Consider the following 68,446-nt stretch of genomic DNA (forward strand, 5'->3'; position numbering starts at 1 on the left):
GCATAACACGCACTGACGTTGTTTTCAAGTCCCCAACTACCATATGATGGGACGGCGGCCAAGCAGCCCTTAGCAGCGTAATCAAAGCTTAGGCCTATGCTAATGTGTCAATAACCCCGTTTCAATAGCCTCATTTCCTAGCTCTGCTCTGCTCTGCTCATTATTTATGTGGCCACAAATGCGATTTTCTAACACAGTTAACAATTTTAATTGCCAACAAATTATGGGGCAGGCCCAGGTCAGGGCAGCAGCTGACGAAGCTCGCACAAAAGAAAACTAAGTAATCGTTGCTGGCAACTTAAATTGAATTTGCAGCTCACAAGTTTCAACTTTAAAGTTGTATTTAGCTTTGAGTTTAGCACATGTCAAACAAAAAGCAAAAATCATTTTATGCATGCAAACAAATTCCCCCAACAGCTGCCAGTCTGTCTCTCTGTCTGTCTGTCTGGTTGTCAACAATAATATAAAAGCCACAAGCACGTTGCACAAAATTTCAGTTGACAATAAACTCGTTGCTTGGTGCCATGTTCTAAACTTTTTGCTAAGCCTGCTGCAGCCTTCAGTTTTACCTACACATATTTCGTTCTAATTGCGGTCGTCTTTTGTCTTACGGTTCAATTCGCCAGCCAAGAGACTGAAATAAAGAAAAAAAACTGAGCAGAGCAGAGCAAAAACGTAAATCTAAAAAGTTGCCCCAACTAAATTTCAGTTTCATAGTTTTAGGCGCCCTGCAAATATTTACTAACCATGAATTTCTCTATGCAGCGCAGCCCGTGCAGGTTTATTTTATGCTTTTGATTTGCGGTCTGCTTTAGTTGTCGTCCTTGTTGTTGTTGCTCAGCATGTTGTTCTCGTTGCAGTTATGTTTGCATTACGTTCAGCTGCGTATTGATTCGACTGCAATAACAACGCATAATAATTTTTTTTTAGCCTACATTGAGCTGCTGCTTGCGCTTGTTATCTCACTCTCATTATTTATCTGTGCATGTGTGTGCGTGTTTTTTGTGCCTTTATTATGTGGTTTGCACTGCAAAAACTGCGCACATATATTTTGCTGCCATTGCTGCTGCTGCTGCGTCTGCTTGGTTTGAGCCACATTGAAAGTTTTAAAGTGCGCTTGACCTGCTGTTGGGCCATAACCACTGTTCGCTGCGTTTGTGGCTTTGTGTCACGATTCTCAATTAAAAGCGTTTGCCAGCCATATGCATTGATGAGTTTTAGCTGCTGTTTTTTTTATGTTTTATTTTGTTTGTTCGTTTTATTAACGACGACACACAACTGCTGCAACCACAACGTATGCGCTTAAATTTTAAAGGCAGCTGGCAATTGCAATTTGCGTTGCAAGCTCATGATGGTTTCATATGGCGTATGCGCAATTTGTTGCATTTGCAGCTCATTATTGTCTGCATTAGGGCGATTGCTAATCAAATTTCAAGCTACATGGCGCATAAATCATAGACACACACACACACATACAAAAGGCGCAAGGTTATATAGCCACGTAGCTATAAATTAGCATATGCTCAGCAACTGGCCGCTCTGGTTGCTAGGCTAACCGCTTAATTGAAGCAAAAGCAACTGCCGCTGATGAAGCACATGATGATGTTAATACCGTTGCTGCTGCTGCTGCTGATGATGATGATGACGTTGCAACGACTGCCGCAACATTTAAGTGATTTATGAGGGTCAGGCCTTGTTTTTTACGTCGCTTTTGTTTGCACACACACAACAGCAGTCGCATATGAGCTGCGTATACGTAATGTATTATGTACACACGACGCTTGTGTTTGTGCATGATTTTTCAGGAATGTCAACAGTTGACAACTGATGCACGATATACGCAGCATAACGTACGACTCTGGGGGCAAATGAATATATATGAACAACTGTATATATAGCTTGTTTATTCAAATGACAAGTTTCTAATTAATTTACAAAACTTAACAAGGCAGCAAAATAATTGAAATTGATTTCAATTACCAGCACTTGCGGCTTAAGTCTTTAACAAACATAGGCAACTCAATGATATTTTAGCTTTGATTAGCTACACATGTCAACAAATGTCAAGTCGGGGAAGGGGCAGGCGGGCAGGCAGCAATTGTCAGCTCAGACAGCAGCAAGTGGCAGCTGCTGCTGCTGCTGCTGCTGCTGCTGCTGCAAAGAGAAAGCAAAAGAAATCAAAAATCAGCAACATATTTAATTAAGCCAACTCATGGCCGACTTGCTGCAGTTCACAAGGATCAGTTGCTAGTTTTCTATGCTACACCACACACACACACACACACAGCTGACTGAGTGACCGACTGACAGCCATCACATGCTCACCCTTTAGCTATGCTCGGGCTGTGTTTTGCAGTTGCTGCAACATGCCACAGACATAAGTTACTTGGCTTCATGTTGCGCTGTTAAACGTTCGCTTTACCTTACTTACACATATTTATGTAACTGTTGGTGCGCTATTGTCTGCTTTCAATTGGTGCAACTACCCCACAGACAAGTGTGTTAAGCGGCATATTAGCCGACAGCTTCGAAAGGCAGCAAATGCCTGGTACTAATCCTTAAGACTTTAAATTGAATGGCTAACCCAAAATAATTTTCAAGCGAAACTATTGAATCAATTGTATATATAACTGACCACGCTTAAAACATGTTTTCAATTCAATTTTTATAAATTATTAGCGTAGCTAACATTTACACTTTTATATGAATTTTAATTTAAAGCAGCAGCTTGCTAACTAAAAAGTATAAACAATTATTTAATTTTCGTCTATAAGCTACACAGAAATTTATTTATTTTAAACTTTGCATATTTTTTCAAATAGTAAAGGATATAGCTGCAGTCTGTTTAAGCCAGCGCGCTTTATTTAGTTGCCATACATTTTATAAACTGCATAGCTATGTGTATGAATATTTTTATATGCTGCTGTGCAGAGTGAATTCTGAACACACACACACACACACATAGACAAGTTGGGTGGGTTTATGTCGCATCTGCAGGTTGCATTGACTGTAGTTTGATGGATGGCTCACGTTGCATGTGGCACAAATGAATTGTTAATGAAACTATGGCTATTGTTAATTTATATAGAGCGCATTTAATTCTTGGAAATTTCAGTTGATAGCTCTCACATGGTAATAAGCTGCCATTTTTTTTTGTCTGTCTGTCTGTCACACAAATTGAAGCACTTGGCCCGCAGACCGAGTTAAATGCTCTTTAAGCGCGCATAACTGAGTTGAGCTAAAGGCATTGAACTGCCTTGCCCTGTTAAGATTTACGAGTCGCGGTAGCCTAAATCGCACTGCCTGGCGACTGAAAAAATTTACTCAAATTGCAAATGTTTGTGTGTTTGTGTTTATGGCAGCAGCTATAAGTCATAGAATTTTTCGAAAGTCGAAATAGTTTTGCCTGCGCAGCAAAGAGAAAATGTCGTAAATCAGCAAATATGCACACGAGACACACACACAACTATATAAGCATATATATAAAAGCATAAAGCAGTGAATGGAGAAAAAACTTGATAAACTGGCAACGCGCTGGGGGAGTGAGGTGAGTGCTGCTGCTGCCTAAGATGTTTGGACTCAAAATTGAATATGAAAAGCGCTTGGCGGCAAAGAAAATATATTTCCGCTAACGACAAGGCAAAAAAGCAAGGAAAATGTCGCGGAAGTTGTCAAAACATTCGCAACGAGCTGCCAAACGTGAAAAAGAATATGCAGGCAAGGCAACAAGGACTATAAGCAAAAGCTGCTGCTGCTGCTCTTGCAAATGGCGACGTGATAAGCAAGCGACATTTGACAGATACCAGAAAATACACTAAAAAGCCAAAGAAGTATCGTATAAAATTTAAAGAGTTGTCCTGGACAGCGCGCATCCCTGAACGCAAAGCAGATAAATTAAATCGCTATGCACATTTATTGGCCATAAGTAATGTGGCCAGCAGCATGAAGGCTGTAGCTGTAGCTGTAGTTGTAGCTGCGGCTCATCTTCATTTATTTATTGTTTAACTGCGCAAACGAAGATAATAAATTTTGCGCTCTTTTATACACATTGTGTGGCCATTGTTGTTGCTACTGTTGCACAGTAGCTTGTGATGTTGCAGGCGTGAAAAATTGTTGGCATGCATTTAACATTCAGTTTTTATAATTTTTTCTTTTTTTGTTTTTTTTTTGTTGTGTGCGCACATTTAATATGCAGCCCTTGCCATTTTGCACAGTTGTCTGCCTGTCTTTTTAGCAATCTCGCTCATTTGTTGCTGTTGCCGCCGTCGCCGTTGCGCTGTTGTTGTTCAAGGACTTTGTGACAAGCTTTTAATGAAATTAATCCAGGCAGCAGCGACGGCGGCTGCCAACAAAATTTTTGCATATAAATTGCAATTTAAGATGACCATTTATCAAAGCTCATAACTTTCGATCGCCTGGCCAAGCCAGGCCAGGTGCAGTCCCAGGCCCACAAAACGGTGCTTGCGGCTATGCCAAGGCTTAATTTATTATTATGTCCCGCAGCAGAACACACACTCATCATTCGGCCGTAATAATCCTAGCGCTAATGGACATTTTAAAGTTAAAGTCTCTTGCCATTTAATTGGCAAGTGAGTGCAATTTTAAGCCGACAGCACTCAAGGCATAAAAATTAGTTGCAGCATAATTACTTTTAGTCAGCAGTGGGGAAGTAAACAGTTCTATTAAATAAAATTGAATAAGCTGCAAACAAACTTGTGCTTGAACTTTATTATTTAGACGACTTGGCAATTAAGCTTTCTGCTTGGCTTGACCGTTTGCTTATTTATGCCACAGTAAGTGACACGTGCTCTTGTCTTAAGCTTTGCTATTTGCCCGACATGGCTGACTGACTGACTGACTGACTGACTCAGCTCAAGCTACAACTGAACAGCTGACAATGCTCGACATTTGCATAAGGCAAAGCGTAACAAACCCACACAAACGCACACACACGAACACACACACACGCACACGTGCACAGTTGGAAATCAGTTTGGTATTGTTTGCATGTGATACAATGCAATTTATGCAGCCTTGTTAGTAACTAGATAACGTAACCGGAGGCAAAGCTCACAGACAACAGCTGAACTTTGCCTTTTAAGTTGCTTCAAACTCGCTTTGTGTGTATTGCTGTGTGTGTGTGTGTGTTTGCTTGCTGTCTATTGAAAGGTGTCTGAAAGTTAAGCTTAAGCGCTTAATGCGCTGCCGTTGCAACTGTTGCCTAGCCACAGGCATAAATTTGCAGTAGCGCATTACTCATACGCCGCATGTGACGCGAGCATAGCATAGCAAAAAGAGTTGCCTACATGTCCAGGCTAACATGTAAATAGCTCATTAAGCCCAACCCAACACACACACACACACACACAGAGGCTGTGACCATTTATTAAATGTTAGCTTTACTATAATTTCATGTAGGCAAACATTTTTTGCAGCGCATGCGAGCAAAACAAACGAGCAGCATGTAGAGCTAAAATACAAAATGAATAACAAAATAAAGTCAACTGTATGGTGACTAAGCTATACGCTTATGTATATAGCAAGCAAAAGAAAGAATTCTTTAAAATATTTGAATTATATGCAGAGTAAAAAAAGCAACATCAAATTTTTAATTATAAGTCATACTTACTGCTTTAGTTGCTAGCTAAAAGAGCAAGTGCAACGTAATTATTATTTTCGGCTGCGTTTCAAAATCTATAAAATTTGCATTTTATTTCTGCCTATAGTTCGTTTTGCTAGCTAAAAATAATGCCTGGCAGGGAAATAAAAATACAAACGCGTTGTCTGCAGACGGTCTCATTTGCATATAAAACTTAACCAACCCCAAACTGCTTTTGTTGTGTTACATATTTGTTGTAAAAACTTACAATACCCTTTATAAAAAAATAACAACAACTATATATATAAGCAAATGCTGGTGTATGTGTGCGCGCTCTCTCCACATAGTTGGCACTGCAAATATGGCCGTTAACTTCCGCCTGTGTGTATGTGTGTGTGTTTGTTTGTTTGTGTGTGTTTGTGTACTCCCATGCATGCCTGCAGCGTAACACTTCCTGTTTACATAAACAAGCACGTCAATGTGTCTGACATGCAACGTTTTCTTTTTTTTTCGCTGCAGCCAAACTCAACCCACACATTTGAGTTGCGACTGCATGGGCCAGAGCTTGCAACAACATTGTCATTGTGGGCGCAACACACACACAGACACACACAAGCGCACAAATGTTACATTAGCTCAACAAGGATTTTGTTTTTCAATATTATAATAACTACGTGCGCGTCCTTGTTGCTCATGTGCATAAATACTTGAGTTAGTTACATATGTATGCATATGCTGAACTTTATTTATCCGGAAAGCTAAATAGCTTTGCTTATAGCCATTTGACAATATGCTGTAATGATTTTTGGCTGTCAAAGTTTGCTGATTGCTTTTGCTATGGCCAAACTTTTGTCTTAAACCTTTTAAGCGCCCAGGCTTAAGTTTTTGACTTTGAAACATACATAGCAACATACAACATACAAAAATATACTATATAAGCACTTTGATGTCGAAAAATTTAATTAAACTGCAACGCTGTTCAGCTCAACGTGCTATTTTTCTATTGCATTTTGTATCGGGCATTCTGTTGAGTAATCAAAGTGCACATTCATTGCTGCCGGCGTACATAAGTTAATTGGAGTTTCATGTGCTTGGGATTTGGTAGCGACGTCGCCACCGACGTCTGCAGCTGTCATAATTCATTTGTGCAACTCGATACAAAAGTCGTTGGCAATTAATTCACGCGCTTGGTCATTGATAAATCAATTCCGTATATAGCATTTCAAAGGATAATTAATGCGTTCGCATGGCAACGTGCCACCACTGCATATGACAGCCCAGCCGCAGACTTAAGCACACATACAAGTGCCTATATATATATGTGTGTGTGTGTGTGTGTGTTATATTATGTGTTAATCAAAGATTGAGCAAGGCTTAAACTTAAGCAGCTTATAAAAGTTACATAAAGATTTCAATGCTTAAAACAAAAGTTAATGTAAAATTGTTGAAAATGTTTGTGAAAAGTTGCACAGCTTATATAAAAAGAGAAACATTTTTGCACCTAATGCTATTAGGGCATGCCAGCTGCAATATGAAATGGAAGTCAACGTGAAAAAAAAAAATAAGCAGCTTTGGCCACCGTGATTGTGGAAAAAGTTGCACTCAGTGCTTTTAACTCTTTTAGGGCAAGAACTGATGCGTTATAGTTGCTGTTATAGTTCCGCAGAAATGTATAAAGCTTTTAACTAAGAATTGCTGCCATTAACAACAAAATGTAGCTAAAAAGTGAATTTGCAGCAAACATCGATTTTGATTTGAAATTTTGTGGAATGTGGAATTTATTTTTTTATTTTATCAAAACTCAGTCTCAGTCTGTTGCTTAACTGCTGCAACGTGTGCTGCCCCCAAGAGAGACAACGCTGCAGCTGGACACTAGCCATAGAGGCTCAAATGCGCAATCCTTAAACAGCCAGGACTGCAGCTTGAGCTTGGCAGCCAACGCTGTGTCGTCAACTTCATACATTTTTAATGTGAAAACAGTTCTTTGAGCGCAAGCTGTACTACGAATTTATATGCCATAAAATTGAACAGAAATGCACCTGTGCTCAATGCTTATTTTTTTGCTTTGTTTGTTAAGTTTACTGAGAAACAGCAAAGTAAATCAATCGTTTGGAGATTGCCAACGTTCTCGAAATTGGAAAGTAGAACAGCAAACTAATTGAAATCATAGAACTTGCACAGCAAAGTTTAGCAAACTAATACTAAACTATGCTCTCGCTAATTTAGTTTCAGTTCGAAGCACTTGAATAAAATTGCAGCTTCATAGCGTTAATAACGTTGGACGCGTTATGAGTGCCAAGAACTAGCTTAAAGTTTCACGGACTTTCAATTGCTTATATAAGCTGCAAGAATTTATATTAAATGCAACAACTAAGTGCCGCAGCAAAGGCGTCAGCAGAGCCTTGAACAAATTGTATATGAAAGCATCAAGTATACGCCCAGCTGCTGACAGAGAGAGAGAGAGAGCAAAAGATATATAAATATATATATGTAGTTGAATGGATTTTGGCGGCCACGCTGAGACATGCTTTTGTAATTAAATTAGCATTAATGCCGTCGCCTAGGATTAAGCACAGACCAATGCTCAGTGCGCACTGCTCGCTCGCTCGCTCTCTTTCTTGCTTGCACGTTTGAAATGTGGACATAATTGTCTCTGGCGCACACAATTGTGGCAACTTCATTAAATAACGCTCATACGCGCTGTCTGCCCGCCCACTTACTCACTCTCTCTCTCTCTCTCTCTCTCTCTCGCTCGCACGTGGAGTGTGCGTGTGTTTGTTGTCTGGCCACTTGTGTAAATTTATGAGGCATAAAATACTTTTGCCTACTTTGACGGCTTCTATTTCAATTTTGAAACTGCAACAGCAGCAGCAGCAGCTCGAGCGGCTGCAGTTAAATTCATTGTTGGGCATTTTATGAGCTGCAAATGCAGCTGGCTACGTGCGTCTAATTGCCAAACAAATTTGTTGCATGCCACTGCCGAGTGGCTATAAATAAGAAAACCAAACCATTCACCACACAACCCACTTTGAGCGGCTGCCAATAAACTTTCGCCTCTGTTTGGTTGTTTGACTTTTTTCGTTTGCTAATGCGCTGCACAAGTTTCGAGTTTTTGCTATTAGCTGCTTTATGATTGAAGCGCAAAGTTGCAGCTTTAAGCTGACGCAAGTTTCGAAGTCGAGCCAAGTTGAAAGGATAAAAGTCGCATGTGGCAAGTAACAGATTATTTTTCTAATACTTATTTTTTTGCTGCACACAACGCACAACGGCAAGTGCTTGTGGCTTGGACCTTGCCCAGGAGGCAGCATACCAGGCAACAGGCTTGCTGGCAACTTGAGGCACTTGCTGTGTGTGTGTGTGTGTGTGTGTATAATTCAAGCAAATTGCCAATGTAAATGTTGCAACAAGCGCAAGCAAGCGAGCGAGCGAACAGCAGCAGCAATAAGCAACAAATACGACCCTCGTCGCAGCTGTGTAAACATTGCCACTAACAGCAACAAAAATGCCGACGCTGCTGACGTCAGAAGAGGCACGCACACTCGCCCACACACCCACGCACCCACACACACACACACATTCACTGCATTTAGTTGAATTTGCTGCTGGTTCTGTTCGTGCTGCTGCTGCCGCAAGCTAACAATAATTCTGCTTTCAATGTTGCTATCTCTCTTGCACAGCGACAACTCTCAGCTGTAGTGAACAATTCAGTTCAATTCAATACGCAGTGTGTGTTGCGAACAAAACCAAAATGGCCGCACCGGAAACTGCTTGGCTGCCATTTGCGTTGCGCTACAATTTGATCTGATTTTATTGCCATTCGCGCTGTTGGCTCTCTGGCCACTGCTTGTTGTTCATTTAGTTAAGCATTTAAGTTTGTTTGTTTATTTGGCGCTGCTAAATGTAGCAAACAAATCATTAAGTGCTCCATTGCACATTGTCCAGTGCCCGAACCGTCTGTCTGTCTCTGCTCAAAGGCTTTGCATTAACCACATTCTAACTGCCTACGTTGTTTTTTTATGGCTCAACAAATTCGTAGCGTAGTCTGCAATTTGCATGCGACCTGTAAGCCACAATTTGAGTAGCGCTAAAAACGCTTGCAACTTAGCCCTGGTTACTACCAGCGATTTGGCCTATTTTGTTGCAAAACAACTTGAAAGTTTCTCAGAATAAAAACGACGCTTGCAAGTCCTAAACTGCTCTGAATTTGTTAAGCTCTTTCCCAAGTTTATAATAAGTACTAAGCAAAACCATTTTATATATATATATTTATATATTTATCTAAAGTATGGAATACGCCCATGTTAATATGAATAATAAATCAATAGAGCTTAGACCTGCTTTAGTTTTTGCGTGGGGAAAAGAGTTAAATAGATGCAGCGAGTAGTAAATACTTGCAGCTTAATTGGATTGCTGGGCTATAGAAATTGTTGCTTATGCTTAGATTACTCTCAAGTTTTTCTACTTTGGCTTTGCCTTTGCTGCTTGGTTATGCCTTTGCTGCTGAAGTTGCAGCCATTGAGAGGCAACAAAGCGAGACTCTGTACAAGAATATTGTCATTGCTTAGCGTCTCGTGCTGCAGGCGCTGCCTTGAGCAGCAATTTAAAAACCACTGGGCGTATGCGTAATGCGCTTCTAATTAGTCTGCTAATGGCAGCCGCATAAACAAACAGCCAAGCACTCGACTTATGCCGCTTTTTATCTTTTTATACTTGCAGCAGCCGTCACAACAACAACAACAACAACAACAACAACAACAACAACAACAGCAGCAGCAGCAATTGTAACCGCAGCAACACTTGCCAAGTAGTTGAGTGCTAAAGAGGCGTGGCTATTGGGCGTGCGGGAGCAAAGGAACAAGAACACACAGCCGTCACATTGGATTACGCGCAGTTTCTCCTTAGACCGGAGCCAATTAGTGGCCAACAGCAACAGCTACAACAGCAACTGCAACAGCTGCAATTGCAACAGCAACAGCAGCAGCAACAATTGCAACTGCAACAGCAGCTGCAACTAGCACAACAAACGCAGCTGCAGCGTCTGCTGCTGCAACGTTTCGAGCGTGAGTTGCAGCAACAGCAGCAACAACAACAGCAATTCCTTTACCATCAGCGGCAATACTACGAGCGCCTCAGTAGCTACAACGCTCCAACACGTTGGCCGCTCAACAGCAACTACGTTGCGCTACCCCAACAGGAGCCGCATCCACAATTGCAGTTGCAGTTACAGCAGCAACAACAGCTACAACAACTGCAGCAGCAGCAGCAGCAGCAGCAACAGCAACAGCAACAGCAATACAGCTACTACTTTAGTCGCGGCACCAGCAGCAACAGCAGCAGCGGTCTGGGTCTCGGATTGGGCTTGGGCCTAGGTCTGGGCAGCAGCTGGTATCATCTGCCCTCCACCTCGGCGCATATTTATATCAACAGCACCAGCAGCGGCACACCGTATCCGTATCGCTTGGGCTACGGCGTAGGCGGCTATCCGGCTGCGGCGCTTATCAACTTTGACGTCTCGCCTACGCCACTCTTGGCTGCCACCAACACCAGCAGCAGCAGCAGCCACAGCGCAGCAGCTGCAGCAGCCGCCGTCAACGCCACTTATCTGCCGCCATTGCCGGCGCCCGTGCTACCACCGCCGCCGCCAGCGCCAACAGTTGCCACCGACTACTATTTTGCCAGTCGCACCAGCAGCAGCAACAACAACAACAACAACAACAACAGCAACAGCGCCAGCAATCGCATAGCGTCGGCAGCAACAGCAACAGCCGTCACTGCAGGCACAACAGCAACAGCAAGCGCAGCAGCCGCCGCCGCCGCAGCAGCAGCCGCAATCAGAGCAGACTACGCAGCGGTGGTAGCAGCAACAGCCACAGCGGCGGGCGCATCGTCGGAGGAGGAGCTGCAAGCTGGCGGTTATCGCTACAAGTCGACGGCCAGGACACGCCGCAGTTACGCCGCTGACTTCGACGCCTACGATAATTACGGCTATTTGCCGGGCCTCACCAGCACCACAGAGGACGAGGACGATCTGCTCGAGGATTGTCTGCAGGCCGCCGCGCTACTCTCCACCACAGACTGCGAGAGCCTTGAGGACGTGCGCTTTCTGCCCTACAACAGCAATCATCATCCGGAGTACGACGACGTTGACGACGAGGAGGCGCAATTGGCGCACATACTTGAGCTTGATTTTCCAGATTTTCTACGCCCTTACAGCAGCAGCAGCGCCGGCAGCAGACACGGCCACAAAACGCCGCCCCAACACGAATATCAAACGGAGCACAGCGCTGCCGCTGCGGCTGGTGCAGCAGGAGCAGGAGCAGGAGCAGGCGCTCAGGGCCGGACAACAGCAGCAACAACGACGACGACAACATCAACAGCAGCGGGTGCAGCTGGTGAAACGCAACAGCAGCAGCAGCACCATCAGCACTATCAGCAACATCATCATCAACATCAGCATCAGCAACAATTTCAATCGCAGCAACAGCAACACCAGCAGCATCAGCAATATCCGCAGCAATATCCACACCAACAGCAGCTGCAGCAGCAGCAACAGTCGCATCAGCAGCAATCTTATCAATCCTATCAGTATCACTCGCAGGACAGCTGCGAAGGCTTTAATCAATTTGCAAACGACGCCAGCAGCTGCCTGGGACAGCAAAGAATGATGGTGAGCAAATTGTGGAACAGCTGCTTTCCCGAATTCACGCCGGATCATGTGCATCGCCACAACTTTTATTTGTGCCAGGTAAGCCAGCAAGCAAAGCTATAAAACAAAAATGGTAATGATTTAATTACAATAGTGAAAATCATTCATAAATGTTAAAAATTAATTAAATAAACATGCAGAGATATAATTGAAGTTCATCAAAATAAAATCAAATTAACTTTAAAGATACAACAATTAATAAGTTATATACATAATGCGTACGTGTTAAGTGATTAAGTCAATTAAAAACAATTATTGAAAAATGCATAATCATTCATTCAACAGTTAATCAAAACAATAGAATGAATTTATAATGAATCGACTACAAATATATTTAAATCATTTTAATTGAATACAATAAGAATTTATTGCACATTTAATCATGTTAATCAATCTACTGGTGGCTCATAAATAAATTTGATTTCTTCCCCTCTGCAGTGGCAGCGCAATACGCAGGTGCGCATTGTGTATTTGTTTTATCGCTGGATAACGGCCATAACTTGCCTGGCGGCATTGGTCTGCTCGCTGCTGGACATTGGACGCACCGAGGAGCACTTTGAGCATCACTACGCCAAGTGGTGGATCTATTTGACGCACTGGGGGCTGCTCTTCTGCACCGTGCAGGCCTGGCTGGCCGCCTGGATTGTCACGCAGGGCATGATGGTGGAGCGCGAGGATTTCGAGATAGTGCGCCAGGCGAAGAAGAGTCGACTGCATCATCTGTACTGGGTGCTCTACACTTGCGCCACAGTCTATGCCTTTATCGTAACCATGTGCTATTGGCTGCTGGTGCATAATCCAGGTGAGAGTTGTAGAGTAGAAAAATAAAGTTACGTTTATTAATACTACGCCGGGTGTGCAGCAATGTGTTGAGTTTAACCATATTCAGGGCTCAAATGCCGTCGCGCACAGAATATCTGCGAGCTACAGCCCTCCGGATCCATAGCCTGCTTGGCCAGCCGCGTCACCAGCACCAAGCCGCCCACCGTGCAGCCAAAGTTCACATACATTTGAGCTGCCGCCTCCAGATAGCACAAGCGACTGTAGCCCAGCCGCGCAGTTCGATGCAGCTTCTGGGCATTGTACATGGCCCAGGGTCCGAACACAATCAGCGACACTGTAATGGGCACATAGAAGCGCATGGCCAGGCCGGAGCCGAGAGCCACCACTGCAGCGACAACGACAGTCATGCTCATTAGTATGAGAATCCACAGATTGGCAGTGAGCGTCGGCGGTATCCACAGACCCAGCGGCGTATAGACAAGCAGCACGCCAAGGGCCAGCACAAGCGGTGGCCAAGTCAAGTCCAGTTCGCGTATGCTGAGGCACATGACGAACAGCGTGAGCACCTCGAACAGGCAGACAAAGATGATCCAGTTGAGCGGAAAGGTGAGCTGCAGTCGCCGAAAGCCGATGAAGCTGAGCGACAGATTCAGCCAGCTGAGCAGCAGCAGCAGCAAATAGAAGCTGCGCTCGGCACTCTCCAGACGCGGTCGCCAGCGATAGGTGGCCATCATCCACTGCAGCGAGGCCAGCATCATCTGTATCAGCAGCAGAACATACACGTAGCAGAGAAAGGCCAGACGCGAGGGCACTGTGAACGTGTACTCATCGAAGAGATCGCGCTCTGGGGTGCGGCTGGTGGTGGCATTGGTCTGGGCGCTGGTGCTGGTGGTCAGCGGCTCGTGTACATATTGCCTGGAGTCGTCCGCGTAGTGTGCGTGGGCCAGCTCATCGTCGTAGTCTCTGCTGCGTGCATCCGAGTGGGGCGCGTCGGTTGATCTCGAGTACAGCTCTGGCGCTGAGGCAGATCTCATTAGTTCCAACATGGCTACACAACAACAAACAACTGTGACAACTCTCACCAGGCCCTAAGGCCTGACAGCTTCAAATCCACAAATCTACAATTATTTGTTGTTGTATTTGTTTTTTTTTTACTTTCGTTGCCACGTCAAAATTCCACTAAATGGCGCCAGGTTTGCGCATTCTGATGCAAATATATGTCGCCGCCTCCGTCTACATTGTCGTCACCGTCATTTTGCTGCTGTCGCTGGCCCACAACATTGACGTCGGCTGCCGCGTGGGCTTCTACGTATATATCGTCGATATTGTCATCTTCTTTGTCTACATCAATGTGCCGCAGGTGCGGCACCGATATCCCTACAACTGGATCTGCTGCTCTGTGCTGGCGCTGCTAACGATGCTCGCCCATGTGTTCATAATGCCGCCGCAGGAGCCCACCTGCCTGTACGCTGTGCTGGAGGTGCTGCTGCTGATGGCGTTCTTTCTGCTGCTCGGCACCTGGCTGCCCTCCCAGTGCCCGCCCCTGCTCTACATCGGCTTCGTCTGGCTAATTGTCGTTGTGCTCGTCGTCACCATACTCCGCGCCTGGTACTTGCTGGGCGACCAGCAGCAGCGCACGCTGCGCGCTGTGCACGGCGTGCTCGTTGGACTCATGTGTCCGCTAATTTTGCTGCAGTCTCAAGTCATCCACGGCAAGCACAACAACGAGCCGCCCATCCTCGATGCGCCGCTCTGTGCGCTGCTGCTGCTTGTGGACTTTATTGCCTGCCAAGCGTACATAAGCTCAGCCGAAGAAATTGACTTTGGCTACCAGGTGTTGACCGTCAGCTACTTCAGGCTATACCAGCGAGTGCAAAAGTTCCAGTAGTCAGCGCCAGGCAGAAAGCTCAGCTATTTTTTTTATTAAATGACTTTTTAATGTAAATGGCGATTCGCTTTAAGCAAAGTTTGATAAGTATTGAGTATTAAACGCAAACAATGTTATAAAACGACAATTGCTCACCCAATCATGTGGAAAGTAATCATGTGGCGGTGCAAACGGGCGTATACTTAATCTATAATCACTCGACGCTGAGCGCAACTAAAAGTTAAAGCTTGTCTGAAACATTACGACATTCCATTGAAAAATTCCTAATCATAAATTTTTAGATTTTTATATTTTTAAATTTAAATGTTTAAATGATGAAATTTTGTATCTTTTCTCGCTCTGCACTTAAAGATATCCACAAGATCGACACGCTCAATATAATGGTGCATGTGCTCAATACGATTATAATGCTCATAGATCTGGCCGTTGTGGGACATCCGATTAAAATGAGCCACGCCTACTTTACCACAGGCATTGGACTGGCCTATGCCATATTTACAGGCATTTACTTCCTGGCTGGCGGTACAGACAGGTGGGTTGAGCTTGCTTTGCCATCATCTTATCATTATATTCACATATTTAATTTTGGCTCAGAAAAAATCAAACTGCCATCTATCCGATGATGGACTGGACCAAGCCGGGCAAGGCCATCATTGTCACAGCCTGTGCCATCATTTTTACATTCTTTGTGCACTTTTGCTGCTATTTGCTCTACCGCGGACGCGTCTGGCTCTTCACCAAGCTCTGCATACGTGGCCGGCACAACCGAGATGGCGAGATGGGCGAGGGGCTTAATGATGATTCGGGATCCCGCATGGGCGGCGGCGGCGGCGGCGGTGTTGGTGGCGGCATTGCGGCTACAGTGGTTGGTGGGGGCGGTGGCAGCAGCCAAGACTATGCGCATCAGCAACAGTATCCTATAGCGCATACGGAGCAGCCACGCCCCATTGCCATCTCACAGCAGCCGCTGGGCAGCTACCAGATGCCGCCACAGTATTCTGGATATTTGCAGCAGCCCGTGGTCGCGGGCGTCAATGTGGGCGTGGTCAGTGCCGAGGGCGTCTATCAGCCGATTGGCACGGACTCGGGACGCACAAGTGGCGGCGGGCCGGGTGCAAGTGGCAGTGGCAGCGGCAGTGGAGAAGGTGCCGGCTCCAAGCACAAGGTATCCGGCTCGGCACTAACACGCACCGTGGCCCACTTGGATGCGGCGCAGCGGGAGCAGTTCCTCAATCCCAACAAGATAGTCGAGTATAAGATGTAAAGGCGTTGTACCCGGCACCGGTATACGTTCCACTTGTCCATGAAATTTCTGGAGAAGCACTGTGCCCAATGCGAGGCGACGCGCGAGGCGAGCAGCGAGGAGCAGCGGCATCTGGCGAGCGCGACGAGCAACGAGCCAGAGGCGGCAACGTAGGCACAGTGGTTTAGGTTAGTTTAAGCATTCCAGTTGCACAGTGCACAGTGGTTTGCAAGTAGTTCGTCTTGTAGCGCCACCTGTGTGTCGTAACTGTAAAATGTAGTTTCGTAATTTTGTAAAAGCTTTGCCACAGTAGACATTCGATTTGTGCGACCCCCGCTCGCAACCGAAAGCAACTATAATCGATATGTATTCGTAGTTTGCATAGACTTTAGACCGTTTTCGACGAATTTAATGCAATTTTCCAATACTTTCGGTGGACTAAGTTGAGCAATTTGATTTGTGTTTGTTTATTTTTTTGATTGTGTTTGAATTAAATTTGATATAAAATTTATATTTTTAAGAACGCATACTGCCTCAAGTATTGACTTTTTGTTCACGTTTCTTTTTTGCATATATATACACATAGATATATATATATATATATATCGGTGCAGGTGTACAGCGCTTAGACGCAGTATTAAATTCACAACATTTTTGCCAGCACTTAGCACACTGTGCAGGCACCCGCAAAGGTAAGGCAGTAAAATTATAAACCAAATATATAACAAGAGTAAAAGATTTAATTTTAAGTCATGTTTGGCATTGCTTAAATTAAAGTTTTTTAAACAATAATAATACAGAGAACAAAAAATGTAATTTAGTTGCATTAAATATTTCCAAGCAGCTTAAACTAACTAAAGTATGCACGACCTTAAATAATAATTTTAAAACAAAAAAGTATAAAAGCAAAAGTTTATTAAAATTGTTAAAACGAAAACACAAAAACGAAAAGAAACCTAAAAACACAAAGCAGTATTAAACAATTGTTATAAACCGTACATTCTTTGCTCAGTATACAGTATAAAAAAAAGAAGATAATTGTACAATATTTATGCATTGCTAAAGAGTTTTGTGTATCGCAATACCTTATAAAAAAAACACAACTCCAATTACCTGGCAAATCACAATACTTACATATATACCTATTATGAAAACAAAATAAAAAAAAATTAAAAACAAAAAAAACGTTTAGAGTGATTAGTGTAAACTGTATTTTAAATACTTATGTGTATGTAAATAGTTGCATCTGTTGAAAACAATTGCTTTGAAGTTTAAACAAAAGTATCTATACTCAAGAAAAATTAAAATATTTGACACAACACACACAAACAAAATCAAATGGGCAAATTCTATATAAATTGTTGTAACTGTAAACTCCAAAGGTAAAACCAAAATATGACAACTAAAACCAAAAGAAAAAAATCAAATACAAATGAATAAAACTCGTCAAGAGGAATGTGTTAACAAGTAAATAAATTAAAACTATAAACAAAATGCTTAAGGAACAAGCAAACATGTATAACTTAAAAGTCTATTCAAGTCTATATAGCTATATATGTTTGTATGTGTGCTTAAGTGTTCATAAACTCAAAATAGATTACATTTAATTTTCGATAGATTTACATAAAAACTAACAGCAATATTTATAAAATGCACACACACAAATACACAAATACACACATACACATACACTGAGACACAAACTAAGCAACTTCAGTTAATTTTTAATAGTAGTTATAGTATATAACAATTGATGGAGTTATATCCTTGTCTGCTCACCCAACTGATATTTATATCCTTAGAGTCAATACACACTTCTCAAGATCATAAACATGTTTCTCTTATTTATTACTTTCTGTTTCAAAACTATTTCTTTCTAGAACTTTTGGTGTTTGTTTTTTTGAAAAGTTTATCGGTACTAAGTAAGAATTGCTTCAAACAACATTTTGTATTTTATTTTCAGGCCTTTAGTATAAATGTATAAATGTATGTTTATATAGACTGAATATTATTAAATGAATATTTAAAAGAAAAATTATACAATATATAACAAAAATTGTTAAAAACCATTTTGGATTGTGTAACAAGCATAAAACGTTTATTATTCACAGCAAACACAAAGCATACATACCTTAAACAATAAGCACATATCAATAATACAAAAAACAAAAATTGTTAATAATTAATATTCATAAACTAAAAAACCAAAACTCAAAGTTGCATATTCTAAAGAAAAAACCAAATCGAAGTTGACCTCATCAAACAAAACAAATCTAAGCAAAATTAATAAATAATTGTTCAACAATCATAATAAATATATTATATACGCAAAATACATTTACATAAATTAAGCTAAAGAGAAGAAAATTAAAAATATTATATTTTGTAGATTTTTAGTAAATTAGTCAAACAACAAAATGTCAACATATATACACACACCAAAACATAAGAAGAATATTGACTATATACGATTGTAAAACATACATAGCTAAACATTAATTTGCAGCAACATATGACAGGTATAGGCAGAAATGTTTGAATTGTTTTAAGCAACAACAAATGAGTAAATGGCAAAGCTTTAATGTTAATAGAGAGAGAGAGCAACATTTTTTTGCGAAATGCTTGAGAGTTAATAAATATTTCAGTTTTTAGCAAGCTCACACATAGCCACATGCATATAAATATGTATAAATGTACAGTGGACACTCGCAAAAAAGAAGTCTAGAGCCAAAGGAATTCAAATTGAAAAAAATATTTGACAAGATTATGCAAAAGTTAAAATTTTTTAAATTTAAAGTCACACTTCATTTTGCTAAGCCATAGTCATTTAATATTGTCTATAGCATTTTGTTTTGCAAGCATATTTTTATATTCGTGAGTGTCCACTGTATGTGCTTGTAAATGAATTGCAATTAGTTTTTAGTCATATAAATGATTTGAGGTGGCAGGAGAAGAAAAAACAAAACATAATATTAGATCAGAGAATTGTTCTTAAAATTAAGTGTATACCATTAATTTCAGAACTAACCCAAAACAGCATTATTTAGTTGAATTTCAAAGTATTGCAGCGCATTTAATCAAGAAATGAAATATGAAATAAAAATTGTGTTTATAACCTGAATTGCATTAGCAAATAAAACAAAGCAAAACAAACACATTTACAAATCAAAGGTTTTAATTAAACAAAATGCAGTGTAAGTTAAGCTTAGTAAATGCAAAATGAATATACAACAAAAGTATTAATACCGCAAAGCAAATAAAAATATTAAAGGTCAGAAAACTATGCAAAACACAACAACAACAAAAAAAAACCAAACAAGCAAACATATATACTTACATAATATGAAGTATAATTAACTATTTATTATGTATTAAACAAGCAAAGCATTGTGAATTAGTAATAAAAACCTACCAAAAGCAACAAACAAACAAAATGATGGCAAATAAAGAATGTAAACAAAACCTCAACAATGCGTTTCGATTTGTTTAATAATAAAAAAGGACAAGTAGTTCATTTGTTATTGCGTATATTTATAATTGATTTCAGTTTTAGTCATAGTTACATTTAGTTTTACTTTAACATTAATATTAAATAATTATTAAAATAATTTGGTTTACTGCGACTTAAACATTAAATCGTTACCTACATATCTGTTTCGCATAATCACTTTCACTTTTTAACTGCAGCATCTCACTTTTAACAATGGCTATAAACAAAAATAATAATCAACACAAAGGAGACGACGGCGAAGGTTAAGTTAATTACACTTTATATATATCACGTATAGGATTTTTGTGTGGTTGGCATAGCTTGGACAAAAACAAACATAAAAGCAATTAAAGAACTCGAGTAATGTGTGCTTATTTAATTAAAAAAGGAAATAATAGAGATAAAGTTACTTTGCCAGCATCTAAGAGAGCTTCAAGTACGAAGGCGGCGAGCACTTCTTGCGTAAGAACTTGATAATGTACAGCGGCAAGCAGGAGACGACCGTGATGAGTGAAACCTTCCAAAGGAAGTCATACGACCAGATGAACTCCCAGTCTGCAGAACGAAATACGAAATTAATAAAAAAGAAGCGCCGAATTTAATAAGTATACGCACCGAAATACTCATGCAGCACAGCCAGCGAAATGAGATAGAGTGCCAAGCTAAACAACTCCGCCAAGACCATGAGCCTGTTAAACAAAAAAAAAATCAATTAATTAACTGACTCATCAGATTGCTAGTTGACGTGCTTACCTATGCCAGGTGCGCACTGTTAGCGCCACCATAATAAGCTCTGTCATAATCAGCGCTGAGAAGCTTATGGCCACAATATGTATAAACTCATCGACAAAAAGTATGAGTGCGCCATACATAATGACGCCGCCTTGATAAATACTAATCAGCACCCAAATGAAGAAGGTCTTATAGCTAAGACTGCGTCCCTTGCTGAGGTCCTTGTAAAGCTCTGGATACGTAACAGCCGTCTCTGAAGTAATATCCTGATCCAGCACCAGCGAAAACACTGGGAACATGGTGTACAGTGTTGAGTAGCCGACCATGAGAAAGCCCTGATACAATGCCACGGAGCTCAGATAAAACACTGCCGAGAATACAGCCTGAAGCGTTGTTATAATCAAGCCGCGATGTATAACAAATTGGGAGAGCGCTGCAGAGCGCTTATAGCTGCGTCGGCCATGTATAAGCAGCAGCTTGGCAATGTGTGAAAACTGCGGAATGCTAAAGTCTCCAGCCAGCGATGCCTGTCGTCCCTCGCGTCCTTCAATACCCACGCCGGCATCCGCCTGCTGTATCATGCTCACATCATTGCCACCATCGCCCACAGCGCAAGTGCGCTTACGCGTATGCTTCTGTATAAGCTCCACCACTTGCGCCTTTTGCGTGGGCGAGCAGCGACAGCAGACCACAGCGGGTGAGGCAGTGGCCAGCTCTAGAAACTCTATGCGATAATACTGCAGACACACCTCCAGCGATTCACCCGAGATGACCAGCGCATGTCCCTGCTTGCGTCGAAACTGATTCAGCTCCTGATGTGCCTCTGTGCGCGTCTTGACCGAACGCAGCACGTGCAGTCCCTGATTGCGTCCAATCAGCTGCGAGGATTTTGCAATACAGCAGGCGGTCTCCAGCTTATCGCCCGTCAACATCCAGACGCGCACGCCTGCATTGCGCAGCAATTCCAGTGTGGGACGCACATTCTCCTGCAGACGATCCTCCACACCTGTGAGACAAAGCAGCTCCATTTCACGCTCCAGCGACTCCACTACAGCGGCGACCTTGGACACGCGATCGGTTATGCTGAGGCGTGCCGCATTGTAGCGCATTTCAAAGTCATTGTACTGTTCCTCAGTTAGCACCTTCTTGGCCACAACCAATGTGCGCAGTCCCTCGCGCGCCATGTTGCCCGACTCCTCGCTCAGCCAGTCGTTGTATTGAACTATTGTGGACATAACCACATCGGCGCCCTTGAGATAGAATGTAATCTGTCCCGATTTGTTTTCACGCACAATAATGCCCATGCGCTTGCTCTCACTGGTGAAGGGAAACAGTTGCAAGATCTGATACTGCAGCAAGATATCATCTGTATGAAAAGTAATTTAGCTAAAGTTCGCTCTAGAATGCTACTAGTTGTTGACTTACTCTCATCGCTGGCGGTCTTCACCTGCAGCGTCATAGTGTTTAGATCACGTGCAATAAGCGTTAATCCCACCTGCTCGGTCCACTTGACCAGCGCGATTTCATCTGGTGAAGCAGCCTGATACTGATGCTCGGTGTCTGTGCTGCCGGGTGCCTCAATGTTTATCACAGATTTGGTGGGTGAATTATTGCCGCCCGTCACTGTCGAAGCGGTGGACACTGAACGATTGTCCTCTTCATCATTAACCGGCGTCACATTGTGACACAAGGCCAGAGCACGCACTGCTTCCCATTCACGCCAGCCCTCTGGTCGCCGCATGCGATTTCCTGCAAACATCATAGGCTTTGTGGACTCGCCTGCGCTGCTAGAGCTGGACAGGCTGCCCTGCTGTTGTTGCTGCTGCAATATATTGCCCGATAGCTTCTGTATTATCTGTCCTATATGATGGAACGTGTCCGCATCGTGTGACACTATGCCCAAATGTATTTTCTTGAACACCATTTCATTTTGAGTAAGCGTGCCCGTTTTGTCCGTAAGTACGTAGGAGATGCGTCCCAGTTCCTCGGGTATGGTTGTGGAGCGCACGACTGTGCCCTTAATATTGTCATCATTCTGCATTTGCCAGGAGTAAAAGGCTTTGCCCATGTCCAGATTCACACGCAGACTGATTGGTATGATGTAGGAGAAGAGCAGCACAAAGCGGAACATATAACGATACCAGGGACCACCAAAGCCCTTAAGCATCATCATGACCAAAGAAAGGCCCAACACGGCACAAAATAGAACCTGTGCAAAGTTTAGTGATTAAAATTAATTTACAGTGCATATATGTTTAATTTTAAGTACGCACCTTAGTCAGTCCATTGATCTCAGTGTCCAGCAGACCCACCTTGGAGCGCGGCTGTGAATTGTTCATGACACTGCGCGTCTCACAGCCCGTATAGATGACAATGCCTGTAGCTGTGCCGGCAGCGACTACTGTATTAGCCCACAGCGTATTTTCAACGCTCAAACCCGTGTCCTCGCTGCCGTCGGTTACGCAAAAAGTTGCTATGAAGCTGTGTATATCGTTCTGTGGCTTCTCAACATAGAAGCTTGCATCGATGCTGTGCAGTTCCGCATCGCGGCTTAGCTTTTGCGTATAGGGCACTGCCAGGCGTGGCTTCCAGTCTGTTTCACCATCCAGCTGATCTGTGCGTACAAATACCGAACCGCTGCGATCGCTGGTGCGCAACAAAATCAAATCTGCTGGCACGCGTTCGTTCTTTTCCACAATAATGACATCGCCCACTTTAAGCTTGGAGCTGGGCACCATCTCATAGCCATTGCCATTAGTTGCCGACAGACGTTTGTACTTTTGCGAGTTGACCTCGTGATCTCGCTGATGGCGACGCAAATCGTCCACAGCCTCACGACAAATGGTCACCATTAACACAAAGCCCAGTGGTCCCCAGTAGGTATAAGGATAACCTATGCGTATGTCTGGTATAAACTGCGACAGGGCCATCAGCAGAAAGTACAAATTGAGAAAGAAGCGAAACTGCTCGAAGAGCACGAGCGGCAAAAAGGTGATGAAGTTGTACTTTTGGTTGCGAATCTCGTTTGGAGGAAACTTCTCCGTATTCGGGCGCCCCAGATTTACGGTGCGAGCCCGAAGCTCGCGTGGACTGAACCATTTCTTCCAGCAGCTGTAAGAACATAAAAATAATAGGTTAATAAATGCCGACTTTTACAATAATATATTAAAATTATTCAAGTTCAAAAAAGGGAGGGAGCACATTTATTAAAATGCGCCCGACCTTGACAGCAAAAAATTAATAATGAAAACACAATATAAACAAGACTTAAAGCTCAAGCAGCAACAACAAACGCCATATCCGCTCCGCGTTTGATTGTGTGCGAAAGAGAAAGCAAACGCACATATACACAGAAAATAGCACAAAGTCTGATAAGCGAGAGACAGTTGAAATCCAGCACAGAGATCTTTCCGCAATAGTTGAAAGCACTGCTAGTGAACCCGTTAGAGCAACGGCAATGCGGGTGTATGTGTGTGTGTGTATTGCAAATTATGATGATGATTCACCTGAATGAATACCAACGATTGCGCTGGCGATTCAACAGCGGTATGTTCTCCCTTGTCATGGGCACTGCCGCCGATCCCTGCGAAGTGCCGTCATCCATATTGTCTGTTGTCCAAGCAATGTTTATTACTTTTTTGTTGCTACACTTGGTTTGCTTTTAATGAAGGCGCTTCTGGAGCGCTAAGCTGCTGTTTTTGCCTTTGTTCTGTCAAGCAGCAGCTGCGTCGTTGTTTATGGTTTTGTTTTTCTTTGCTGTTCACACAAATTTGCACAGTGTGCATGTTAAATGCAGCAATTGCATTGCAATTGTATTGTTAATAATATTTGTCAATTTTATGCAGCGTAAACACAAAATTCTGATGCACAAATAAATTTAAACGAAAATTCCGTGTCACAATTACGTCTCGTCTGGGCAATAACAACCCTGTTTTGCTTGCACAGAGAAATCAATAAACGCGAGAGCGAGAGAGCACTAGTTGCATCAACCAGACGCTTGTTGTGCGAATGGCACCGCTAGTGTGTTGTGTTCTATATGCAACGATCTGGCAGCACCATGAGCCACATGCTTGGCGCGAATTTAAATGTGCATTTGAAATTCTTGGAAATTAACAAGCTGCTGACAAGGCTTCGCACTAGTGTGTTAATTAAATAAGCTGCGTCAGACGTTTCAGTTGTTTACGTTGTTGTCCGTCGCTGCTGTTGGGATCAGCAAAAACTACGCGCTGAAGTTTTCTTGGAGCAATTGGGGCTGACTGAGTGTAAACTTGTTTCTCATTTTATGGGCATTCGCTGTTGCTTTTGCTTTTGCAGTTGCGGGCGTAAAGGTGTCTATGCATACGTAATTATTCAATGGAAGTTTTGTCAATAATGGCTTAAACCGTAAAGCATTTACGTAGCCCATTTCGTGTTATGATCTCATAAAGAATGTAGGCACGTTGACAACTGGCCAAGCCACAAAAGTGAAGACACTACAAAAACAATACTTTCAAAGGGAATGGCAAACTAAGCGAAAGTTCAGTGACCTGAATAAATGCGGTTTGCTGTATTTTTTGTTTTTTTTTTTTTTCGAAAACAAAAATTAAGAAATGACCAAAAGACAATAATCTCTTGCAAATGCCTGACCCGCGTGCCAGTTGTAAAAATGAGTTAGCATAGTCAATGGGCACAGAGACTGTATCTGAATCTGAGTCTCTCACTCGACTGCTTCTCAGTGAGTCAGTCAAGGCAAATTACACATCAAAAGGCGATACCGCCATGTTGTCATCGTTCCACTTATCCATACAGCACACAAAGCAGCAACAATAAAGTTTTAGTTTATTTTTACTCTGCTATTCCACGTAATTGCTAAACCTAAAAAATGTAAACAATTAATTGCAATAATGCAAAATGCATGCAAAATGCATATTATCCATTATATGGCGTGTCCCCACAGCTCGTAGAAATGTTTACATTTGTTGTTGTTACCGCTCTCTGCGGTAAACATTGATTTTGCCTGCCTACGTAGGCAAATTGAATATTATTCCTACAGTTGAGTTGACTTCAACTGTGGTCATGGAAATAGTAAAATATGTGAATTGACGCGTTAATCAGAAAGCAAAACAAACACCAAAATAGCCTAAGATTCAGTCACAGGGTCGACGAAGCTTTCAATAAATGTTAGCACAGCTGTAAATTTTAAACCGGATTTGGAGAACAAAAAAATTGTGAGCTTACGCCTTAATTCTTATTTAAATTAGCAGCACGTAACGGCAATTAAAAGACTTTGTTTTACCTAAATTAAGATTTAAATTCCCATTTGATTAGAGTTCCAAGTCTGTCGGCCAAAACATTGCTCAGCATTTTATTAATATTTCTAGCACTGTAAATTTCTTAAACATTTCATTAATGTGAATTTATATTCGATTTTATTGCAAGCTGTTTATGCCACAGCTCAATAATTATTCATGAAAAGAAAAACACTATTTTATGGACTGTTTTTCATACGCTTTAGCGTCTGTTTTGATATTGTTTTTTCCACGACTTGGCGCTGCTTGTGGCCTGTATGCAAAATAGTTATTTTCGCAAAGTCTTGTAAGTATTATTACCCAGGGTCCGTCAATGGTAACGCCTAATGACGTTATGTTTAGTTGTTGTAGCTTTTGCTGCTTGGCAAAGAGTTGGACAACAAGCGGCGCATTGTTTGTTATTCACCCACAATGTGGGTTAATAAGCAAACGGAAACCTTCAATGCGGAGGCACTCGCCGACTAGCTGGCTCCCCTTTTGTAACTAAGTTACAACTATCTGCTGTAGGCTGTAGCTCTTTCGTTCCCTTGCTCTCTTCAGAAATCAGCCAAGCCGTACATATGGGGGGCAGACATTGTAGGAGGGCGTGCCAGTAGCTATGCTTGTTGACACACAAATTGAAAATAAGTTGGCCTGGCCTGGCTCAGCAACGCCCTGGCAAACTTAACTGCTCCCCTCAAACATAGCGGTAAACGACAGGTGGCAAGTGGCGCATAAATTATGTGCTGCAGTCAGTCAGTTCATCAGTCAGTCAGTCAATTGCTCATTGTCTGCTCTCGAAATTAATTCCTTAGACACGCTTTGTGCGAGCGCGAGCAACAAGCAAAAGAAAATTCTTCAATGTGTCTACAGACGTGTGTGTGTGTGTGTGTGCAATTTCCATTCATTTAACCACAGACTGGGGTTGAACTTTTCCGCTTTGGAACATCAGCCAAGTGAGGCAAAGATCTTAATATGAGACACACATGGCTTAGCCTATTTGAAAAACAGAGAAGAACGGCTGGCTGCACTGCAAAAGAAAAACTAAACAGATTTGACAGCAGATTTGCTATATTTGTGCACAAAGAATATTTTTCGTAGTGTATTTTCATATGCAAAATATCCAAACTAAACTTGCCGTATAACATTTAAATAATTATTCAAACATATGTATGCAGGCAACACACAAAGTATTCAAATTTCCACAGAAGGTCACAGTGAAATTACTGAATGCTATCGCTGCGAACTTAATGGAAATTACGGGCGGCTAATGCTAGCAATTATACTAACTAGCGGCTTATGTGAAGCACATAGAGAGGCGGCAGGCATGAGTAATTAACGCCAACGCTGCGCTACCAAACGCAACTCCAATCAACTTTAAAAATCTTTGTGCCTCACATAACCAACAAAAGCCAAAAGCAAAAATTATGAGCATAGCAATTGCGTAAAATATCAAAAAGTCTGCAGACCTTCAAATCTGTGAGTACCGAAAAATATACATAGCAACAAAAAGTATAAAAAGCAAAGCTAAACCTCAGCTCAGGGCAATTCAAAGCATTTCAAAGAAAGCAAGTGAGCTGATATGCAAGGAAATAGTTAAGCGATAAGTTGAGCTAAATGATTCATAATCTATTAGAAAACGCGCTTAAATTGTGTCATAAGTGCAGTACTTAACTAAATTGTTTGCCCACTTTAGTAAACTGTGCTCAATTGCAAAAGCTTTCAAGTAATTAAATTGATAACATTTAAAGCAAATAATTCATCAATTTAAATAAAGTGTACGCTATCTTAGTTTCAGATATAAATCTAATGCGCGGTTACAAAATAGTCTTATAACTCAAAACGGTATTATCTAATATTTATGGGAAGAGCGAGATGCTCCTGTGGTTCTGTTAAGATCTTATTTTTAATATGCTATAGCTATCTTTAATATATCAATACCCCATCATCATTTTTTTTTTGTTTTTTTTCGAACCTTTTGCAGCTAATTGCTGCTCAGCCAATCAGCATTGTTTAACATTTTCAAACTGTAATCTTTAGTTTCAATAATACTATATAGTAATTTATATTATCATTCTATATATTCTCATAATTCTTATATTATATTAATATTCTTGTTTACAATTAATTTCAGTCGCTTCTTGGGATTTTCCTCTTATAAGACATGCTATAGGTTAGGATAGAGAGGAGTAGTGTGGCTAAGAAGAGGGAAGTGTAGGAGAGCACTGTTGTCCGGCTCTTACTGGCGGATCGGTTGGACAAAGCGCACAGCCTGCTGAATGGGATGCAGTTGAACGTTCCAATTTCAAGCTCACAAATAAAAATAGACAAAGACATGAAAAAGATACAAAAACGCAAAAATTACGCACAAGACATAGTCAAAAGATCTTTAAGTCATATTAGCGAAATTTCTAACACGTCTCGCGTGCTGTATGATTTAAATATTATTAAATATGTTATTTCTTGGGCGAGGATATAGGTGGCAGAAATTATTTAATTTACTGAAAGTTGCAAGGTAGCCGTAAGAGATTCTTCGGGGGCCTGAGAGAGCGGTTTGTATTTTAATAAGGAAGCCGTGAAAATTAGTATCAAGCCAAGAGGAGAGAGAGACGTTTATGGTGCACTCTTGGGCGCCCAAAAACAATATTGCTGTCGGTTTTGGCGTGCTTTTACTGTGGAGGGGGGGGTGTGGGGGGGGGTGGGGTGGGGGGTTGGTGGGGGGGGGGGTGGGGGGTGGGGGGGGTGGGGGTGGGGGGGGGGGTGGGGGGTTGGGTGGGGGGGGGGGGGGGGGGGGGGGTGGTGGGAGGGGGGGGGGTGGGGGGGGGGGTGGGGGGGGGGGGGGGTGGGGGGGGGGTGGGGGGGGGGTGGGGGGGGGGGGTGGGGGGGGGGGGGGGGGGGGGGGGGTGGGGGGGGGTGGGGGGGTTGTGGGGGGGTGGGGGGGGGGTGCAATGTGCTGAAAAGCTAAACAGAAAAGACTAAGAGATCTGTGATACATAGTGCAAATATCTAAGAACTGCTGGCCGGTTCGAGCCACAGACGCTAGCGGGAGATGTGTAGAGCGAGAGCGAGCGGAGGAGGCGTGAGAGGAAGTGATAGTGAGGCGTTCGCCGAGGGGTGATGGGGTCGAAGCAACGTCACCGTATCTCTCATCTCTCGAGGTGGGCCATTTGTGGTGTCCGCTCGTCTGGCTGCTTGCTCTATTGGACTAAGTACTAGTCTATTTGCCGTACAAATTGGTCGTTTTCCCATTTCCCTTTTAGCTGGCAATAAACGCCAATGTATGTAAATAACAAGCAGTGCCGCTGTCTTGGCTACTTGATCATCGATCGATTCATTTCAACATTTCCGTCGCATTCCTCCAGCATGATATTTCTAATTCTTTCGTCGATGCGTTTGTCTCTTCTTCTGACCTTTTTATATATTCATTTTGTTATGTATTTTTCTAATTAAGGCTAATTAAAAATATTCACTAATGTCGCATCTTACTAATTCTCTAATGGTGTGAGTTGTCTATGAGCTTGCCATATAATTAACTCCACATTATAATCATAACATCAGTTCTGTTTTTCTCTTAGAAACCATCATTATTTCTGCCTTGCAAATTTTGATATTTTATTTGTGCTTTTGTCTTTTCTAGCGATTGCTTGTTGTTGCTTGCGTTTGAACATTTCGAAATACTTTTCATTTGGCTGTTTGGAATTTCAAAGAGCGTCATAAAAATAGCAACGGCGAAAAACAACAATAGCAATTAAATTAAATGCACTGGTGCAGAACTTTTGCGAGCAAGATAGGCTTATTTACAAAACGAATGCTTGAGAAATATACACAAATTATCGATGATGCAACAGGTAAGCTAAATCAATTTAAATTTTATTACTTTTTGCACTTTGCATTTTTAAGCAACTAACTGTTAAACAGCCACGCGTTGGGTATTATTTATTTATTTAAGGTTCTGCTTTCAAAAAATCCATTAGATTCGTATAATAACACACTTACTGCTGGCGAGCAGCTGTTTGCCAACATGACGTATACGCAATTTTTTCACATACCTGCATAAACACATCTTGCACACATTGCTTAGGCTGCGACTTTTGCTGCGCCGTCTGTTGTTCTGGTAAAAGACTGTGGAGGTGCCGTTCTCGGGATCGACCACTGTGTGGGCGCCAATGCCGTTGGCTGCACTCAGATCACCGGACACGTGTGCGCGTGTCGCACCGGAATTATCATTGGCGCCGCTGGCGCTCGCTTGTGTTAGTTGCGCCAGTTTCGTGGCACTGCTGCCGCTTTCCGTAATATCACGCGTTGCACTACTGCCGCTATTGCTAATTGAGTATTTGGCGCGCTCGCGACTTCGCGACTCATTTCTATAACGTATCTGGCCGGCGGCTGAGCCAAGACTAAATAAATTGCCCAGAAAGCTGTTGTTGCTGCCGCTAGCGCTGTCGCCGCCGATGCGAGAGGGGCTAGAAATGCTGCCAATGCCGCTGTAACCAGTTGAGCTTTTTCGCCTTGTTTGGCTATTGTTGTTGTTGCTGTGTTTGTTTCTACTGGCAGCGTCGCTCCCACCTCCGCCGCCGCCGCTGCTGTTAGTGTGGCGTATGAGCAATTCTGTTTCGGAATCAGTCTCTTCGCTCTCTCCGTCAAAGTCACGTAGCGTTAGCTCGTTATCAGTCATGGCGTAAGTAAGAGCGCTGCTCTCTATCGCTCTCCGTGTGAGTGTATAAAAGAGAGCTTTGGATTACACAGGTGTGCGTGCGAGTGTTCGTTTGTTGTTCCGTCTCTATTTTTGGCTAAGCTTTAATTGCTGTTTCCTTTGTTTATAGTCCACGGCTAAGCAACAGTTCTTCAACTTGCGACGCGCCTCCGTCTCAATATTGGGCCTCCTTGTAGTGCAATCTTTCGTCTGGCTTGAGTGCTTTCTTATTGCCCCTTTGGCAATTGCATTGAGCTTACGTTTGCCACGTTTTCACTGAAACCTTGTGCTTCACAGCCAGGTGACTAATGCACTAATGCCATGCCAAACACCTTAGCCGCACTCCCGAATCAAATACAACGCACCACTACTGTGTGCAATGGCCTTATCAATTGTTTTTATTTGCCAGCGTAAACATTTAGTAGCACACCGCAATTTGTGCTACCTTTGCACAATGGGGCAGGGGTCGTTCCCCCACGGACGTCATCAAACAAATGCTTAAATTGTGCTGATTGAATGAATAATGCTTGTGTATCAATTAGAAATAGCCAATAGCCACTAACCGAAGGCGACAACAATTAACACATTGGCGCTTTAACTTTTCAATTTATTATGAACGACGGTCAAGGCCCGGGAAGCACATACACAGCAGACTTTTTATCTCATTGGCTTTGATTCACATTTCGTTTTAAAACCGATTAGAAATTTAACAACTCGTAAATGCATTTACTATCTATTAATTTAAAAAATTTGTAAGTGCTTTAACTAGCACATGTACATGTTCTAGCGCGTTTACTAAATTTTATAACAAATTTAGACTCTGAGCAAACGAACAGCTGTGCGTGCAGTGTTGGTAAGCGCTGAAAACAATCATGCTGCGCCTTAAGTGTTGCAAAAAAGCTTAAATAATTGTTGTAGTTCAAAAAATAAATAAGGGTTATTGTTTTTATAAGAGACACGTTTATATAAGTTTTTTTTATCATTTATTTTACATTTTTATCAGTTTATCTTAATAACTTAGCCCTTTCACGTTTAAACGAAAATTTACAAAGAGATTTTAAACGAAGAAACAATTAAACAAGTACAAAATAAACGAAATTTTTGATTTGCTTCACAAAAGCAGTCTATTATTTTAAAAATATTATATTTTTTTTTTAAATACTTAAATACTCACATTCAAAGTGATATATTGAAAATCTAATTTACTAAAAAAAAAGTCAACAAATATCAATTTAAATCTGTTTGCATGAGTTTCCTTTTGATTTGTTCTTTTTTTTCTTTAGTTGCGGGTCTTTTAGAGAGTTTATATAAATATAGATACTTGTTTTGTTGTATATGATAATATTGCAGTACGCGTTTATGATTTTATCTGCGCTCCGTTTGCAGTGTTATGTTGGAGTCGGAGTTGGAATAACTTTGTTCCAGCTTAGGCCTAAACTCATCCTCGCCATCGGAATAGGAGCCCACAGAGCGGCAAATGCTGTAAATCATATTGATAAAAACTGCAGGAGTACTTTTTATTTATAAGTAGGACAACATACCGTTGCGTTGAGGCATAGCCCTCAATGGCTAGCGCCTGAGTCACACCTGAAGGCAGCAGTTGCTGTAGAAGTGCATCTTTGGCCGCAATTGCCGTTGTCGGCAACGGCACATGATTCATATCCACCGATGAGTGCGAATTTGATAACTGAGTATTGGCTACTGCTGCTGTTAAGCCATTAACATGTCTACTGGAAGCACCAACAGCACCTTGGTCCACTTGATCATCTTGTTGACTTTGCTCAATGAAGCGCAGCGTTTGGAAGAGCTCTAGCAGATCGTTGAAGGTGTTGTGCACATCACAGTGTCCAACAATGTCGAAACACAGCTGCGAAATATTTTGACGCAGTAAATAAATGGCATATTTGGTTTGTTGCGAAGGCAGAATGGAGCGCGTATACAAGGGAAATCTATAAAACAGAAAAGATTTAGACCTAAACAATTTCCAATAAATGTTTCAGTGTGCTTACTCTCGTGTGGCATAGGTAAGTTCTTTGATTTCATCTACAATACGGGCACGCGACGGTTCATAGCGTATGGGATTGCGCAGTGGTCGATCCATTATGTACGCAAGCATCTGCACCAAATGCGCAACATAGCCCAGAGCAGCGCTCACCGCCAGCGGCGAAACATTCTCCAATAGCTGCGCATTGGTTGCCTGTCTTTGGTCGCTCGTATACTGCTCCATGTAGGGAAAGGCAATTCCGCAAATGCTAAACTGCTGCGCACCCAAACAACGTACATTATAAATCTCCTGCAGCTCTAACGCTAGCGTAGCCATGCGTCGCTCCAACTAAAAGAGATGATGTTTACTGAGCTATTTAAAAATATGTATATAGTTAGTGTCTCACCTGCAACAGTATTTGGCGCTTTTCGTCGCGTTGCGTGACCTGCTGTGGAGTTTGTGTACGCAGTTCGAGCTGTTGTTGCTCCAACTGTAAGCGACGATGGTGTAATCTATGCTGTAGTTCCTCACGCTGCTCTCGTATCAGCTGCAGACGGCTTTGCTTGCTTGCATTGCGCACTTTAATGCCTTGCAGTTCTGTTTGCAGCAATCGTTGCTTACAGCGTAACGTTTCAATTTGTTGCAGCAATTGCTGCGCATTGTAGAGCGTTAGCGGCGCTATCTGTTGCTGCTCTGCCAGCAGCACGCTAAGGGTGCGACCCATGGAATGATACTGCTGCTGTGAATGGGGCGAGCTGGACAGTGAGGTGGTGCGCGGTTTCAGTCTCAGCTCCTTGCGTGTTATACAATGCACGCTAAGACGTGCGACCTCCACACTCAGCTCCTGCACAGTACTTGATCTCTTTCGTTTGTCACGCTGTCGCCGCTGCAGCATCAGCAAATTGTCCAAGTTATAACTGCAACGCAACTGCGATCGGGGGCAGCTTAGCTGTGCAAAACGTGTGGTGCTCATTTTCAGCACTGGGCTGCTGCTTCTGCTCACTGGTGGCGAGTTGATGTCGCCAGTTACATCGCTTTGGCGTGCATCACGTGTATTATTGTCAGCATAGCGTTGATACTGCTCATGCAGCTGAGCGTGCAATCCTTCCTCGCTGATAAGCGCTGGTGAGGTAAAGCTCTCGCCATTTAGCTGAAAGATCAAACAGTTGGCGCGACATTTCGTCATTGCCGGCGGCGACAGCGGTATAAGACCAGAAAAATAAACACCCCAGCTAAAAAGCAGCTCTGGTGGTCGCGTCAGCTTTTGCGGTGTCAACTGCACATTCGCCAGCCGCTGAGTCAGCAGCCCTCTGCTAAAATAAATATACAACATAAGTTTTAATTATAGCTTGGACTTTGCTATTCTTACCGCTGTTGTGTGGCACATTCAGTCTCATTTGCCGGCGCTGACAGCTGGCCAGTTGGCTGATAGTGCGCCCAGACTTTAACACAGACACATTGCGCATTCGATTTGCGCCAGACGTCGTCGCCCGCACATATTTCCGCCCACTTTTGCTGCTGATGACGCTGCGGTAACGATTCACTGGTATAAAATGCTTCACTAGCCTTATCTGCATGCAGAGTATAATAAACAAGCAGCTCCTGCTCCTGCTCCTCTGCTTCTCCGCGCCCGCACACAATGCTCGATTCCAAGTGACACTCAATATTAAGTGCTTCTATACGGGCTAAATTCCGAAGACGTAGTTGTTGTGTTGCCAACGGCAGCCACTCGCGGCAACGCGGACGCAAGTGCATTGTGGCTACCACTGCGTGCGTTACGCTGTGCGACACTCCGTTCCCATGCTAGCTAGTGCTAATTAATTTTTCTTGCTTAATTTCGACTTGGCTGTGAAAATTAATAAACACTTTTGGGGCAGAACAGCTGTTTTCTGCTGACCGACGACAAACAGTGTGACCGTGCTGCGAAAATTGTTCTGGTTGGCAACGCGATGTTATTTAGTATGAGACAGCAACATTTCTCTACTTCTGTTCGCACGCAAAACCAAAACAAACTAGCTCCTTAAAAACTAAATAAATTTGCTAACAAAGTGCTTTTAAGCATAACGAAAAGTATAAGAGCTACTGTACCACAAAGCTATAAACTAGCACAAATAAAAGCTCATATAAGTGTCATTAGTTGTTGTTATTGGCTTTTAAGGTATAAACAAGGTTTACAACTTGAAAATTATTTTATTTTTCAATTGATTTAAACATTGAATTCGGTTGACTAAAGTTCACTTTATTAGTAGATGCTAAACTACATAAAGGAAACTATAATGGCTCCGTCAACACGCAGCAGCAAGACATTGGACAAAGACAGGGACAAGGATAAAGCTAAGGAGCTGCAGTTGGTGTCAAGTGAAAATAAAATGCGGGGCTTTAAAATTACAGATAATGAACGCACACGCAAATACGGCATTGGAGCTAATTCGCTGGAAATGCTGACAAATAAAGCGCAACTCAAGTTTCCCGTAAGTTTACAAAGTCAAGCGTAAAAAAGTTTTGGCACTGTCCTTGTCGCTGTATTAGTGAGTTTCAAGGCCGTTGGAGTCAGCTTCCGTGTTTATGCGTTGCTCCAGCAGGAGTCAATGTCAATCTGAGTCCGTAATATAGAGCGCATGCGTTTGACAAAGGCAGCAACAAACATAAAGCAGGCCACCTGTTGCTTTGCCTTGAGTTCAGCGCACAGTCAAGGGCACAATACTCATGTTATTTTGCCTTGTGTCCTTCACAGCTGGAAAAACTGCACGTGTATCTGTCTAGCGATGGCTTTGAAGTGTCTGATGATGAATATCTCAACAGCTTGCCTGCTCAGACGCTTTTCATAGTGGCTGGCCCAGATGCACTTATTACAACAGGTGAGTTGAACTTAAGGCTAAACAAGTATATAAACCAAATTTATTTATAGATGCGGACTTTGAATTTGAGAAGCTCCGTCAGCAGTCGCCGCTACTTAAGGTAGCTGACATATTCTATGACTTCATTGAGCAGCATCCGGAGAAGTTTAGACGCATGATTACAGAGTATGAACAGCAGAAGCAACAACGCGCTTTGGACCAGACCAAGGCGCACTTGAGTCTGAAGGCCGAGCATTTGGAATGGTTCGAGGGTGGCGAGGAGCGTTTTAAGTCCAAGGAAGAGGCCATGACCATGAGAGCACAGACACGTGTGCGTGGCTACTACTACAAAACCAAGGAGGAGCTGACGCGTACGCAGCTCTTCAGACAAAATGCCAAGGCTCGCCAAGTCATCAACTCAGTGCTGGAGCAATTTCGATATTTACTCATAGGCTGCGACTATTTTTCCATGATGTTCAATCGTCAATGCCAGCAAAAGCACGAGTTTCTGCAGCAGCATTTGGGGGAGGAGGTGCCCGATGCGGCTGCAGTGCCTAATAAACGACTAAGGCAGCTTATCAAGGACTACACTACACGCCATGGCATACTCGATGAATGGTCTGTATCACTTTGCACGGATTTGGGTGATTTCTACTGTCAGGGCGCCTACTCGGATAATGGCAATTGCTGCTCACTAAAGCATACCATTAATCCCTATGCATCGCGCGAGAATCTTATACTCTTTCAAGTTTGGAATCTTGATCACCAAATTGAGCTCTCGCGCTCTATTCTGCCCGCGTTAGTTACCAATGTACAGGAGCTGATTAGTCAGCCACAGCGCAAGTGTGCGCTGCATAACAAACGTGTCGTGGATATTTCAGTGCTGGAATACTTTCTGGAAATATTCTCACTCAAAAACCTCAAGCTGGTGCACATAGTATGCCATGAGAAGGTGCAGCGCACCAATCGCTCTAATGGCCGCCTACTCTGCTCAGATTGTCATGAGTATAATATAGTGCAGGAGCTCATGCAGTTGCAGCTGGAAAACTAATTTAAAATATAAGCTATAAAAGTTACCTATGAAAGCAATAACATATAACTCAAAGTTAGATTTAGCAAGCTGTAAATCTTGTAAATTGTACAAAGCGCAACTCTATAGTTAACTAACTGAACTTATATTGGAAAATATTTATAAACTGTGCATTTATGTATACAAAAGCACATATAATAATTATATATATATATAGATAACTATATTAGCTTTAAATGTTGTTGAATATACGCGCGTAGTTGAGTTTTGAACTGGCGTTTTTGCTGTTGCTTGGTTCAACTTGTCCATTTTTAACGATATTTAACATTTTCGAATTTAAATGAAAGTATTAATTATATTGAAGTGCAATATGAAACTAACTACTATTTACTTAATTATACAAGAGTTTGTTGTTTGCTACGCTTGGCTTCTCTGTACCTCCAAAACTACTATTAAATCTATCAAATATATACGATACATATATGAACTGAACTACAACTACAGCAAATTGTTGTTTCAAATATTTTATGTTTTTATTTACTAAAAATGTTTACTGCATAAAAAATTATACAACACAAAAAATATATATGTATATATTTATGCATATAGAAAATAATAATATAATAATATTGCGTTCATTTATAAATAGTTATGACATAAACAAAATGATAAATGTAGTGATTGAAACAAAAATAATTTTTAACTTTGCTTTGACAACACACAAAGTTTTTATGTTGAACATAAAATTGTTAAATCGTTGTAATATGCGCATTCGTATTATCCGGATATACATACAAAGATTATATATCATAATGGTTCGAGTTTTGTTATAATGACTGCGTAAATTTCGTTTCGTTGTTACCTCAATGTGTTTTTTTCTTTTTCTCTGATGTAACTTTTTTTTTTCTCTTTTTACAACTTAATTATTAAGATTAGTAATGATTCGCTTTCGTTAAATTGGGTTAGAAATTTTAGTGCTGCTATCAAATCGCGTTTAACAATTGGGGGAAAATAAAAATACATAATTTCTTGTTCAGCTACAATGCTAAGTTGATTAGTCATTTACGAAATTTTCACTAAAAACTGTCATTGACTGGGGTGTCCCGTTCCCAAGCTATTTGATATTAAAACAATCCTATGTGTGCTGGTACTTAAACTAAAGACATCTGCACTTGATGCTCTCTTCTCCTCTATAATTGATTTCTATGGCATTGAGAAATAATTATAGATCCGATTGGCCAGGTCCTGTAATAAAATGAAACACAAATTAATCAAAGATATTCAAGTTTATGCAACATGAACAAATAAAGCTAACAATAAAACATATAGGAAAATTTATCATGTCTGCGCATTTGTAGATATGCAAATTACATTAAAACAAAACAAGACAGAATAAATCAAAGAATTTAAAATAAAATAAAGCAACAAGTGTGGCAGGCGGCAGCAGCAGGAACTTCGCGAGAGAAAACTTCACCTTTGTTGTTTAGAATTGAATTTGATTTATTTTTTAAATTGTTTTTAGCCAATTTTCAAATTTGTTTTGTTTTTAAGAAATTAAAAAAGCCATTCATATTCAATTAAAATTAACGATTAATGTTTGTTAAAATTGTGTGTAAAAAACCAGTTAAGAAATGTAATTGAAACATTTATGAATGGTTAATGTAACGAACGACTTTTTTGTTTATATTTATAACATAGTATATTTTACAAATTGCTTTATTGTTTATATTAAAAATCTTCATTCGTTGTTCAAGGTGGAATAAACTCTCCAAAAGTTTACAAGTCTTATAAGGAAATAAAAAGCATTTAAATAAAGAATAGAAATTTGTGTTAACTATTTGCGATGATATATATTTTTAAATTTTAGTTCTATTCATATATTTTTGGGAAAGCCAAGTTAATGTTAAGTTTGGTTTATTTTGTAATTTTATGAGCTAACTACAGAAAATTGAATTAGCATAATAATTTTAATATACAAACCTTTTAATAATTTCAAAATGCACTATATATCGCAAATAATTAACGCAACAAATTAAAAGTTAAAAGGCACATATAATAAGAATTAAAAAATTAAATAGCGGCGTAAATAAAAGAAAATTACATAGAATAGTGGACAAATTGGAAAATGAAAACAATAAGAAAAATTTTTATGCTCAAATTGGGTTTTCATAAAAAAATTAAAATTTGAAATTTTTGGTACCTTAGGATTTTGAACGAGTTTTACAAAATCATTGAGTTGATGAAATTTGTATTTTTGAGTTTCGGTTTTAATTATTACTGTGGCGATTAGATAGTTGAGGTTTGGAGTTGTTTTTGGTTTTTCTTGTTGTTTGGTTTTATTTATTATTTGGTCGATTTCGACAGTTACGAGAATTTAATTCATGAAATGAATTTTATTGAGATAACAAACGTAGGAACGAACGAATGAACGATTTTTAATTTTTATGTTTTGATAGTTTTGAAGTTTAAATTTTAATTATTTATATACATTATTTAATTAAAGTTTTAGTTATGTTTCGTAAATTAATGTACAGTGTGTATGGTGAGCATAATGAGAACAAATGCAATAACTGGTTGACTGACCCATCCCCATGAAACCCGCAGATATTCCCATTAACAAACAAGGGGGCAGTGCTTGGTACTAAAGTCTACGTAATAATCCCATAAACCCATAAAACTAATCCCTAGAGCTTGCGCCAGCTACTTGATGAACGTTCCCGCGACTGTTGCCTAAAGCATTCGGGACTTTTGCTGCCGCGACTGTTGGCTATCTCCGGTGACTCCGTAACACGCGCCAGATCGCGATTGATGGTCTTGGAGCTGAGCACGCGTGGACAGCGCACAGTCCAGGGACTGCGTCTGGGATCCTGCAGCGCGCGAAAAGCCTTGGAGGGCACTATCTCATCACCACTGCCATTGGCGTCCGTCCAGCTATTGTAGTAATCACTGTACTCCTTATCCTGCTTTGGCGTCAATGCGGGCGTGCTGTCTAGCGAGCTGTTCTCCAGCGAATCCATTTCCTCCACCAAGGCACGCTTGGCTGCCGCCTGCAGTTTCTCCATGGGCAGCTGACGCAGATGCGTGCTGTCGCTCTTGAGCAGCAGACTCTGCACCAGCTCATTGACCAGCTTGTCGCTCACCACACGCTGCTTGCTGGGCGAGGGGCAGACAATGGGCGAAGCAGGACTGTTGGGTGTGGAAGGATTATCTGCATCAATGCTGGTGTTTTTGCATAGCGGCAACGACAGACGCTCGCGACGCTGTGTCATGGTCTCCGCCTCACTCAATGCATTGGGATTCTGGCGCCTGGTAATGGACACATTGTGCACGATCTTGCGACGACTGGGCTTGAACTGAAACTCATCTGCCTGCGCCGCCAGCGCTGCCTCGGGCAAATCGTTCTCATCCTGAAGCAGCTTGAACAGTCTGGAATGTGTCGCGGCACGCTGATAACTCGTCATCTTGCGCAGCTCCGGGAAGCTCTCGGACTCTGTGTCTGTCTCCGAAAGCTGGCGATTCATGTCGGTTACACCCGAGTCATCTTCCTCAATCTCCGACTCGGAGCGCTGCGTGCTGCTGTTGCGCGAGAGCTGACCCTTGCCATGGCCACTGTCCACGGACAGCGAGTGTGTGCCCAGCGTCTTAGCTGGCGTTGTTTCGAATACATTAATGCGATCCCGCACTGAAATTTTAGGCGTTTCCACCAAGCCTAGATCAGGTAGACCATTAGACAGCAGCTTGGGCTTTGATGGCGTTTCTGGCTCCGCTTCGGGCTCTGTTTCCGCCTCTATATAAACTTCAGGTAAATTGGTGGGCGTTACTGCTGCACGCTCTGCCTCCTCTTCAGCTGCTTGCTCGTCTTGCTGTTGCTTGTTGTACGCCTCCATTATCTCGCCATCTTCACCCACTAGCTCGTACTCACCAGGTGGGCCTAGATCAATGGACTCTGCTGTTTGCAGCAGCGCACTGTTGCGTTGTGACGTAGTTTTCTCCACTTTTTGCTCATCTATGGAGGTATTGAAGAATGCCATAGCTTGTCTATAATTTTGACGCTTTAGCTCTGCCTCTTCCTGCTGCTCTTTGCGGCTGCGCTCCTGCTCCATATCTGCCCAAAAGTCTGTTTCTTCTTCTGCTTCTCCTTCTTCTGCAGCTGCCTGCAATTGCGCTGGCTGCTCATCATAGTTACTCGCCGTCCAAGTGTGCACTGTTAGTGGCTCATGCATAGATGCTAACGACATGGTTTCCATTTCAGTTAAATTAGTTTGTTCTCTATGCTCTTCGACTGGCTGCTCCACTTGCTGTTCCTTCTCATGCTCCAGCTCTTCATATTGCTCGGCTAGCAGCTGCTCTTGCTCCAGCACAGGATCTACTAACACTGGCTCCTCACCACGCGCTGCCTGCAGCGTAGACCACACATCGATCTCCACTGCTGGCTCATCCGGCAGCTTGGCACGAAACGCTTTGGTTTCCACGGGCTTGTAGGGCGTCTCGTCCACAGAATTCTGACGATCCTTGCGCGCCCAAAAGGTTGCCGACTTGTGAAAAGTTACATCATCGTCATCATCTGGCTGACGTTTGGCTTCAATTTCGGCCCAAAAATCAATTTCTTCATCAGTGTCCACTTCACGTGGCTCCTCTGGGTATTTAGTGGGATCGTATGCATATTCTTCATTTGGGCTGTTATTCGCAGAGTTGACCTCTGCCCAGAAATCCATTTCATCTGCTGTTTGTGCCTGTGGCTTTGGCTCTGGTGTTGATTCACGCTCTGCCCAAAAGTCTGGCTCAACGGCTGGCTTAGCCGCCGCCACTGATTTATCTTGTTCCATTGTGGCCCAGAAGTCCACTTCTTCTTCTTCTACCTCTTCCACTATTTTTTGCCCTTCAACTGGCGTTTGCTCTTTTATAAATTCCATTTCAGCTCGCTGTGCTTGAGGCAGGACTGAGACCTGTGCTCTTAGTGTTGTGGCCCAATGCTCTACTTTTGCTACAGTTTCCTTTTGCAGTGGTGTATAACTCACAGTCTTCTTCTTCTTAGAGCACTGTGACTGCTCCTTAACTTCATTTATGCTTGCGGAGCAGTCAGCGTCTTGCTGCTCGATCTCTTGCTGTTTGCCTGCTGTGGCAAAAGTTGACCAAAAGCTATTTTTAGCAGCCTCTAGTGTTGCCTGTGTTTTGCTCATATCCGCTGATAGAGGGCGTGTAGGCTTAGACTGCGCATCTTTAACACGCAGCTTTAAAGTTTCTTCTTGCAACTTGCTAACATCCATGGATAGCGGACGTTTAACTTTAGTTTCTGTTTCCTTAGCGCGCAGTTTAATTTCATCTGCAGGCTGTTCTGAAGATTTCCACATTAGCTTGGACTGCTCCAGCATTTTTTGCGCCTGCGCTTTGGTTGCCATTAAGGTAGCAAAGAAATCAAATTCTTCTGGCGCAGCTGCAGTTTCTTTTTCCTTTTCTTCAGCAAGCGGCTCGCGGGCAAACTTATTGCGCATGCCCAGCGAGAAACTGGCGGCTACATCCTCTTGACTTTTTTTACGCGGAGTCGTATGCTTCTCGACAGAATTGGAACGCGAAGAGTTGGAGTTGGATAGACTGATGGTAACGCTGACCTCGCAGTCGTCTTCAGCGTCGTCCTCAAGCTTGGCTATGCTAAAGGAATTGCGTTTATTCTCCAAGCTGCCGCGTCGCTCTTCAATTTGTGTGCTGCTGCCAACTTGCACTGTGGCAATGTTCTCATCATTTGAGCTGCGACTAAAGCTGAAGCGCAGCGGCAGACGCACTGTAACCGAATTGGATTCCTCATCCTCATCATCATCATCGTTTTCTTCGACTTCAATAACCGTCTTGGCGTATTCGCTGCTGCGTTCCAGTTCGCTTTCCTCCTCATAAATGGTGCTTAGATCCTCTTCCACAATATACTCTGGCTCCTGCTCCTCCTCATCAGACATTTCCTCAGCAGTGGTTACATCATCATCATCATCTTCGCTCTCCGAGTCCAGCTGCTGATAGATCTGCACATTGTTTACACTCTTTATAGACTGCAGTGGCGCTGGCTTGGGCGCCTCAACATGTTTGGGTGTGTCTGTCTCCTCATCGCTGCTCTGCTCATTGTTCTCAGTGGGCGAACGCGCGCCCAGCTCCTTGGACTGCTCGCCTGCGTATTGCTTCTGCAGCTGCTTGGATAGATTGGCCTGCGTATGACCAGCGGCAATGTTGTTAATGTTGGCCAAACGCTGACTGAGCACATCTATGACCTGCTGCTGATTTTTACAAACGTTGCGTGTTTTGGCGCTGCTGGTTAGCTCCTCAATCTCCACGGAATGCGCACGCTTGGGCGGCTCACGTGGCTCCACCTTGATGTGATGCTGCATGATAACCTGCGAGGGCATATCATCGGTGCTGGGCGTGATTATGATGTCAGGCAATACGCTGCTGGCGCGACTCTCAGTGGAGCTCTGACTATAGCTGGGCGCAACGGGATAGGGATAAGCATAGGGAGGCGGCACAAATGCTGGCGCATCAGCATTGCCGGCTGTTTGGCCATAGGCAGGCGGAGGCGGTAAATAATAAGGATAATAGTAAGGATAAGGTGCAAAGCCCTCGGGCTGTTTGCCAGCAGCATTCGCTGGCGGCGGAGGTGGTGGTGGCCAGTAAGGCCAAGGTGGCAACTGCGCGCCATCTGGAGCAGCAGTGTGGCCAGCTGGAGGCGGCGGCATGTACCAAGGATAAGGCGCATAACCGTAGGCATAAGCATAATGTGGCGGCACGGACTGTGAGCGTTCCGGCTGCGGTTTGGGACATGAACTATCATCTGTGGAACTAAGCGATGAATTGGATGAGTAGCTGGCTGGACATGTGCTAGTACTATTGCTATTGCTCTTGCTAGTGTCAATGAGGGGCGTGCCTGATGCATAACTATGGCGTTTGTTGCTTTTATTGTTAATCTCGCGCTTATGATCGACATTATTATTATTATTAATAATATTATTTTGATTATAATTATTATTATTATGATTATTGTTTTCGTTCAATTCAACAATTTCCAAATCCGAGTCCAGCTCGGTGTGAATTTTATGCTCTGTGGTTGCGGTACAGTTTTTTGTTTTGTTTTTTGTTTTTGTTTTATAGGTGCACGGTTATCAGAAATAAAAATAAATAAAAGAAAGAAGAAAAAGATATATAGACAAGGTGAGAGTGCATATTATGTTCAAAACACCAAAACTAATTTTGACTGTGTGCATAGTTTATTTTTCATATTTAAATAATCTGGCAGAGCAATTTATAATTTTAAAATATTTTTAGCAAACATGGTAACTGCAAGAATATTTAATCTTCGATTTACCGAAGGCAGTCAATATTTTTAATTTTATTTTTTGGTTATAGATTAAACGATCAAGCAATGCTATACATATTTACATTTGTTTGATTGATTGATTGAGTGATTAAGTGAGTGAGTGTATAAATGAGCCAATGGAATATTGATGCAAATAATGAACTATTAAATGTTGGTTTTAAATATGTACAAAATCCTTGAGGTCTTTCCATTGTGGCATATGCAACATGCATTTTAACTGAACAATCAACCGAAATGGAAGGACACCTTAACCATTAAGACCGGCGACTAACTTTAAGTCATAAATTAATATTGAGTGCAAATGTAATAGATCAAATCAATAAAGGTGAAATTTCTCGAAAAGTCAATACGTACACAAGTAAGAAGAACACTGTGAGAAAAAACTTGATGCAGTTGCAAGTGTTGTACTGTTGTATTTTTCTTATGTATGTATGTGTGCATGTGTGAAATTGTGTGTGTGTGTGTGTGTGTAATGTATGATAAATATACAAAATGAAATTTATAAAAATAAACTAATCATAACTTGCAGAGTAGAGGGGACTTTAAGTACTAGACAAATTAACTTACCGGCATTCTCTGGTGTTGTCATTGCCTGTAGAATTTTAAATGAACGACTTGGTATAGCGCTGCCCGTATATTTTTTAGGCTCCGGTGCCTGTTGCTCGCTAGCTGGCACATATTGTTGTTGTGTATCTGAATAAACAATTTGTTAGTTTAATAAATAATATAAAAGTCACTGGACTAACCAAAAGGCGAACGCTGTGTGTTAAAACGATTTGGTGTGCCATTACCTGTAAATAGAAACAAAAATTTGGCAACGTGGCGTATGAGTAACGTTTTTCAAATTGAGCTGCAGCTGTTTAGTAGTATTTTGCAAATTTTGTTGTTTGCGCATTTGTATTAAAATTGGACAGACACAGTAAGCAGTAAGTAGATTTCCAAAAGTTCTAAGCTTGGGTATTAGTAAAATAGCCAGCACCCATAAGAGATGAGACTAAAAAGGGGGGAGGGAGACTGAGAGAATGAGAGCTATAGGGCATGGAATAGGGGTCAAGTTGAGCCAACGACGACGACACTGGGGCTTACCACGGCCACTCTTTAATGTAACAATCTCACCTTGCGGGGACCAAGCTACTGGTGGACTGCTCTGATCCTGTGCAATCTGCAGTCGCCTCATTTGCTCAATAGTCGGACTATGACGCGCCTGCTGTGCGCTCATCTGGCGCGCAAATTGCGGACGTTGCAGCTCCGGCTCCTGCAGCGGCGACTCTTGCCGACTGCTGTTGATGTTGTTGTTGTTGCTATTGGCGCCATCGTCCACTGTGTCGGTGATCTTTTGCAATATTCTAAACGATTTCGACTGTATGGGCGGTGAGCGTGGATCGCTGCAAGTAAATATAGGCCGTATGTTAGGTTATGTTGTTGGTGTTAGCATGCAATTGTCGAAGTTATGTTTTGTTAACCAGTTTACTATTTAATTTACGTTTGCAGATGTGTGTCACTTCATATGAAACGTTATGTTCGAGATGAAAAAAGTACAACATATAAGACAACAAAAATGCAATTGCAACAGCAATGAACATTGATAGCTTTTTGTCAAACTGCTGCAATTGCTAATTGAACAACACTGAGCGAAACTTGTGCGTGTGTGTGTGCGCTTGAACTATGTCTGATGGAATTGATTGACTTAACTACCTGAGGCGATGCTTTCTGTAGCGTATCTCCGCTTCGAGCGGACATTGATGCACAAACATATTGTAATTGGCACTAAGACAAGGTGCGTGTGGTCAGTCGATTTGTTAACAGTTTAAAAGCACAAAAAAGGTAAAACGCATTAGTTGCGGCTGAGTTGTGCACTACTAAGCTTTTAGTGTTGATAAAGCACAAACAGAATTCAAAATATCAAACAAAACTGTCAGAGAAGAGAGCTGTACTTACTTTTGCAAAAGCACGGGCGACTGGCTGACAGGTCCACCACGTCCGGCTTCAATGGTAATAGGTATAATGCGTGTAGAGTTGTTATTGTTGTTGTTGCTGCTGATGATGACATGTTGCTGCTGCGGCTGTGGCTGCTGCTGCTGCTGCTGTGATGCTCCAAAGTTGTTGTAACCTTGATCGACAAATTGATTAGCTGAGCGTATAATGTGGCCAGCAGGCGCTTACATTGGGGATAGAAAGAAGTATAACATAGAACACATACATATCGATGACACCAAAAGAAATGAAAAGAGTAACAGAACAAAAGAGAAAGAGCTGTGGAAAACGGAGCGTACTAAGGATAATACTTGGAGTAGGGTTTGGATTGGGGTTTAAGGGCATTGCTTATGGGTTGGTTTAGTAACAGACATAAAAGGTTTTCGAGCATAACACCGAAGCTGGATTAAACACATAAAGCAACACAAAATAACACAAAGTCTCGACTTACCACCAAAGTTGGGCTGAGCGGCAGCATAGGTGGGCGTCTGCTCCAAGGTAATGGGTATAATGCGCTCCTGTTAATTAATAAAATTATATACTACGGCTAAATAAAAGGCTGTTGTGCTGCAGCTTACCCTGGGTCCATTCTGATTATTGCCATTGGTATTGTTATTGTTGGCATTCATATTAATCTGCAGGCGCAAGCCGCTGTGTGCTGGATTTTGACCAAAGTTTTGCTGCATAGCTGCAGCTGGAGCTGTAGCTGGAGCTGTAGCTGGAGCTGCTACATAGCCATTGCCATTGGTTTGTGTGCTTGACTGTTGATAGTAATTGTTGTTGTTGTTGTTGCTTGTGCTTTGTGCTTGAGGCTGACGCAACGAGGAAGGCATCACATTGCCATTCTCCTCGGGACGCGCCCAAGGTGCTTGCTCCTTGGCTGCAGGCTGTGAGCTCAACCAGCGCATAGGCTGTCCAGGCTGTTGTTGTGGCTGCTGCTGCTGCGGCATTTGACGCATGGGCGAGTCTCGAGCGCCGCCAGCTTGCTGCTGCAGCAACAGGCGCTGAGCCTGCGGCTCTGTAGGCTGCGACAATGGCGCAATATAAAGCGAGCCCACATTGGTCTATAGAATAAAAAAAAAAAATGGATTTGAAAAAAGCAAGTTCAATAAATCATAAGTGTTAAATTCATAGCAATTCTATTGTCAGTTCGTAATTTTGTTTAACTTTATTATATTGTTTACATGTCTATGTTAATGGTTAAGACCTTGTGTATTTTATTTGCTGCGTCTTCGCAACCAAAAATCTGTTGCCTCAAGTTCAAAATTCGTGTTTGGCCTTTGGCAATTGCACTAAATTTAGAAGCTCTCTGCACAAGTGGAATGCGTTCAATGTTTAATTTGTTGAGCGCTTCACACAGACAGAGACACAAGCACACACACGCATACACACACAGCTTATGGCATTAGGTTTATAAATAAATTTAGCATGCTTCCTGCTAACAGCTATAGCTGATATATGCAAGTGTAGAAATGCAATTGCCACAACGACTGAAAATTGTAAAATTCAATATTATTGTTATATTACTCATACGTATATATAAAGTGCGCATAAAATTTATATGTAGCTGCCTGCTCAGGCATGAAAATTAATTATAAATGTACAAATTATTGAAATTGGCAATTAGTTCTACCTTTGGCAACAATAATTAATTCTATAAGCTGCGCAGCTTATAAATCATTTCAAAATCACTGCTTGTTAAATTTAATATTTCTTAAGTTTCCACTTACGGGCTTAGCTGCTTGGTATTGATTTTGTTGAGTGCTGTAGCTTGGCTGCTCTGTTCTGACTGGGCTGAAAACATCGCGAGATCTTTGCTGCTGTTGTTGTTGCTGCTGCTGCACATTGTTGAAAATGGGCTGTGGTTGCGTTGGTTGCTGTGGTGCTGCAGATGTAGCGCGTTGCGTGCGCCAAGGCACAGTTGCTGCTGCTGCTGTTGGTTGCTGAGCTAGCGGCGAGATTGCTGTGGGTGGACGCTGTTGTTGTTGCTGCTGCTGTGGCTGAGCTAGCGGCGATAGCGGCGCAGCAGGACGTTGTAGTTGCTGCTGTGGCTGCTGCTGTTGTTGTGCATAACGGAAAGGACTTTCAGTAGCACGTTGCTGTTGTTGTTGTTGTTGTTGCTCGAAAGGCGAGCGCGGACTTTCGGTTTGACGCGTATAAACATTAACAGCCGGCGACTGTGGCATGGGCACGCTGCGAAACTCTGGACGCGGCGACTGTTGCTGCTGCTGCAGTTGCTGTTGCTGCTGCTTCAATTGCTGCTGCTCTTGATCGTATTGCTGTTGATATTGCTGTTGCAGCTGTTGATATTGCAGCGGCGGCGTCTTGGGCGACTGTGGTGCATACGCGTTGTGGCTGCAGCTGTTGCCGTTCTCAGTGTTGTTGTTGTAGCTGTTGGCAGCAGCTGGCTTAGAAGCTGTGAATAAGATTTTTTTCTTTAATTTGTTGTTCATAATTGATGACAGTTACTTATAACTAAATGAATTTTTAGTGCGTTTAGTAGGGAGTTTGTCAATTGAAAAGGCGGCTGTAGCTTTTATGTTTGTTTGTTAGTTTGAATGTCGTTTAGAGAAAGAGAGAGCACCAGAAACCGCTTTTAGTAATTAGCCGGCGAGCAATATGAGACGAACTGTGTGTCCCTTTAGTATGGGAGACGCCACAGTGGCAATGTGGGATTAAAACCGGAACCAAAGCCCAGCATAATGATCCAGCGACACTTGCTCACCATCAACGACATCAGCGCTGTTGTTGCCATTGCCATTGTCATTTGTTGTTGCTTCTGGCATGGGGCTCTTGGAGCGGTCCTTCACATACTCATCCTTCCAGAAAGTGTTCTTCTCCACGGGCGGCGGCACCTTGCGCAGCGCTGCCATCGGATTGGCCGGTATTTTGATCTCCGGCCGGAAGCCCAGCGGCGGCGGCTCAAAGCGCTGTGGTGTTGGCGACTTGCGTGCCGCTGCCGGCGAGCCAGGCGCACTCACACGTCCAGGCGGTGCTAATGTGCTTTGTTGTTGTTGTGGGGGTGGCGGTGGGGGTGCTGCATTGGCAACTTGCTGACCATTCTTACCGGTTTGTGTCTGTGGCTGCGGTGGCGGCGGCGGTGGTGGCAGCACCTGAAACGGCATGCCCATTGCCGCAGCGCCCATGGAGCTGGCTGCTGCGCCCGGAGCAGCAGCACCTGGCGACTGGGGTGAGGGTCTGTTCTGTTGGCTTGCGCCAGTGGTGCCTTCGGACTGCGCATTGCGAGCCAAGCGCTTGGCCATGCGCTCCGAGCGTATTTGGGAGAGATCTATGCCACCGGGCGTATAGGTGAAGGGCTTCTTGTCTTTTGTCATCATTGCGTTCTGCACGCAGGCGGGCGCCTCATAGCCTCCACCTGCAGCAGCGGCGCCACCGCCGCGTTGTCCATAGCTGCAATTAATCAAGAGAGACACATAATTAACATAATGTGCAAAAATGTTGATCACCAACAAACGGTTTCATGTTCATGCAAATTTTCTTCTTGTTGCTGTTGATGTTTTCACATTTGTTTAGCACGCCTCGTCGCTTTTGTCTTCCTATTTATCATAATATGTGCTCAAATCTTTTTGTTATTAATGAAAACAAAAAAAAAAGACAAAGCACTCATGTATGAGCGCTCTTCAAGTTTTTTGCTCTCGCTTACTTTTGACTAATGACGCTCTCATCGACAGCTCAGTGAGCCAATTTTTTATGCCTTTGATCGGCGTGGGGCGAAAGTAGATGCTGAAGATGCTGGCATTGCCATTTATACCCACTTATTCACTAAAGTGCTGGCCCTAGGGCCCAAGCACAGCTGAAAGTGAGAGGCTGACAACTTGGAACTTGGCAAGCAACAAAAGAAAGCACAATATACCACACAAAAGCATTTAAAATCAATTGGGAAAACATTAAGAAAGCTGCCGCAGGCAAGCTTAAAATATGTATTAAGTTATGGATAATTTAATGGCATAAGTTAATATAGAAATTAAAGTTGCGATCGCAACAATTTGTGAGCTACAGATATTTTCTAAATATTTATTAAAATACTAATGTTTAATTAAACTTATATAAACTCTTTGTTTAGCTTGATTGCTGTTAATAATATTTTGAACTAATATCAGACACTTTTGTCCCACTCATTTGTGTTTTGCTATTATTTACATTTAAACTAGGAAATCAATGAATAACAGTAAACTGTCTATTTTTGTTTTTTATTCATTTTCTAGGCTTGTCTGGCATTTAATAATTGTCATAACTGCACCTCCTTAAATGGCTGGCAATAAGCAATAACCAAAAACAAGCAACAAATGAAATGCATCAACAACAAAAACAACTGTCAGTTAAATTTCCTAACTGGCCTTAAGCGTTTGACAGTAGTTGCAACTGTAAGTGGCGCCTTACAAAGCTCGACAGTGTCAATGCACGAGTTTGCAATTAGAGATAGATACAGAGATAGAGAGAAAAAGTCAATAGACTGAACGACCTTACGATTTTGGTCAGGACTGAGCAAGTTCAAGTCTTGCACCTGCTGCGCATAGTTGACCATAGTTAATAAAGAAGCATTGACTTTATATAAAAGTTAAGTATACGCCGCTTAAACGCTTAATTAGCAAATAATCACAACCGCAAAAGCAAACAAATTGCGTCATGTTTTGACATTGATGCACTCGCTCCAATTTGCATGTGAAACGATTTGCGGATTTTGCCGACAGCTCGCCGCGCTGTACTTTGAATTGTGGGTGCGCTGGCTTTAGCTTTTAGGGGCTGTTGCAACAACTGCGGTTAGCCTTCGCATTTGCGGTTAAACACTCAGAGCTAACAGCTTGGAAAAAAGCGTAAGCTAGCATTGCTATGAAGCAGCCGCAGCAGCAGCCGCAGCAGCTGTGTTCCTGTTCGCCTGACCCACTTTTAGCCAAGTTATTAAAAAAAAAGAAGCGTTGCATGCACGCAGCAGCTTGCAACTGCAAGTGCATATAAAAACTAATGAAGCTGACAACCCAAACAAACTGACTGACTGATCAACAGGCCTGACAACTTTTCAGAACCAAAAGAGCGTGACAGCAATAGCCGCAGCCTCACTTTCTCTTAGCATAACTGCACTAAAGCACAAACATATGTTTCAACATTTGTATGCTGAGCTAGTCTGACCACAATTTAAGCAACATTAATTAACAAAAATGTCAACTAAATTAAGTAAATTATTTGGAGAAAAGGCGTAGCGAACAAGGCGTTAGAAATCTGTTGAGAATTGCAATTTGACACGCCTAAAAGTGAAGAAAGAGCTGCTGTTAAAATATTTAATTAATAGCAACATAAGTTTTCAATTAATTTGTGGTAAGCAAAACAAAGTAATAAAATTTAGAGCTATTAAATTTTTGAATATTTTTATGTATACGCCAGAGACACTTAGGCGCAAATCTTTTATTTAAATAAAGTTTATTAATGTTCGCCTTGTCCTTGCCTTAGCATTGCCGTCATAGCATTTAGCTTTGGTTCACACACGTGTCTGCCTCAAAACAAAAATATTACGCACATTGAACTAGAAAATTCACTTATCAAACAAAATCAGCAAAATAAAATATTAAAGACAAGAGCACGCGTTTGAAAAATCTAAGCAACAATTGCTTTGTCTGGTGACGTCAATGGTTTAACTAAAGGTTATATAACCTGCGCTAGTTTTAGGGAAGTAGAATCAGCTGATTTTGACAGTTCAGTCAGTGCTATTAAGATGTCAGGCCAGCACTTTGTGGCTAATTTTGAATGCAAATTGTCATTTGCAATCTGATTTACTTAGCAAATGCATTGCATATGATTCACAGTTGGAGCTAAAAATATATGAGCGAGAATTTATATATAGGTGGCATATTAGGCGAACGCCAGACTATGAATGAGAGCATATATGCCAAAAATAATATTGATATTGTCAAGCGGCAGCTGCTTGAGTGAGTTGCAAAATTTAAAAGAGCTAAATGCTAAACGGAAATAAAAGTTCTACCTATGCAAATTAAGTTAAAATAAAATTTTATAGTGCAGTACAAATTGTTTTTAGGCAATTAGTTGAAATATAAATCACTATTGAAATGTTTCTTGCTATTAAAAAATACTTTGCTATAATTTAAATTTTCACTTTTTGCAGCGCTTCGCATGCAAATGAGCGTGCAACAATTTTTTACTTTTTATTCAGCTAGACGCATCCAACAGATACAAATACTTTGACAGGCTAGCAGCGGAAGAAGCAGAGGCAGCAGCAAAGAAACTTGTTGTCTGCGTTGGAAGTTGCTCAACCCGCGCACAGCTGAATATATATATAAATTTATTTCAAGATCAAGGGCAGGGCAGAAGTAGCAAACAGCATGCAACTTGAAAGCTGCCACATGCAACATGACATAATGATAGTCATTGTACGCCACAGCGTGCAGAGTTTAGCGCTAAAAATAGAAATACACACAAACACACACATAGACATTACACTACGCTACAGGGTGCCTGGCTGCATTCCACAGCTTTAGCAAAAATTAAATATTTACTTGGAATTTCTAGCAAGACTTTTGCGCACTAGAAATTCTTATCGCGCTGTCATAAATTCGCGCACCTGTCCCAGCACCCACCACCCAACGCCCACTTACTTATCCAGGTTGTTGGCTTTGTTGTTGTCATTGGGCTGCAACTGCGTTAGCTCCTGTAAATGAAAGCCACGATCCTCGCGCACCATATAAGCGGGCAGCGTCTCTATAATGGCATTGGCCTTATCGTTATACGAGCCCAACAGCTCCCGATACTTGGAATAGACCACACGCTTCAGCTGTGGATTCTGCGCCGACGTCGCCGTTGGCGTTGCAGTCAGCGTGCTTGTGGCCATTGTTTAGCTTTATACTTTTTGTCTTGACTTTGTTTATTCCACACTTTAATCAGACACTTTGCATAGCCCAGTGGCAATGTCAATATGAGTCACACATAAAACTGTCAATCAATGCGCGCGCCTGCTCGTGTTCAGATAAAGATTGTTGCACTTTATTTATTTATTGTTGCAATTGTGCTGGACGTGAATAATGCATCGACCATGCGCTTGCTAACTTTGATTTCTATGTGAAATATGCGCAACTAAGTCTTGCAAGTTAAACAAAATGTTCAGCTATTAATTAAATATTTAAACAGGTATTAAAAATTTCTTAATAATTTTTGTTCATGATTTTATCTAGATTATTCTAGACTTTTAAAAGAAATATAACTACTTTTTAAGTTTGTAGCTATGGCTTGCTTTAAGTTGTTCACTTTATTTTATGCTTGTTTTTTTGTAGTTTATTCTGGGTTAAATTTGCATCTTTGCTTTTTCTATAAACATCTAGAAAAAGCAAAATTTTTTTGTTAATGCTTAATGCATATTAATGCGACAACATTTTATATAAACTATTATCTCAGCTAATCAAACACTTAACGTTGCTTTTGTCTAGCTTAATTTGTTTATGCATGTGCAAACTAAAACAATGAGCTAACTGTCTAAGTTAAATTAGTCGTAGATAGACAAAGCTATGTAAGCCATCATCATATTTTCGCACAAACAAAGGCGCAAAAGTCAAACAATAATAATAAACATAAAAAATTATTTGAAAACAGAAAATCTAACTGAGTCAGAGACAATCGATGGATCGCAAGACCTTTGACTTTGATGATGACTCACAATAGCAACAGCAACAACAACAACAACAACAACATACATATGTATCTTTATCATAAATGTGTAAAGAATGCCGGGCGGCTGTTTTGCATGAGCGGGCAGCTGTTTTTGTTTTCCAAAAGCTCCAACGCTCACGCAGATTAATTATTTTTAGGCATGAGCTAAAAAATTGTTTGATGTTCAACTAAGTAAATAAATGCTATATTACAGCTGTTTGAATTTAGTAACAAGCACTAACACACACACACACACACACACGTGAACGCGATCGTGTCAAAGTCAAAGTAGCTTGTAGTACGTTTTGTATCTCGCGAACTTGAGCGACTGCACAGCGCAACGTCTCGACGCGTATTAAAGTCGTGTTTGAGTTTGCTGTCGCTGCTGCTGCTGCTGGCAACTTGTTGCAGACAGGCTGTGGCTGTTGCTGTTGCTGTGGCTCTGACTGTGAGTGGAACTGCCGCAAAAGGAAAACCGAATGCATGACAAACGCTCGGCTAACACGCGCGGCTGTGCGGCCGCAGCTGCGACAACGACTGTAGCTTCACGTACTTACAGCTACAGAGCGCTTGACTTTGAGATACACAAGTCAGCAGTGGGTTGGGGCGGCTCTTGTGGCAATTTATTTGTCTGTCAATTGGCAGCGGCTGCTCTCCAGCGGCCAAATCAAATGGCGGCGACAAATTTTCAACGTTAAAATGCCAAAAATGCTTTAAACTTGTCCGTGGCTTTGGCTTAGAGCGAGTATCTTGTAGTTGTGTATCTTGTATCTTGTATCTTGTATCTGCTACTGTTATCGTGCCTCTAATTGTTTTCGCTTTAACTGACATGTTGTCTGCTTATTACCAGTTGCTTTTTTCTCTCTCTCGCTTCATAATTAAAAGCAACGTTTATCTGACTGCGCTCCCCCTTCAACTCACTTGCACTTGAATTGCTTTATCTGCAATATTTGGGGGGAAATTTTGTCGCCCTAATTGAGCTTATGTTAGATAGCTCAAATAACCTTGAGCAGCAAATGTAGCTAAACTTAGTTGTCTGTCTGCGGTCTGTCAAAAATAAATTTAGCGCCGACTGCTTTCTATTCAACATAAATTAAGCAACAATAATATTGCTAAATATGGTAAGCTATGGCTAAAGCAGGCTAAACTGCATTTCTAACGCATGCTCTTTGGCTTAAGTCATCGCTGGTGAATCTGGAGCTGTTGGATAACAATGAAGCGCAATGTCCGGTGCCGCGTTGTCAGCTAAAGCTGAAGCCGCTGGAGCTGCTAACGCATCTGCTCATGTTCCATCGCCCCGAGCAGTCTATGCTGGAGGTTGGGCCGGGCTGGCATACAGTCTATTTTATGGAATTAGCAAAGCTAAAGCCCAACTGCAATCATGTGGTGGCCGTTATGGCCTATGCAGGCAGCACAGACAGCACACGCAGCCGTCCGGTGGGTCCGGAGCTGCAGCTGGTGCATCATCTGCCGCTGATACTGATGCTCTATGTCAGTCCACTTGACGAGCAGCTGGAGCAGCTCTATGTGCTGTATCTGGTGAGTCTGGTGGCTTCCAGCAGCGTCAGCGCACGCGTCTGCCTGCTGAACGATGTGAACGGACGCGAAGTGCGTGGGCAGCGCTGCTTGCGCAGCTGCTTGCAGGCACCGCTGCAGGACAGTTCAGAGCTGCTGCATAGCAATCTGGACTATCTGGTGTATACAGCTACAGATGTGTGGGAGCACTGCAGCGTGGACGAAAGCCACTACCTCAAGTTTAAGGTAACGCTGCAGGGTGAGCCAAATATCTTTGAGCAGCAGCAGCAGCCAACGCAGCAGCCCAAGCAGTGAGTCATGGCCCACTAGACACTTAATCCTGCACTGACGCACACTTGAGCTTTTGTTGAGTGCCTGTCAATAATTTTTGTTGTTGTTGCGTTTTATATTTCAGCTGTCAGTAAAATTGTTATTCATTCAATAGTTTCAGCAAAGAATTATTTTCAAAAACTAGGTCAGACGCCAAAAAGATTTTACAGACAGGCAAAACAATAACTGATAAATAGGCTAGAGACGCTCTAATCAATCAACTAATTGGCTGACCATAGCTCAATATATTTCAGTCTATTTGATCGTCTTTACAAAATATTTCTTTAACGCATATCTTTTCGTCAGTTCATATTTTGTTGACCTGATTTGTCAATCAGCAGCAGCTGTATTTATTTAAAGATTTAATGCAGTTGGTTCTTGATGTGCGTAGAGACATTTGCCAGCTGCTTTTGTTTTTGTGCAAATCAAACGCTTGCTTCCCTTTATATAACTAAAACTAGAGCTGTAAATTTATTTATCAGAAATTTACATTTTGCCAGCGCTTTATTGTTATTTGTTTGAACATATGTGGAGCACATGTTTTTATGCATAGCCTAGGGCCTAATCTCTCTCTAATCTTTCGCTTTGCTTTCTTTAGATTTTGAACAAGTTACGTTAGCATGCAAATCAAAACTAGTTATACAAAATATATTGTTAGAATAATACAAGGCAACAAGAATAGAATCTATAACTGTAGTTAAGCAGTTTATTTAATTTTTTTATAAATAAAACTATAAAGCCACAGACAGGCAATAAAAACAACTTAATGCGCTATAAGCAAACTATAATAAATTTTAATCCCTTGAAAGCTCATTAATGTCTCGACGACGACGACGACGATGACGACCTTGAGTGGGGAGGGTATGCCAACAAAACAAATTAATCAACAACAAATCGGGCAAATCAGCAATTGAATAACTTGATAAACGTTGCAAAGCTTTCACGTGGCAGCAGCAACAACAACTTGCAACTCGTTTATATGTTTTTGTCAATTTTTTAGCTCTGTGGCGTCTCTGATTGCATGGCCTGAGCACATCAGACACAAATGCCCGCACCGCCTGCACTCACACTCATAATTATTTATTTTAATCTGGTTGGGTCAGCGGCAACGACGACGCGACGACTCCAGTGAAAGTCAAGTCTGCGCCCAAGTCCGACTGTGCCCAGCTATAAGCAATAACAACAGTAAATCCAACTGGTAGTTGGTTAGTTGCAGATTGTTGCACAATATGCAGCAATAAATATGAAAAGATTTTCCAGATGCTCTAACAAATGCTTAGCTTAAAATTTGTTAAGTATGCGCTTGAGAGCAATGAAAACCTAATATTTTCATTTATATAAGCTGGTATAATATTATTTTTTCGTTTAGAGTATACACTGCTCGTTGTACTCAAACTTTGCTTTATCTTGCTCACCCATAGATATATCTTTTTTGTATTCAAAATTTCCATTAAACAAATCATAGCCACATGTGGTGGCTCTCAAGCCTGACGACTTGCTGTGCAACTGGAATCTCTATTTTTTCTTTTCCAACGCCTTTGACTTGTAAACAAATTATGTTTGCTGTGAGAAATTGCAGCAAATATTGAAAATTTGTTAGGGACCAGCAAGATTTTACTTTCGCTTGCTGCTAACAAAAAAGATTTAACAGATTTTATGGCTTTTATTTCACGGTCATTTCGCATGCACTTGAATTTAACTGCGAGAGTAATAACAAATAAGAATTCCATAAAAATGCGCAAAAATAAATAAAACTCACACCTGATTTACGTAAGCAATGCGACAAAAGAAGTGACAAAAATAATTGCCAAGTGACAAAAAAATTAACGCAATGCATCAAAAAAAAAATTCACGCATAAATGTTGAACATATAAATTCAACAGATAAACATGACTATAGCTTTTAAATTTGCATTCAAGTACGTACTTAAAATAACACTCGCGAGTTTATATGATAATGTCAGGGTTGACATGAAATATTTTCAAAAATAAATCAAATAATAAAGGTATGTATTTATTAGGACTTTAAAACACTTAGAGTTTATTGCCTTTTTTTAAAACCATAAAATTTGTATAATATATATTTTGCACACTTTTTGGCAAACTTTTTATTTTAGCACATCATACTTATGTATATTGTGACCTACTTTTCTCAATTCTGCTTTGCGCGTTTCATTTTTGCAGAAAAACATTTTCTTCTTCAGAATTTATGCACGACAAATCAACGTCAGTCAAGACAAAATGCATAAGATATAAAAGAAAATTCAAAAATGAAAAAATGAAAAACTGAATGTATTTTAAATGCATTTTTGATGCCAAATACTAGGTCGAGCGGCTTTTTGCTTTTTATTTGTTATATTTTCTGGGCTTCTTTTTTAATGGCAGTACTCAAGAGAGAACTTCCGGTGCTGTTGTTAGCTAAATTTTCAAAACGTGTGCTAAATTTGAGTGTGTGATCTAGCAGGCACACAAATACATGCATATATATAAAGAACATGCAAATAATAAAATGAATTAATTAATTAGCGTGTGTGCGTGAGTGAGCGCGACTGCGTGTGTGTGTGTGGGAAAACAGATGAAAATGTCGCCTGCCAAAAGCGCGTGTAGACCACTGAGGGCTACCAAAGCGAAGCGAAGCAAACTAAACCGACGAGACACCACAACGCCTAACCCGTCCCCTTTGTGCAGCCGCACTTCCCCTCTGAGTAAACGTGGGTGTTAGTTGGCCTTCAAATTTTATATGAGCTTTAATTGTAGAGCCGTTTTCCCCAATACACATATCTATGCTATACTAGATATATTTCGAAGCATATCGTATATGTATATACAACTGTCTTTATGAGCAATGCGTTCACATATGTTTGGATTTGCTTCATGTGTGTATAGCCGGGCGTGTGGGAATTTATTTCTTTAGTTTTTTTACAGCTTTTATTTTAGCAAACTTGGCAAAACTAAGAACGAGCAAGAGCAGCTGCTTAGATTAGCCTTAGACTAAGCTAATACTAACGGAAAATAGATGCTGTTGGATTTAATACTTGTTCGAATCAGTCAATGTCAAAGTCAAGCGCAGTCTGAGCAAAGAAATTGCAAAATAAATAAAAAATTTGCAAACTGTATGAATTCATCTTTTGCTAATTGTTTAAAAAATATTTTTATGTACAAAACTTACCCTGAACTCATAGTTCCTTAGTTTCTTGTTGTTATTTTTATTAATTTCAAATGAAGTTCACTTAGAATTTCACTTGTTTTCGAATTTGCTCAGCACGCACGCAAGTTCCACAAAACAAATTTAGCAAAATTATTTAACACACTGAAAAGTTGAATGAAAAATTTAAAGAAAATTATTCAGATTACAAGTAGCTTGATTTAAAATAAATATTCTTTTTTGCACAATGATCACGCCTGCTTATATAACACGAAATTTGAAAGCACGCGCGTTCACACACACACACAAGCAAATGTGTATATGTGTGTGAAAAACAGTTTTCTTGGGTTTTTGAGCATCCAAAACCTTTTTATTTCGCGCAAGAAATCATTTTTGTTGTAAGTTTCAAAGCTATTTATAAAAATGAAACGCGCTGCACACAATTTTTGTATTTGCTCACTTTTTGCCCAATAGATCACTATATACTATATAAATATATAGATAGCTATACCGCACACACAAAATGTATAGCTTGATATATATGTATAGATATGTTAGTTTTTAGTTGGGAGCAGAAAATTTCGTTTTATTTTCTATTCTGTATTTTATTTCTCGTTTGCAACGCGTCCAAGTTAGCAGCCCAAGTCGCACTGAATTCGCAAGCAAATGGAAAATGCCGAAAAACACCGAAAAACCCGAAATAAATTCATGAAAATTTCGAAATAGAAAAATCGTTTCTCTATCTATATATTTTAGTCATTGTTTAGTTGTGCATGTGTGTGTGTGTGTGTTTGTGTTCGTGTCTGTGTTTGTAAAGTGCGTCTGCTTGGAAGATTCTATGAATTTTGAGTTTATTTAAAGAAGAAGCATTGAGCAAGCGGCAAACAGTGGGCGATCGCCTAACGCTTGTACTATTCCTTTTTTTTCTCTATTTATTTATTTCGCTGTACTTATGCCCACGCCGCGCTGGCCACAGCTCTATATAGATATATATAGCTATATGTTTGTTCAACATTAAATAAATTATTGTTGGACTTGCCTCAAACGATTTTCGACATTTGCGTTTGGTTTTTGAAAATTGCGAAAAGCATAAAAATCAATTGTTGTATATACTTGTATTATAAATAAGGAAAGCCATAAACTAATGTTTACTTATAAATATTTATAGCAAAAAACTTATAGTTTCCAAAACACAAAATATAAATTATGTGTTGATATACTTAGATTTACAACTATAAAGATAGATATATATTATATATGTATGCTGTGCATTAGTTTTGTTTTATTTATATTTGAATTTATCAACTTGAACGATTGCCAAAAGCAACTGATAGCAGTGTTGTTGGAATAGCATATACCCTGTAATTTCAATTGATAAACAAAATAAAAAATTATTAAATCTGAGCAGTAGTCAGGCTGTATTAGATTTCGTTTTTAAATTGTTAAACTTTTAGCAGTGCATAGCCCACTTGCTAACAATATTAGGGTATAACCAATAGCCACATGCACTTGGCTAGTACAAATGTTATATATCTTTATGCATATTGACTGAACAGCCGCCAAATATCATGCACACAATGCTGACAAACAAAAATTGATTTAAGCACATAAATGATTGCGAATGCTTTGTTTGGTCAGTCTGCAGAAATTGGCCAAGCGGCCACATGCCACGATATGTCAAAATTAATCAAACAAATAGAAATTAAAGGCCAACTGATGTTTTTTAAGCACAAGCAAAAGTAAATGAGAAAATTCAAAATATTCGAATTTCATTCATCTGCACAAGGAATAAGCATAAAAAGCAAATTGAATGAAAAAAAAACAGTTAAAGCAATTTTCACATTAATTATGTTAATTGAAGCGCTTAGCTTTAGACAGTATAAGCTATAGCTATAGTATATATGTATATCGACTGCATATATGTAGGCAGCGCTATACAAATGGGTTTGTACTTTATTTTTGTGCAAAATGCGCCATTAAATTTTTTTTTATAAATAGCACTTGTTGAAATCAGCTTGGGCTGGCTGAGTCAACATGCCTCGAACATTAACCTCATTAGACGAGCGTAAAAGATAAATTTTTATTTGAATTACGCATAGATGCAATATATAAAAAATTATTGGCTTAGCTATCAGACGATCCGACATATTATGCGCGTCTATAAGTTGGGGTGCGGCAAACAAAAACAACAATAAAGCTGGCGCTAATGTATTGACAGACACTTGAGACATATATAAAAAATTGCGTATAGTTTAATTCATATTTTTTGCAGCCTAAACAATGTTTCAAACTGTCATAAATGAGCTTAATGCTCTATATATGAACAATGATTAGAGACCCATAAAAAGTTCATTGCACTCGTCGCGTACCAAATTTGAAATGAACAGTTTTAAAACAAATCGCTCAAAATGAAAACTAAATACATGTCATACTCAAATATATAAGTTAACATGTGCTATATAAAAAATACACTGCAAAAAAATAAAGAAAATTCAAATTAGTGAATTTAGACTATAGCACTAGCAACAATTGCTTTAATCTATATGCATGCCAATTTTGTTTTTAAAAAAGTCTTTTAGAGCAAACTACAAATTATGGAGAATTCGCTTGTGCGTCAGCGGAAATTTTTGTTTAAATTTAGCATTAATTGAATTTTGCTCTGAGCTAATTAGATGTAGGCAAACAACACACGCGTATCCTACAATTGCCAAGCCACGCCCTAATATTCATTATCGCTTTCCTCCTCAGCGGGCAGATGCACGGGCTGCATGGATACGGAATCCAAGCACTGCCGCTGCTTGTCCCTGGACAAGGGCTTGCGCATATCGAATGCATCCTCCATAGCATCGCCAGGATAATATTCCAGCAGCACGCGACGCAGCACATAGCCAAGCGAACAGTAGAGTTTATAGGCCGCACGATTGCTGCAGCGCAGAAACAAATCCATGTACCAAGCCTGCCGCAGCTCCAGCAGAGCGGCAAAGCTTTTCATCAGCTGTGAAGCAAGTCCCAGGCGACGATACTCGCCGTGTACAGTCAACACACAGACATGCCCATGCAGCTGCTGATGTCCCGGACCGCTGTCCAAGCATTTGCCAAAGATGAAACCCGCCAGCGCGCCTGCTGGTGAGATGCTGGCCAAGGCAAGCTCCGGCCACTGGGCAAAGTGACGCAGAAAGAAGCTCAGATTGTAGACCTCGGTGTAGGGATCAAAGACTAAGGCATTAAATTTATACAAGTCGTCCAAATGCAATTCACGTATAGAGCACATCTCTAACAAACTAAATAAATTTTCTAACAAATAAATACTAAACTTTGATAACTAACTTTGTAATTTGATTAATGGCGCAAAACAAACTTGAGCACGGCACGTATAAGCAACATTACATGCATAATAATAAAATAAAACTTAATTATAAATTGCTGTCCTTGCAGCGTCTTGCCAGCCACATCCGTGGCTAGTGGAAGGCGCAGACTATAGCCATGATCATCTGGATAGAAATTGGGTAGCCAACTATACTTGACATAGCCCAAGGATTCATAGAGTCTCATGGCACTCCGGTTATTCATACGCACATACAAGCTCACATACCATTTTTGCTGCTGCTCCATGAGCTGATGGAATCGCTCTAGCAGCTTGCTGCCCACACCCAAGCGTCGATACTCACTGTCCACAGCCAATACAGATACATGGCCATACAGTTGATGATCGCCAGCTGCCGCTTTATCGGACTCGCCCAATAGATAGCCCATCAGTTGCTCGTTGGGCGCCAGCACAGCCTGCGATAGCATTGGAAACTGCAGCATCTTGGTCACAAAGAAGCTCAAGTTGTAGTCCTCTATGAATGGATCCCAAGCTAAGCGATTGAATTTAAACATATCGGTAAAACAAAATTCGCGTACTATTGACATTTTATGTTTATGTTTAGAGCAAAAGCTTATACACACTTAATAATTGTTGAAATCTTTGACATGAAAGCGAAAGCTATTCGCTCAACATAAGCAAAGTAAGCCACGTTTTAAAAATTTTCATCGAATTATAAAAATTATCATGGCCAACAGGGCTGCAAAAACATGGTTTGTGGATTTGATCACGTTAAAATCTCAGACAGGAACCCTTCATGCTGCTCGACGCTGCAGGGAAATTTTTTACAATATACACAAAATGGTGCTGCTTTAATTAATATAATTTGGAAATATATAATATATATATTTTATATATTACGTTCCTTCTCTATTAAAAAATGTAATCTATGTTTTATTACAAGCTTTTAGTTTTCAAACAATTAAACTATAATAAGGCTGCCCATTAAATTAAAACTAATCAAGACACATATTCAATTATCAAAACAAAAGCTCAGCTAATTAGGCTAATTATCATTACATGTAAATAGATGACCTGCTTAGAAAAAATTGATTAGAGTTAAAAAAAAAAAACAATCGAGTGTAAGTGGGCAAATTTGAACGTCAATAATATCAATCACGAACGATGAATGTTTTGCAGCCCTGTTTTTATAAGCTCATCTTTTGAATTACAAGTGGCATTAAAATCCTTTCTCCAGCAGCTCGCGATCCTGACGCAGGCGAGCTTCCAGCTGCTCCGTGGACTTGTACTGCTGTTGGGCCAGGCTCTTTAGATGCAGACGCTCCACCTCCTGCCAGTTGGTCAGACGCTCGCTGCGCTTGAGCAAACCCATGCCAATGAAACGTTGCTCCTCCTTTTGGACAAACTGCTCGATCTCTTCGATCTGCACATTGTGCTGCATGGCGAGACTTTGCAGGCGTGCGCGATCCTCGATAAGCCACTTGTGGAACTCCTCGACAGTGTAGTCGCGTTCCTGCACCATGTTCGTAAGATTGCCACGCCATTCCTGCTGCCAATTCTGCAGTCGCTGCATTTCCAGCAAGCCTTCGTTTTGTAGCTTTTGAATTTGCTGTTTTATCCATTGCTCAATTTCCTCAACGCGCACTTGATTCTGTTGAGCCAAGCTATAAAGATGGGTTTGGTCCTTGTTGATCTTGGCCTTCAACTCATCGATGGAGAGCACGTTCTTGTTGATCAAAGCGTACAGACGCTGCTGCTCAATCTTCTGCCAATTATTCAGCTGCTGCTCCATATGCAGTTGACCCTCACGCTGCAGACGATCGCCCTCGGATTGAATCCATTGCTCAATCTCGGACACTTGCTCGCTGTAGGTCTTGGAGAGAGCCTCCAGGCGCTGTCGGTCAGCCAGCAGCTTGCGCTCAAACTCATCGTTCGAATATTTATTTTGCTGCAACAGTGTTGACATTTGCTGGCGCTCAGCCAGCTGCAGACCCTCGCTCTGCAGACGCAGCAGCTCCTTCTTCAGCCACTCTTCTCTTCGACGCGCACTTTGCACGTACTGGCCATTTGCTCCAGACGCGCACGAGCGTTCATTATGCTGTTCTGGAACTTCTCTATGGTCAACTGATTCTTGCCCACAAAGTTGCGCAAATAGCCGCTTACTTCTTGCTGCCAGTCCTTGATTTGATTCTCCATTTGCTGCTGGCCCAAGAATAGCAGTCGCTGCAGCTCTTCACGCTACCATTTCTCCAACTCATCGACGCCCACGCGATATTTGGCTGCCAGATTCTGCACCTAGTTGCGATCTTGAGCCATTTGCTGCTGCAACTCGCTAATATTGCCCTGATGCTGACGCAGCATAGCCTCCAGGCGCTGACGCTCCGAACTCTGCCAGGCGCTAATTCTTGTCACTTGCGCGCTCTGCTCCTTGATGAGATCTCCAATGCGCGCCACCTCGCCGCGCAGCCACAGCGTCTGGCTTTGCATATCTCTTTGGTACTTAATAGACAAGTCCTTTAGAAGCTGCTGATCACTCAGTATGGAATTTTACAGCTGAGCTATGGTAGCATTATGCTGGCGTATCAACTCCTCCAGACGCTGCTGCTCTTGGGCAATATCCATAACTAAAGAGCTGGAGTCTGGCACGGAGGAGGGCACTTAAGGGTTGAGCGAGGAAAATCGTATAAAAGCAAATGCATATGCAAATTATACTGACCTTGCTTTAGGTTAGAATATTTTTTTGGTGAATTTTTGGATTTTTGGAGAAACCCAACAAACCCCTTCAGTATTAACATTCTATTCAATATTGGCAAATCGATTTAGAGATTTTTGTATTCTTTGGTTTGGTTAAATTAGCATGCGACCACAGAAATATTTATAACAAGCGCCAATGAAGCAAAATTATAAAAAATTCATTTGAAGAACTCTCGCTTTCAACTTTTGTTTTTTAAATCTTTACATATGTATGTTTTGACATGAGGTGCAAAATATTTGTATTATAAGATTTTCTTTTATGTAAAGCTAATAATAGGTACTTTTCTCCAATACTAAAATTACACTTGTGCTCACTAATAAACAAAACAATCTAATATTACTACACATCAACCAACAAGTGTTTTAAAATTAGTCATACTCATTTGCATGTTTTTGATTAGAGTCTATTAGAACCATCTACCGAGCAACGAACGTGTGCTCTCAATTTAAACTCGCGTGTATTAGCAATACCTAATAACACCATCTATTGAACAGTTGCCATACTAAATTTTAGTCAACAGTAAATGCTTATGAGTTTGTTGCAGTAACATGGGCAGTTACTTTTCTCAATAGGTGGCGCTCTATTTGCAACAAGGTCATCTTGCTGAGGTTACGTAGCAAAAAAGCTCATGTTGCTAAGACATGAAGCGATGCTTATGTTTTGTAATTATATATATATTTAATTTTATAATATTATTTCCTTTAATTATTATTATTATGTTCCGATAGTTTCGTATTTAGTAGTAATGTTTTGGGCGAAAGTGATAAGCATTCCCGCTAGAGAATTGTGCTAAATTATGTTTTAAATTAAAGTTGCTAGAGGACGCTTCAATTCAACAATTCCCCACATATAAAAATATTATTTTGCTTATATGCATGTATTTGTTAGACACATGTTTAAAGCTACAAAGCACTTGTTTTTATTTGTACTAAGATTAGTACCTAGATTTCGTTCTGAAGATGCTACCAACAACACGAGCCACAGCCGCATCCGCCACAGCAAGATCCGCAAGGATTAGAACACGAGCCACAACAAGGGGAGCAACACGAATAGCAGCCTCTATAGCAGTAAGGGGAGCAGCAAGAGCCACAGCACGAGTAGCATGGATAACACATCGTGTTTATGGTTTAGCTATGGTAAGATATTAAAATTAAATAGATGGAAATACTCCACATACTTCTTCACGGAAACAGGCACAGATGTTGTGATATATAATCAGAAAATGTTCCGATTTTTGGTTCCTGGGCCCACTAACACAGTAAAGAGTCAACTACTACAGAAAAGACATAACCTGAAAAAGAAAATATTATACAAATACAAAATAATATATTTCAAGATAATTTTTACTTACAAGCCCGAAAACAGTCACAAAAATGTACAAATAGAAAATTTAGATGTTAACAAAACAAGGCTCAAGATCTGAATGACTATGATCTCGACCTGGAGCGCGGCTATACGAAAATAATACAGATTTTGATATCAAAGCCTGCTATGCGCATTTTTTGTTAAATTTAAATGATATCTTTTTTATTCTTATATTCTATAAATATGTTTTCTGAACCGTATTGGCAGCTTGCCAAGTTGTACATTAATAATAATTAAACTAATCAAACATATCTATATATATATATATATATAGTCAGAGACTGAGTTCTAGCGTCTCCCAAGATGGCATCGTTATTCTTCAATGAAGCCAACTTCACGTTGCTTAGCTGTCTTTTACTGACATTCGGTAACCATTCATCCTTTTCCATCACTGACGCCGCTACGGAACTACGTTCGATTCCAGCTCCTAAGAACTGCAATCTCACTCTACCAGGGCCTGTACATTGAATCTCATGCTAACGGTCAAATATTACCCGCGCACTTCAAATACTACTGTTGAGCTAACGACTTGCCGCTAGCTGTAATGGATATGTCAAGCGACGGTACGACCGGCTTGAGAGAGCGAGTAAACTTCAACTTGTTAGTTTCGACGATCGAATGTAAATGTAGATGAAGAGAATTATAGGCTCGGCCTCATAATTCTTAGCGATAGATGAATCATAGAAGATTAGTGATAGCGAGAAGAACTTAATGAGAACGCACAAAGAGCGCGAGCTTTTATTAGTGTAGTGCCAAATGCATCCACCAAGAAGAGAGCGCGTAAGTGGCTTTTTGTACACTTAGGTTAAGCTTGGTTAAATTAATTTCAGTAGTTTTGAATTGCATAAGAGCGGAAATGGACCCTTAAAAGTATGCTATATTATTTAATTTAAGCATTTGCATATTATATTTCACAATGGCTGTTTAATATAATCATCCAGCGATAACTCGTTTTCATACACAACATTATCGGAAAATGGTATAAAAATAAAATTCGCAAAAAAAGAAAAAAGGTTGCCATACAAATGTGTTAACTTTATTACATGAACAAAAGCCAAAAATAAATACCGAAAGATATCCATATTTACGTTTGGTTTCTTTTTATATCATTTTAAACGTAAATCATTTCTCTTGAATAAATTAAAATAAAAAATAAAAAACCACCAATGCCGAAACCCGGGATTGAACCGGGGACATTTAGATCTTCAGTCTAACGCTCTCCCAACTGAGCTATTTCGGCGCTGGAATAACGCGGCGCTTATCAGCATGAGTAGGTTTAACTTTCAGATAATCATATGGGCACGTCATTGTTTTAAAAATAACTTTGGCAACTGATAAGAATTAAGACAGTTAATCACTACTAAATTACCTTAACAGCAATGAATTTCATATTTTGCAATCTAAATAGAATATTTTTTTCGAGACAAGAGTTCAAGGCACAGGCTAAGCAAATGCAGATAAGCTAACTAAGATTAGATAACTAACCAAGTAACAAGGCAGATCTATTATATAATAGCTTTGGCTTCCGTATTAGCTGTAACCAAATTTACGATTTCACTTTAGACCACCACAAATCGTCAGACCCTGAACAACCATGTACCAATGTATACATTCGCTTAAGTGCGTAACTAATTGTACTCAAGAAGGGAAGGGGAGAGAGTGACAGCGAAAGTGGAACATGAAAATGGCGCACGCACTGTCACTAGCCCCCATGTGAACTTGGGGGACAAGGCTTGACACTTGAGTGGAGACAGACAGCCACTTGACTGTGACTGTGACTCACTGTGTGGCGGCGAGAATAACAACAAAACATGGCGGGCGACCAAATACACTTGAAGAAAAGCAGCACAGAGAACTGGGAATAATATTTGTACAACGCTTAGCTGCTCGACAAGTTTTATTCAAAGTGTAGACGCGTCTGCCATACAAAATGAGTAAATATATGTATATGCTGGCTGTGTGTGTTTTTTTGTGTTTGAGTGTGTGTGTGTGTGTGCTGCTGACATTAATGTGCGTAACTTGGACAATTACGACAATGAAATGACTGCGAGCAGCGCGAGCTGAGGACTTAGTGCGCAAATATTTGCAATCAGACCAGGTGGGCGGTACGTAGAACAAAAGCGAAAGCCAAAGCATTGTAAATATGATGAAAGCAAGTGAAGAAGAAGAGTATTAGGCACTCGCCTCGCCAAGTGCTAGCAGCTGTAATTACAAGAGGGCTTAATGCCCAGCCGAAATAGCTAAGGCTTCTTGCCACACAGACGACAGACAATTGCTACTTGTTGTATTCGTTTCGTGGAAATGTTGGCTGGAGAGCATGTTAACGAAATACCCATTGTACCACTAATACCCTAGAACTCTTACTCGAACCAATAGAAAAGCATAATATGTGATTGAGATCGTTAAAGCGCAAGTCGATTTCTTTTAATTGAAACTTGTACTTTGCTGGACGTTGAACAATTGAGCTGACAAATTGAGCAGATGACAATTGTATGTAAATATTTATTTATTGTAGTAATATTCTAGTGCAACACGAATTATTTTAATAGATTGTAAGCAGTTAATTCATTATTAATTAATTAATAATAATTACTAATAATATATCATTTCATTCTTATTTTCTTACAAATATTTAGTTAAATTTGATTATAATTTTATGTTGACTTTAAATATCTTTTGTGTTTTAAAGTCTTAAATAATTTTCTTTCTTAATAGTAATTTTTTTCTTAATTGTAAAATAAAAATGTCTACAAAATCACAA

At 41.3% G+C, this 68,446-nt stretch overlaps 10 protein-coding genes, 1 long non-coding RNA gene and 1 other non-coding gene across 20 annotated transcripts; 4 read left to right on the forward strand and 8 right to left on the reverse strand.

Annotated features, from left to right (window-relative positions):
* Window positions 1-10,418: 10,418 nt before the first annotated feature.
* LOC108595169 (CG43778) lies at window positions 10,419-17,889 on the forward strand (the record flags this gene model as incomplete). The annotated part of the gene is made up of 7 exons (XM_033294102.1): window positions 10,419-10,568; window positions 10,632-11,292; window positions 11,365-11,925; window positions 11,980-12,344; window positions 12,744-13,107; window positions 15,328-15,508; window positions 15,571-17,889. Coding segments are annotated over 7 exons (2,952 nt in total), but the record flags the coding sequence as incomplete, so codon positions are not given.
* Window positions 13,117-14,202, reverse strand: LOC108608135. The gene has a single exon (XM_017999369.2). The coding sequence runs from the start codon at window positions 14,132-14,134 to the stop codon at window positions 13,181-13,183; it is 954 nt and encodes a 317-aa protein (XP_017854858.1). The 5' UTR covers window positions 14,135-14,202; the 3' UTR covers window positions 13,117-13,180.
* Window positions 14,208-15,088, forward strand: LOC108608136. The gene is made up of 2 exons (XM_017999371.2): window positions 14,208-14,397; window positions 14,449-15,088. Exons 1-2 carry the CDS (start codon window positions 14,272-14,274, stop codon window positions 14,974-14,976), a joined length of 654 nt encoding a protein of 217 aa, XP_017854860.1. The 5' UTR covers window positions 14,208-14,271; the 3' UTR covers window positions 14,977-15,088.
* Window positions 17,890-19,792: 1,903 nt separating the features above from the next.
* On the reverse strand, window positions 19,793-31,023 carry LOC108608190 (probable phospholipid-transporting ATPase IIB). Of its 2 annotated transcripts, none has more exons than XM_017999456.2 (6): window positions 29,758-31,023; window positions 22,715-23,552; window positions 21,867-22,650; window positions 20,463-21,807; window positions 20,325-20,398; window positions 19,793-20,264 (listed from the first exon to the last, which is right to left on the reverse strand). In XM_017999456.2, exons 1-6 carry the CDS (start codon window positions 30,381-30,383, stop codon window positions 20,131-20,133), a joined length of 3,801 nt encoding a protein of 1,266 aa, XP_017854945.1. In that variant the 5' UTR covers window positions 30,384-31,023; the 3' UTR covers window positions 19,793-20,130. The 2 variants fall into 2 exon arrangements, with proteins under 2 accessions (XP_017854945.1, XP_017854946.1); XM_017999457.2 differs by lacking the exon at window positions 29,758-31,023 and adding an exon at window positions 23,948-24,305 and having other exon boundaries at window positions 19,803-20,264.
* Window positions 31,024-31,730: 707 nt separating this feature from the next.
* LOC108608546 (UV radiation resistance-associated gene protein) lies at window positions 31,731-34,265 on the reverse strand. 2 transcript variants are annotated; one of them, XM_017999965.2, is made up of 5 exons: window positions 33,755-34,265; window positions 32,792-33,695; window positions 32,411-32,733; window positions 31,943-32,350; window positions 31,731-31,881 (listed from the first exon to the last, which is right to left on the reverse strand). In XM_017999965.2, exons 1-5 carry the CDS (start codon window positions 34,138-34,140, stop codon window positions 31,767-31,769), a joined length of 2,136 nt encoding a protein of 711 aa, XP_017855454.1. In that variant the 5' UTR covers window positions 34,141-34,265; the 3' UTR covers window positions 31,731-31,766. The 2 variants fall into 2 exon arrangements, with proteins under 2 accessions (XP_017855454.1, XP_017855453.1); XM_017999964.2 differs by having other exon boundaries at window positions 32,792-33,698; window positions 33,755-34,264.
* A 90-nt stretch (window positions 34,266-34,355) lies between these two features.
* On the forward strand, window positions 34,356-36,432 carry LOC108608547 (DNA fragmentation factor subunit beta). 2 transcript variants are annotated; one of them, XM_017999967.2, is made up of 4 exons: window positions 34,356-34,543; window positions 34,632-34,856; window positions 35,120-35,243; window positions 35,294-36,432. In XM_017999967.2, the coding sequence occupies exons 2-4, from the start codon at window positions 34,635-34,637 to the stop codon at window positions 36,271-36,273; spliced, it is 1,326 nt and encodes a 441-aa protein (XP_017855456.1). In that variant the 5' UTR covers window positions 34,356-34,543; window positions 34,632-34,634; the 3' UTR covers window positions 36,274-36,432. The 2 variants fall into 2 exon arrangements, with proteins under 2 accessions (XP_017855456.1, XP_017855455.1); XM_017999966.2 differs by having other exon boundaries at window positions 34,358-34,543; window positions 34,635-34,856.
* A 726-nt stretch (window positions 36,433-37,158) lies between these two features.
* On the reverse strand, window positions 37,159-58,405 carry LOC108607699 (transcription factor mef2A). Of its 6 annotated transcripts, none has more exons than XM_033294919.1 (11): window positions 58,265-58,405; window positions 48,306-48,991; window positions 47,311-47,996; window positions 46,159-46,644; window positions 46,032-46,098; window positions 45,545-45,764; window positions 45,302-45,373; window positions 44,723-44,991; window positions 44,353-44,397; window positions 44,174-44,299; window positions 37,159-37,497 (listed from the first exon to the last, which is right to left on the reverse strand). In XM_033294919.1, exons 1-11 carry the CDS (start codon window positions 58,273-58,275, stop codon window positions 37,475-37,477), a joined length of 2,691 nt encoding a protein of 896 aa, XP_033150810.1. In that variant the 5' UTR covers window positions 58,276-58,405; the 3' UTR covers window positions 37,159-37,474. The 6 variants fall into 6 exon arrangements, with proteins under 6 accessions (XP_033150810.1, XP_017854180.2, XP_017854175.2 ...); XM_017998691.2 differs by lacking the exons at window positions 45,302-45,373; window positions 58,265-58,405 and adding exons at window positions 38,453-43,330; window positions 52,207-52,570 and having other exon boundaries at window positions 45,545-45,716; XM_017998686.2 differs by lacking the exon at window positions 58,265-58,405 and adding an exon at window positions 52,207-52,531.
* Window positions 54,333-55,198, forward strand: LOC108607701. Its single transcript, XM_017998692.1, has 2 exons — window positions 54,333-54,372; window positions 54,431-55,198. Exons 1-2 carry the CDS (start codon window positions 54,370-54,372, stop codon window positions 55,079-55,081), a joined length of 654 nt encoding a protein of 217 aa, XP_017854181.1. The 5' UTR covers window positions 54,333-54,369; the 3' UTR covers window positions 55,082-55,198.
* Window positions 58,406-60,959: 2,554 nt separating the features above from the next.
* LOC108595160 (N-alpha-acetyltransferase 20) lies at window positions 60,960-61,511 on the reverse strand. The gene has a single exon (XM_017980332.2). The coding sequence runs from the start codon at window positions 61,509-61,511 to the stop codon at window positions 60,960-60,962; it is 552 nt and encodes a 183-aa protein (XP_017835821.2).
* A 68-nt stretch (window positions 61,512-61,579) lies between these two features.
* LOC108595151 (N-alpha-acetyltransferase 20) lies at window positions 61,580-62,119 on the reverse strand. The gene has a single exon (XM_017980321.1). It carries the CDS (start codon window positions 62,117-62,119, stop codon window positions 61,580-61,582), a length of 540 nt encoding a protein of 179 aa, XP_017835810.1.
* Window positions 62,120-65,187: 3,068 nt separating this feature from the next.
* On the reverse strand, window positions 65,188-65,780 carry LOC108597496. The gene is made up of 3 exons (XR_001915082.2): window positions 65,672-65,780; window positions 65,498-65,611; window positions 65,188-65,451 (listed from the first exon to the last, which is right to left on the reverse strand). It is a non-coding gene; the product is annotated as an uncharacterized LOC108597496 (long non-coding RNA).
* A 1,072-nt stretch (window positions 65,781-66,852) lies between these two features.
* Window positions 66,853-66,925, reverse strand: Trnaf-gaa. The gene has a single exon. It is a non-coding gene; the product is annotated as a tRNA-Phe (tRNA).
* Window positions 66,926-68,446: the final 1,521 nt, after the last annotated feature.

Source organism: Drosophila busckii, chromosome 2L (genome assembly GCF_011750605.1).
Source record: "Drosophila busckii strain San Diego stock center, stock number 13000-0081.31 chromosome 2L, ASM1175060v1, whole genome shotgun sequence".
Lineage (NCBI taxonomy): Eukaryota > Metazoa > Arthropoda > Insecta > Diptera > Drosophilidae > Drosophila > Drosophila busckii.

Excerpts from the sequence above, each read along its gene's own strand:
- LOC108608136 (XM_017999371.2), top strand. The coding sequence starts at position 14,272 with ATGGCGCCAGGTTTGCGCATTCTGATGCAAATATATGTCGCCGCCTCC. Across the intron at positions 14,398-14,448 it reads GCTGCCGCGTGGGCTTCTAC|GTGCGGCACCGATATCCCTA; the intron begins GTATATATCGTC and ends AATGTGCCGCAG.
- LOC108595151 (XM_017980321.1), bottom strand. The coding sequence starts at position 62,119 with ATGTTTAAATTCAATCGCTTAGCTTGGGATCCATTCATAGAGGACTAC.
- LOC108608135 (XM_017999369.2), bottom strand. The coding sequence starts at position 14,134 with ATGTTGGAACTAATGAGATCTGCCTCAGCGCCAGAGCTGTACTCGAGA.
- LOC108607699 (XM_017998691.2), bottom strand. The coding sequence starts at position 52,439 with ATGGCCACAAGCACGCTGACTGCAACGCCAACGGCGACGTCGGCGCAG. Across the intron at positions 46,645-47,310 it reads AATACCAAGCAGCTAAGCCC|ACCAATGTGGGCTCGCTTTA; the intron begins GTAAGTGGAAAC and ends TTTATTCTATAG. Across the intron at positions 43,331-44,173 it reads GACAACACCAGAGAATGCCG|AGCATAAAATTCACACCGAG; the intron begins GTAAGTTAATTT and ends CCGCAACCACAG.
- LOC108608547 (XM_017999967.2), top strand. The coding sequence starts at position 34,635 with ATGCTAAACTACATAAAGGAAACTATAATGGCTCCGTCAACACGCAGC. Across the intron at positions 34,857-35,119 it reads AAGCGCAACTCAAGTTTCCC|CTGGAAAAACTGCACGTGTA; the intron begins GTAAGTTTACAA and ends TGTCCTTCACAG. Across the intron at positions 35,244-35,293 it reads AGATGCACTTATTACAACAG|ATGCGGACTTTGAATTTGAG; the intron begins GTGAGTTGAACT and ends ATTTATTTATAG.
- LOC108608546 (XM_017999964.2), bottom strand. The coding sequence starts at position 34,140 with ATGCACTTGCGTCCGCGTTGCCGCGAGTGGCTGCCGTTGGCAACACAA. Across the intron at positions 33,699-33,754 it reads GAATGTGCCACACAACAGCG|CAGAGGGCTGCTGACTCAGC; the intron begins GTAAGAATAGCA and ends TATTTATTTTAG. Across the intron at positions 32,734-32,791 it reads AGCGCCAAATACTGTTGCAG|TTGGAGCGACGCATGGCTAC; the intron begins GTGAGACACTAA and ends CATCTCTTTTAG.
- LOC108595160 (XM_017980332.2), bottom strand. The coding sequence starts at position 61,511 with ATGTGCTCTATACGTGAATTGCATTTGGACGACTTGTATAAATTTAAT.
- LOC108608190 (XM_017999456.2), bottom strand. The coding sequence starts at position 30,383 with ATGACTGATAACGAGCTAACGCTACGTGACTTTGACGGAGAGAGCGAA. Across the intron at positions 22,651-22,714 it reads AGATCAATGGACTGACTAAG|GTTCTATTTTGTGCCGTGTT; the intron begins GTGCGTACTTAA and ends AACTTTGCACAG. Across the intron at positions 21,808-21,866 it reads GAAGACCGCCAGCGATGAGA|ATGATATCTTGCTGCAGTAT; the intron begins GTAAGTCAACAA and ends CTTTTCATACAG.